The following is a 72,089-nucleotide window of genomic DNA, read 5'->3' on the forward strand; positions in this document are numbered from 1 at the left end:
TTAAGTTGTCTTGTGATGTGGAATTACAATTTTATTCCTAATTTAATGCAAGGACAAAATTAAATTAGGTTTTTCTCGTTGTATTTTCAACAAAATGAAACAATACAAAGGAGACACCAATATATGTGGTTCACCGGATTTGAGCTATGTCCACGGAGAAATAGTCATTCCTTTTTTTATTCCATCCAACAAATTAAAGAGATACAGCCTGAAACATATCCACTACAACCACCTCTTCTCTCTCTCTCATAGTCTCCACCTTCTCAATTTGAATTCTCTGTCAATAATACACAAACATAATACAATTCCCCCATAAAAAAAGGGTTACATTCTAGACCAAACCCCACCTCTTCTCTCTCTCATAGTCTCCACCTTCTCAATTTGAATGCTCTATCAATAACACACAAACATAATACAATTCCCCCATAAAAAAAATGTTACATTCTAGGCCAAACCCCAACAAAACATATACCTTCAAATATCTGATCTAATGATAATTGACCCACATTAACAATAAAATTACAAGATTTTGAAATGAAACTTTTCCAAAAATTTCTCTTTCAAGATATTGCCTTTGAACTCCTACCAAAAAAAGGTTCCAAAAAATTATTGTTACCCTCCCCTTGGACCCCTCAGCAATAATAGTATCAATAATAGTAAAAATAGTAAAGGGGAATTCCCTTATACCCACTCAAGAATTGGAGTACAAATGTTACTAAAAATAAGGCCTCTGAATAAAAAAACAATCAAATTCCACGACCAATATTTAACAGCTTTAATTATGATAAAAAGTTAACAAAATCTTCAAATATTCAACATTTAATTTTTAAATTATCACTATGAAACATTCTTTAATGAGTGACATAAAGTTGAACCAAATAAATGAAAAGAAAATTAATGAATCAATCTTTTTTTTCAAAAAAATAAAGCATGCATTGATATGTAATATCAAAATATATTCCTATAATAAGCATATGAAAAATGTGATTTTTATTTGATCTTGGTTTTTTTAATAACTTTGAAAAGGTAATTACAATAAATATCGTTTTATTACTGGGAATAATATAATGATTATAATTTATTATATTTCTTATTAACTTTAAAAAATAAATTTAAAAATAAAATTATTTAAATTTAAATTTAAATGTAATGTTAATACTTGAGAGTAATTAAAATTAGCAAGAAGGAATATGATAATAATAAAAAATTAAAAAAAATTAATATATTTTTTTATAAATAATTAAATTTATTAATAAATTTTGATAAAATAAATAATTAAAATAATTATATATATGATAATTTTGTAATAGGGTGATATTACTTTGATTTTAGCTTGAGTAATTAAGAATTTGAACATAGAATTTTTGTACTTGTTGAAATCTTGATTGTCATTACACCAAAATTCGTAAGTGTTAGTAAAAAATGCATCACCAAAGTTACAGATCGTGAGAAATTATTATACACATGCAATTAAACATATGAGAAACATTGACTTTCATTTGTCCCTCCCACATATTTAGATCTAATATCACTACTTGAAATCACATCAAAACCCACCCTTGTTAATAAATAAAAACGTAGAAAAACAAGGAAGTGTTGACTTTCATTTGTCCAACAATACTTCATTTAGTTTAGCTTTTTAGAGTTTTGCCAAATAAACATTCGAAAAAAATTTATTATATATAAAAAAAAATTAATATAAACATTTAATTATAATTTTAATAACTTAAAATAAAAATTATATTAATTTAATTATTTTTTAAATAACATAAAATAAACATTATTATTAATTTTAATTATAATAAAAAAATATTTTTTAAATAACTTAAAATAAAAAATTACTATTAATTTTAATTATTTTTTAAATGTTAACTGGTTTTAAGAAAAAGAACGAACAATAAGGCCACATCAAGCCACAAATCTGTAGGAACATTTCAAAACAGGCTGCTGTCCACAAACCACTATTCTGTGGGAACGTTGCAAAACAGGCTGCTTTCCGCAGCCGCAAATGGTTTTGCATTTATCTCTTTCGTTCCGTAAGCCTTCCTTATCTACGTATTCCATTTATTATTATTCTTTTTAGAGTTCAAAGCTATCAGACTGTACGGCGCATTTGATGATTAGGTATATATCATTCAAACGTCGCGCTGACAATGGCTGACACATGAAGATAATGTTGTTTTGTGCTATTAAATTGCGTGTGCAGATTTCTTTATTCGTTTTCACAGTAGAATGTCAGTGGTTGTTAAGTGAATATCGTGGGCTCGAAGACGGTTTTCTTCCAAGGATAACGTAGATTTCAATTTCCGACGTTGCACGTGGGCCTTGGGCTATATTGGGTTTTAATGGGGGGTTTCGGAGATTTGGTGTGTTACTTCATTGGAATTTGACGTTCCACAACGTATTTTTGATTTCAGAACGTATTTGATGGCAGGAGAAAATCTTCCACGTCAGGTTAGACGTGTGGTATATTTTTCCAATCCGTCGTTTTGACGTCTAATTTCATAGAGAGAATGTAAAAATCTATAATATCTGCCTATTTCTTGAAGTCTATGACTACTGTCACTAAGTACTAGGTTAAGTCATATGGCTTAATTCCTAGTGTGATATATTACTCCGTAGTCACCATCTGTCAGAGGGGACTATCCGAATTGGGTGGGGTATTTATTGTGGGCTCTTTGTATCAGGTATTATAATTTATGGATATTAAAGACTCAGACACGTTGGCCCAGGAGGCATTCATTCAAGCCACCCTTTGAACATCTACTTATCTTTGCTGGTTCCATACTAGCCTAGAGTATACGATGCGTCGATGCGTTCTCCGCTCCAAATCAATTGTCTTTTCTTTTTGACCTTTATCCTCGATTCGGCCACGTTTACTGAAATTAAGTGCCTCGTTTACGGAAATTAAGTGCCTCAGGTTTCATTATTGTAAAATTCTGCATTTCTTGTCAAATCAAGGGTACGTTGTGACAAATTCCTTTAATTTCGTTGTGTCGTCAGAGTTAATCTTATCTACAGTGTTCTCAAATTCGAAAAAGCTATGAATTCTTCATTAATTTCATCGCTTGGTTTGCGTTTGGGTTGCAACTTGCGGGCCGCGGCCCATACCGGTATATGTCTTCCCGCAAATGGTATTTTTGTGTTTGTTTTTGAACTTCCCACACTATACTATACTATACTGGTTTATGGATGCTCCTTACTATGTTGTTACGGTTTTAGATGAGCTGTTTCGATATAGTTACTGTTTGGACGCGACCCAGAATCTGCTACCGGTCACTATCTGCAAGTATGTCAATTACTCACTGGCTTTTTTTAATTATCGGTAGTGGTATGTTCGAATGTCACAGGTCCCTTGAAGGTTGTTGCGTATTTGTCTGGGAAGCAATTGTTTTGGCGATTGTTTAACAACTATACTGTTTTTATGCCTTGTTTTGGGAATGTTCCTTAAATTCTGTGAGTGGTTTTTGTGGTCTGAGCTTGTCCATATTCTGGTGCTTACTGTTATATGCATCTATATTTTATGCCGTATTTTTACTATCCATTTCTGGACCACTCAACGGCGCTCACATGCATTCGGATATTGAGTACTCTCTCTGCCATTGCTTTTCTTCCTCACTTGAAGGTTGTTATGGTCTGGTGTCTGGAGGGAATTTGCCTGTTCATAATTAATTAGTCATTTCTATTTCACACAACAATGCTCCCAGTTTAGCTTTCGTCGGGGGGTCTTTTGGTGGACCTGCAAGGGCTGTTTTTGCCTTTGTTGTTGTGATGGTGTGTAGTATTTAACAAGTATGATCTGTCTGCACTGGATACTCTGGTAATTTTCTCCATTTCTGGGCAGCTGCACTCGGCTTGCTTGCTCTATAATTTTCGGCTAACTATTCCGGTTCTTTCCTCGTATATCTTATTTCCGAGGCAGTATGTGGCTAGTCACCATCTGTCAGAGGGGACTATCCGAATTGGGTGGGGTATTTATTGTGGGCTCTTTGTATCGGAGCCTCCCTCACTTACCAATAGACAACAACCCCATCGAGTAGTCAGACATGCCTTGGCCAGAGCTTTTCTTCTGTAATTGTGGTAGGCCTTGAATTACAAGTCTACTTGTGATTGACGTTGAATTATACAGGTCTAATGTTCATGGTTCTGCACATTTTTGTGACTTGTAATTTTTTAGGTTGTTAGTGACATATTGGTTGTCTTTTTTCATTGAAATTATAGTGGCGAGATTTGATTACGAAGACGTATTTAAATACAATTGTTATGAAAAAAATTCCACAACGAAAAAATCCAGTACGGATCCATACAGAAGTATACATATCAGAGATTTGAAAATGTATTTAGAAGAATTTCAGTATCACGAACACGCAATGAACCATGAAAAATATTCATTCTTCAAAGAATTTGCAACGCGGTTTATATTCATAGATTTCTCCCCTTTTTTGAATCTTTTTTAGGTTTTTGCGCTGTTTCTGGCGCTTGTAGGTTGAAGATAGTAAAAAATAGGTTGACTGTACCATATCCGTAGTGTATGAAACTTTTTGTTGAATTTCGTACTACTGTTGAATTTCTGTAAAACAAAGGCCAATACAGCTAGCCTCTAGGTCAATATGATTGAATCATTGTGAATCGGGTATTATGGATATATAAGACTCAGAGTCTATGTTCGAATGTCACAGGTCCCTTGAAGGTTGTTGTGTATTTGTCTGGGAAGCAATTGTTTTGGCGATTGTTTAACAACTATACTGTTTTTATGCCTTGTTTTGGGAATGTTCCTTAAATTCTGTGAGTGGTTTTTGTGGTCTGAGCTTGTCCATATTCTAGTGCTTACTGTTATATGCATCTATATTTTATGACGTATTTTTACTATCCATTTCTGGACCACTCAACGGCACTCACATGCATCTAGATATTGAGTACTTTCTATGCCATTGTTTTTCTTCCTCACTTGAAGGTTGTTATGGTCTGGTGTTTGGAGGGAATTTGCCCTGTTCATAATTAATTAATCCTTTCTATATCACACAACAGTGCTCGTAGTTTAGATTTCGTCGGGGGGACTTTTGGTGGACCTGCAAGGGCTGTTTTTGCCTTTGCTGTTGTGATGGTGTGTAGTATTTAACAAGTATGATCTGTCTGCACTGAATACTTTGGTAATTTTCTCCATTTCTGGGCCGCTGCACTCGGCCTGCTTGCTCTATAATTTCCGGCTAACTATTCCGGTTCTTTCCTCGTATATCTTATTTCTGAGGCAGTATGTGGCTATTTACTTTCACATTAAATTGATAGTGCTAGAGTCTCTATTTGGTGTGTTGCATATTTGGGATGCAAATTTTAGCAGGTTGAAGTTCATTTTCAGATATATTTATGTTCTGCTTATTTATTCTACAATGTTGTCCATTGATATATTCATTTTTGATTTAATGAATTTTAGTTTTTATATATATATTTTATACAGGTGTTCACAAACCTACAAATGTCCCAATAGAGAAAGATACAAGCTACAATTGGGGAAATGTATGGATGGACAAAAGGGAAAACTTCTAAGACTCAACAGAATTCAGAAACACTTGAAGAAACCCATAATGCTCATGTGGAACAACAATTACATGAAATTTTTGGAAGTTCTTCTGAACATGATGTAGATGAAGAAACAAATGAAGGTGAAGAAGAGGTTGGTGATAATTCAGAAATGAAAGTGCAAACAAAAAGACAATTTCGCATGGAATGGTTAAATAAGTTTGTTTGGTTGAATTATGTGAGGTTTGATGATAAAATAACTATGAAGTGTAACTATTGTGAGAAGTATAGGTTGAATGGACCATGGGGTTTAGGGAATGGTTGCACCACATTACAACATGATGCTCTTGTTACTCATGAAAAATCACAGGCGCATAAAGATGTTAAGGAAAGATGGATTAATGCATTAGAGGAAAAGATGAAACCAATTCCAGATCATATTAGACAGATGAGAGATACGAATAAGGAAAGAGTGATTTCTACAATGAAAATATCATATTTCACTTGTCAAGAAGATTTATCTCTATCAAAGTATGAGAAGCTTTGCAAATTTCTAATGGATGCAAAAACTCCAAATATGCCAAAGTCTCAAGAGTACTCTTCATACACTAATCGTAAGTCTGCAAATGATTTTATATATTGCATATCAAAACATCTTGAACAGATTCAGATAAAAAATATGTTGGAAAGTCCTTTCTTCTCATTGATGGTTGATGAAAGCACTGATCGAACCTTAGAGCAACACCTTGTTATTTATGCAACATATTTAGACTCAAAGGGTCTCGGGCCACCTATCTCGCAGTTTATGAAGCTCAAAGATGTAGTAGATGGAAAAGGAAAAACAATATATGATAGTCTCAATCAATTAATAGATGTTAGAGGCCTTCAATATAAAGATTTGATAGTTGTTTCTACAGATGGAGCTTCAGCAATGATTGGACATGAAAATGGCTTTGTTTCATTTTTGAAAAAGAACAATCCAAACCTTATTACAGTTCATTGTGTAGCTCATCGCGAGTCTTTAGCAGTAACAGATGCTTCTAAGAAATTCCCTGAGTTATTATTTGTTGAAAAAATTGCAAACAAAGTGCATTCATGGGTTCAAAACTCTCCAAAGAGAAATAGCGAATTTAATGATTTGCTTAGAGTCATGCAAATTGATGTTCTTGATGTTCTACAAATACATTCAGTGAGATGGTTATCCAGGGGGGAAAGTTATTATAAGGCTTGTGAAGCTTATGCCAGCAATTTTAACTTTGTGGAAAAATGAAAAAAAAAACTTCATCTTGGTATGATAAGACGAGAATATATTCTGTCCAGTTTGGTTTACATATGCTTGCTGATGTGCTAGGGGAATTGAACAAGTTGAATGTGACTCTTCAAGAAGAAAATGTAGACATTACAACTATTGGGTTGGCTCTTGAAGTAACTATAAGCACATTATCTAGATGGTTTTTGAGAAAAGAGACATTTGCAGAAGGCACAACTTATCTTTCAAAGTTTTTAAATGATTCTCAAAATGGATACATTGATATTAAAGATGAAGGGAAAGTTGTAGATAGACATACAATACATCTCTATCTCAGCCATGGATATTGAATCCAATGAAGCAAGGAAACAATCTATGAAACCTTGTATTGAAGGTACACAAGAGAGTTGTCAGCAACTCACTGAAGGTTATATAGAGACTCTCATAGACTCTTTGAATGAAAGATTTCCAGACCTTCATATTTTTAATGCATCGAAATTGTTCAGCCCTTGTTATTATTCAGAAGAGCGTCGTAGTCGTGAGAAAAATTTAGAGCGTTGGTTTTTAAAGCTTTTTCAACATTTGCAACATACCGTATCAAGTGATGTTGGATTTGTAGCTTTATTTGATGTTAAAGCTTGTAAAAGAGAGTTGCACCCTTTTGTTGATTCATTAAATCTGGCTTGTGAGGGGTTTTCTATGAAAGAAGCATGGAAAGTCTTTCGTAACACAAAACAATGGCACAAAACCTATCCTAATATGATGAAATTATGGCAAGTTGTCCTCACTATTCCTGCAAGTACAGTGGATTGTGAAAGGGGATTTTCTAAGCAAAACATCATCAAGGACATTAGAAAATCAAGGCTTGGGTTGGATACACTAGATGCTCTAATGAGAGTATCTTTGAATGGACCTGAATCATCTAATGTTGATTGGCATGCAGTATATGAGATATGGATAGATACAAAGTCAAGAAGGATTCTTGAGCTTTGAAAATTCTTCTAGTTTATGTTTAATAGAGGATCTATGTATTGAGATATTCCTATTGATAAAAAAAATTTAGTTTCTCCAGAAAGTTTGACTTTTAATGAAGTATAATCACTGTTTATTATTGCATAACTTTTTTGTATTTTCTCTAGATGATTTATTTATAGTCCACGATTTATTTATAATCTCACTAGATAATTTATTTATAGTCCATGGATTGTAAGTTTTTTGCAAAGATTTTATTGTTTAAATGGTCCCACCATAAATCTGAGCTATAAATCTGATAGACTACAAATATGCAATTTCAATCTAACAAGAATCATTATAAATAACAGTCATTATCAGCCTCCATTTGATGACTTATTGTGTGTTGTGGAATAAATTTACAAAAATTGTTAAAATAGAGTTTTCCGTGACACTCACATATTTAGTTAAAACGTAAAATGAAGGGTAAAAAAATACAAAAGCATCGTCAAATTTTAATTTGACAAGCAAAAAGAATTTGAAATTTCAGGCCTGCATAACACTGCTACTAGCAATTGCATCTAGAGGTGCACATAATGCCGATAAGAAGAGTGAAAAATGTGGAAGGAAATTATCTCTTTGTGCGACATGTTAGGCTACATCATAGATGTCACCTTATAGGGTGCACAATGACACACTAAAGGGAAATAACTTTCTAATCTTCATATTTCATGAATCACTCTAGTCCTTGCAATCAAAGGGGGTCGTGTCAAGGGAGACGTTGTGTTTTGTGGAAGGTGAGCAAGGAATGGTAATAGTGATGTGGTTTGGGTGGTGCAAGTATCTGACTTGCATTTGAGTGCTTACCATAGAGAGTGATTAGAGGGCCTGAAGAAATTATTAGCAATTATTAGCCCAAAGATGAAACCGATAGATAAATAATAGTGAGGTACAAGCAACCACACAGGACTTACACAGGGGTTCTTCATTCTTGCTTTTGTGCATCATTGTGAAATGGGTTGTATCAAATACTTGTAAGTGGTGCAACCATGAATTTGTACTTATATATTTTTCTTTTCATGGGTGGAACTGAAAAATATCGTAAAATGTTTCTCCATCAATGGTTCATCATCATAACGGACAAGCATTCCATAGGATCCATTACTATGAGCTAGTCACTACAGACGTTGTCATACATACACATGATGGTGTTTCAAAATCTCCTTTTATAAATAATTCGAACCCTTCATCTCTGGTCAAGGGTTCAATGTTCTTGGAGTACTTAATTGGGGCCACTCTTCCTATTACCTCTATTTTGCTATTGGAGATTATGGTTTTTCTTGAACTATCATTGTCAAATCTAACACCCACTTCATTTTCCAAATTGATTGGAATCAATGTGATATCATTATCTAAACTTGTTTTCTCATCCTCTTTTGTGGACGCATTTTCTTTATGTTGATTTTGAATAGTTTCTTTCTCTTTGCTAGATTTCCATCTAAAGTTTTGTTGAAATAATCACCAAGTCAATGTAATACCATTAGCTACCCCTTCATTTGGGCTTCATAATTCCCTCCAAATTTTTTACAAGTTTTCCTTTGTTATCTTCAACATTTCTAGTTGTCTTAACCTCATAAGTTTACATTTATACTTTTTACATCTTCATAATTGTATGAAATAAAGTGGGAGAAGGGAAGGGAACAATGAAGAGAAAGAGGTTAAATTTTGATTATATGTAAATGTATTGAATGTAAAACTAACAATTCATTTTAAAAAAGTGTTGCAGGGAAGCTTAGTGCCTCCCACTCAAGTTAGAAATTATGCTATAGCAAAAATTACATAAAACATTATAACTTGCATTGGGCAATGCTAAATCAACATTTGTTAATAGGAAAATAACATTCTTGGCACACAATAGTTTGTGATTATCATAGTCGCCCGAAGGTCCTAAAGAAAAGACAACATGTTGGACTATATGAGATACAGGAACATATCTATTTAACAATTTTACAGCTGTATATTGCATGATATTATGATTCTCGCCATCTATTCAACATTTCTTTCTCGGTATACTATGTTATATTACTATTTTGGAGAGCATTAATGTATTCAGATAAATGAGTCAATTAGAATACAACTTTCAGCTACTTACATTTACAACATTATGATCATTTCCTAATCTAAAAAAACTCTAAAGTCCTTCATCCACTAGCTACTGTGGTTACTACATTCTTAAACACATACATAATAAGCTTTGAAATCACTAAAATGCTTACTCATATGACCGAATTCTATAAACGGTTGGGTTCAGGAGAGATAAGGAACCTGAAGAGTAGGGAGTTGACCTTAAATTATGAAGGGGGTGCCGAGAGAACCCATTATCTATTTCGAGAAGACATGGGAGTCATGCTACTTTTAATCAAAGATATGAGCATATCAAAAATAGATTTAAGAATGCATCTATTCAACACTTAACCAAAAAAATTGATTTTCAATACCAAAATGTAACAACATTTAATACCAAAACCTCAATAACATTCATTTTCAATACCAAAACCTAACAACAGAAAAGAGAAAATTCCTAACAATAGAGAAGAGAAAATTGAGTTGTACATGACATTCACGCACAATTATAACATAATTCACATTCAAATATAATAAAAATAATAAAATTAAAACTTTGAAGGTCAAGAAAAGTTTGTGATAACATGTAGGAGTAGTATTTATTATTATTTATTAAATTTCTTAGTTTATAACAATTTATAACATAGTTGGTCTTAGTTGTTAACTCTAACAGCTTTGATTTTAAAACATGTTGGATTAATCAATATGAAGTTCTCTCTACGTTGATTATAATATCTATCGTATTCACACTGCACATCAACTGACGACCTCAACATTTGCAACTCAAACAAGACCTCGTTGTTCACAAATACTTTGATTGGTAAACCATAAAAAAAAGTTATCAATTTTTTGTGGGTTCAGATAAAAGAGTAATTGTGGTAATATGTTCTTCGATTTTCTCTAATTTTTTCATTGAAACCGGTGTAATATTAAAAAACATATTTATGTCAAAAAGTTGGAGAATAAAGATAACCATTTAATTTCTAATGGCATTGTTACTTCCCAAAGTAAATTTTCTTTGTCGTAAGAAGATGTAACCTAGGCATTTCCTTTCACGTCATAAAAGTAAAATGAAATTATGTGGGATATTTTGTAGTGGCCATTTTTATGCACAAATGCTACTATAAATTTCTTCTAGCAAACATGTGCAAAGAAGCCAAAACAACTCTTTATGACGTCACCTTGCTTCACAGTTATAGACTTGATGATGTCCACAAATTCAGCCTTCAGTGAAGCTCCTCCAACAAAAAATCCACAAATTCAACCTTCAACGAAGCTACTCCAACAAGAAATACATTAAGATCAGGTTGTGCTGCCAATTCAACACAATTTCCAATATTTACAGAGCCACCATAAATAATCTGGGTTGATGCCGATACTTCAGGACTAACATTTACCTCAAGAAAATTCCTTAATTCATAGTGCACCCCATGATCTTGAGCTGGGGTTGCAACTTTTTCAGTTCCAATCGCCCAAACAGGCTCATATGCTATAACAATGTTACTCCAGTCAATCACCTTATCTGATATTGCTTTGGTTTATTCAGAAAGTACATTCAATGTATCTCCAGTTTCCCACTGTTCAAGAGTCTCTCCAACACAAGTTGTTACCTTCAAACCTTGAGAAAGTGCATAAGCCACTTTATTTGCAACAAACTAATTATATTCTTTAAGTAGAAGCCTTCTCTCTGAATGATCGAATATGACCCATGGAATGTCCAAATTGATCAACATCTCTACATGGATCTCTCCAATGAAAGCACCTCCTTTTATTACCCAACAATTATGTGCAGCAACTACAAAATCAGAGTGTAGCAAGGCTTTCACTCCTAAAAGAAACACAAATGGAGGGCTCACAACAACCTCCACAACATCTTCAGATGGCACTTCTGCTTCATTGAGAGTACTAACAAGTTTTTTAACCTACTCCAAAGTACCATTGCATTTCCAGTTGCCTCTAATAAAAACTTACAACCCATCGTGTTCTCCCGAATTAACCAAGGAAACCTCTCCCAAAAAATACACAGAAAAAAATTACACGAAATATTCAGGTAGAGATAATTTGTTCTTGGGTTGAACCATAAATAAAATCATTACTACTCTCTATTGGTTGAACAATTGACATAAATGTTTTGTGTGTAAAATGCAAGGTTTTCTTAAAAAACATTTTTCAAGAACTCCATATCAATTTTTCCATGCCCATCACCTAGAGAAGATAAATAGTATGTGGTAATCATGCCTGCCGAATTTCCCAACACCAGCTTCATAGATGTATCAATGCTTTCAAAGAAAAACTCCTCGTCTGATTGAAATCCCAAACAAGAATAATTGGTAAGAGAAAGTTGGAATTGCCGGTAAACTAAGAGTGCTAGAAACCACCATGGCTGCAAATGCTACCAAGAAAATTTGGCAGATAATGGCGAAGGGTATACTAGCGAATTTTTCCACATGTCATCAAGATATAACTTACCAAAATAGTCTCCAAGAAGAGGCCCTTTGGCTTCTTTTTAGCCAATGTACGTATCACTATCTTAATTGACTCAAAAATGTCACTTGTGCCTCATAGAGTTCAACTTTTGTTCTATAAAGGTTATGATCTTAATTTGACCAAATTAGTGCCTTCAACTATCAATCTCAGTCTTATGTCTGCCATAATATCAATTAAACAAAATTTGTTGCCCTTAGCTTTGGTTCATTTAAATTGTTTCATTTATATAAACTTTCCATGTTCTTGAAATGAATTGGAGCTAAATTCAATATTAATTGGGGTAAATTCTTTAAAAGCTTCGGCTACATTTCAATGAGTTAAATTTTTTTTCTATAAAAGTTATGATGATCTTAATTTGACCAAATTAGTGCCTTAAACTATCAATCTCAACCTTATGTATGCTATAATATCAATTAAATGAAAGTTGCTGCCCTTAGCTTTGGTTCATTTAAATTGTTTCATTTGTATAAACTTTCCATGTTCTTGAAATGAATTGGACCTAAATTCGCTATTGACTGGGCTAAATTCTTTAGAAGCTTTGGCCACATTTCAATGGCAAGTGGAGGATGAATTTCAACTAAATTCTTTAGAATATCCGACTACATTTCAATGGAAAGTGGAGGAGTGAAGTGATTCTATGACAAGTGGATTTCCTTCTTATGACATATGTCCAAATTATTTGATTCTATAAATGAAATTTAATTTTGTAGTAGAATTACATCTGGACATCCTCAGCTTTAGTGTGGACACCAGGTTCACTGTCGACACAAAATTTATTTCATCTCATTTCAGCACTCCATTTCATGTTTCCAAAAAAAAGTGACACTTCCTCAAGCAATGGTCGCCTGATTTGAGAAAAAGCAGTAATGTTCATCTCATTAACTGCAAAAGCCTATCATTTCTTCTTTCTTTCTACATCTCCAGCCTTATTCTGCTTGACTCCACAAGTTTTCTTAGCTCTGTTCCTACTTTCCTTCAATTGTTTCATGCATTTCTCTACCTTGGTTGCAAGCCAATTCCTGATAAGCCTATACTTTTTTTCTTCTTCTGGATAGCAGTTTAACTCTACTAATCACTACAAGATCTAGACCCTAAAACTGGGCTTGAAAGGATATTCATCAAAAAGATTCAGAGATACAAAACTAAAAATAGTTTATCCTTTAGTTTGCTCCCTCAAACATCGAATGGTACTTCAACAATCACATCACTTGGAGTATTGAGAGTGTATCTATCCAACATGTACATTCCACAATTATTTCAATTTGAAAATGGCCTCAATCTTGTGTTTATGGATAGAACAATTTTCCCTATTCAACTGCTGGAATGTGCAATCAACATATTATGTAGAGAAGCAAACATTTTGACAACTTTGCTTGGACACCATGAACCCTTTCAATATGTGATTCGGTCAGGCATTTTGGGTGCAACTACTTCAACTTGAAACCCGAAAAATGGCTAAACCAACTCTTCAAAGAGATTGACTCCAAACTCCAACTCCACGAACTCTAATTTCACTGGTTCATGATCTGTTTTCTCGTATTAAGAATGAAAAGTGGAAATAATACTCTTATAGTCCAAAAAGTGTGATTAGGACGTGCACAACCTCCAATATTCGTCTGAGTTTTCAAATTAGTCTTCTAACTCAAAAAAACCACAAAATAGTGCCTTTTCACATGTAGTCAATCAATATATCCAATTTGCACATGCCTTCTAATAGTTTCAGAAAGTCAACAACTCCAAACTTTCATCTTATTGAGTAGAACAATAACACTACTAAACCAATTTACAGACGACAATCTCCTTTTTAAGACTTTTTCTTCTTCTTTATATGAGCAACATCAGGAAAACAATTGACCTTACTATGCATAAGTTTTGCAGTTTTTGCATCCCCAAATCCCAATTGCCTTTCTCTTCACAACAAACTTGCCACAGAATTCACAGAAAAATCTGGAATGTTGACTGACTTCCATTTTCTTAATCTATTTTCTCAAACTGGCACCACATCTAGTACCATATTTCCCCACAACACCGACCTTCTTCGTGTGTTTTGTCATATCTGGTACCATATTTCCCCATAATACCGGCATTCTTCGTGCATTTCGTCATTTTTGTAGATAAGTCAAGAGCCAGCGATTTCTTTTCCTGGTAACCACCAAAGACCTCTACCATTCAGCTGCCTACATTATGTATTTGTATTAAAGCTTTGCAAGACCCTCTGCTTCGGCAAACGAACCTATGCTTGGCTTAATATTTGGGTTCGCTCTGGCTTTATGGGAAAACTCTTTCAAACCTTGAGATTTTTAATAATAATGCAGATGGAGGCCAAGAAGGGACCATTTTCAAATATCTTGATAATTGCACAACTCCATTTGGAAAACGCCTTTTGAGGCATTGGATTTGCCACCCTTTGAGAAGTGTAAGGGAAATTAATTATAGACTTGATGTTATGCAGGAGCTCATGGCTCGACTGGAAATTGCTAGCCCTATATTAGAAAGGTTGTGAAAGCTACCAGACCTTGAGCGGTTTGTTGCATGTGTTAAGGGATCTTAGGGCTCATTGTCTGTTCATATTGTACCCTTAGTGGGGAAGAAAAGGTTTAAATAGAGGGTTACAACATTCTGCACTACTATCAAGGGACTACAAGATGGGATTGATTTGTTGAAGTCCATTCACATTGGAGACTAAGAAGGACCTCTGAAGTCACGTTTATTGCAGGAATCATTATCTTTGAAAAATACAAGTGAGGTTGATAAAATATTCAAGCAGATGGATTTGATGATCAAAGACCATTTTTCATTTGATATGAAATCTCATAAGTAGGACGATGACCTCTGTCTAGATGAGGTTGAAACATTGAATTCAATCATGATCCTATTTTGTCAGAATGCGGCATATTGGTTGCAATTTGTTGATGCCATAAGTTGTATTGATGTGCTACTAATCTTTGCTATAATGACAAACTCATCAAATGGGTCTACATGTCGACCATTCATTGTTACCCCTAAGGTGGAGAATAATATCTTGGGAGGCAAAAAACAAGGTTCTATTCTCAGCATCAAAGGTTTATGGCATCCTTATGCTTTAGGAGGTTGTTAGGTCCCTATACTACTAGTGTAACCCCTTATTGTTATTAGTACAACCCCCTTATTATATAGTTGTGCCCATGTAGTCCCCATATTGTTATTATTGTGCCCCATAGAAGCCTACTATTGTTATTATTGTGCCCTTACATTATTATTGTTATGTCGGCTATGATTATATTATGACCCCTTAGACTCCCTTATATAGAAAGGAGGTCTTGTCATTTGTATCATGCAAGAATTGTTCATTTGTGTAATGTAAAGGAGGTTGCCCCCTCGAAGAGGCTAAATTCTAAGGCATGAATCTATATTTTCTATCTTTTTGTGAGTTGGTTTCATAACATTTGGTATCGGAGCTTTGGATTCTAGGGTTTCAATGCTCCAAACAGGTTATCATGGAATTTTTACTATAACATTTTTTCTGCGACGTTTCAGAAGCTAAAAAAACAACCCATTTGAGAATAAATCTTGCTGAACCTCGGGTTCGAATTTCAGATCTTGTCTCGCTATATGTTAGGATATATGATCTGAGGAAGTTAGGATTTTTGCAAGCTCCACAATTTCATCTAAAACAGTTCATCGTGAAATTGTCGCTAAAACGTTTTCTCTATGAAGTTTCAGAACCTCAACAAAAAAACCCATTTGAGAAGATTCCCGAATTACATCCTAAACAAGTGACCTTGGGAAAATCGTAACTTTCTCTCTGAGCATCAGATTGAAATTTCATAAGAAGTTACAGAAAGAGGATGCCCTGTATTTTGTTTGGGTATAATTTTCAGAACCTATGGTTAAAACAGTGACATGTGGCACACTGTACAAGTTCACTCTACTGAAATAGTCTATAATTAGGTCATCAGGGGAGATTGGGAATAAATCTTTCTACATGATTCCAATTGCGATCAGACTTGCGGAGTTAGAAAGAGGACTCAGAGGGCTATTACAGACCAAAATTTCAAAACTTAAAGATCTGAAAGTATAGAGTTACAATTGTTTCAAGATCGATCTCCTAAAATCAAGAAAAAGTGAGATGAAGAAGTTTGATGGCAAGGATCCGGTAAATTGGATACTACAGATGGAGAAATATTTTGATCTGCATGGTGTACCACTGTTACAAAAGGTATGTATTGCATCTAATTATTTAGAACCGAATCAATTTTTATGATATAAAGGGCTTTGTTCTCGTAAACCACTTGTTACGTGGTCAATTTTCACAGAGGAAATGATAGCACATTATGAGGATGCAAAGAGAAACACCTTCTTTAGCCAATTGATAAATCTCAAACAAAAGGGTTCAATGGCGGGGCACATTGAGCACTTCCAAAAATTGAATATAAGGGTAAATGATATTCTAGAGAAGAAATTGGTTGATGTCTTCATAGGGACTTTAAAGGATAACATTCAACACGAGGTTCGTCTTTGGGAACTTGATTCATTGGAGAAGGCATTAAGGTTGGCAAGAAAACTTGAAAGTGAAATTTTGGAAACAAGGAATCCCACCGCTCACGACTATAATTATGGAAGTGTTTTTTCTCCTAGCCTTCCACAACTTACAAGGTTTACACCATAATAATTGGAAGAAAAAAGAGAAAAAGGGCTTTCTTACAATTGTGATAGAAAATACACTAAAGGTCATAAGTGTGTTGAGAAGAAATTATTTTACATAGATTATGAAGAGGAGGAAGAAAAGGATCAAGAAACATCAAAAGAAGAGGATATACACCAGGAACACACCCCCAAGAAAGAAGAAATGAATCCGACCATATCTTGTAAAGCATTGGAAAGAATTACCACTCCTCAAACTCTCAAGATAGAAGAACATATCAAGAAGAAAAAGGTTCAAGAAGTGAAAGATCACATTGAAAAAAAAGAAATGAATACGACCATATCTTGTAATGCATTGGACGGAATTATCACTCTTCAAACTATCAATATAGAAGGAAAAAATGTTCAAGAAGTGAAAGATCACATCGAGCATCAAGAAATGAATCCGACCATATCTTGTAATGCATTGGAAAAAATTACCACTCCTGAAAATATCAAGATACAAAGACATATCAAGAAGAAAGAGGTAATATTGTTGATTGATTCGAGCAGTACCCATAATTTTATTCATTGTAAGATAGCCAAGGAATTGAATTGCTTCCTATATGCAGCACCAAAGTGTTAAGTGATGGTTGCAAGTGGAGGAACCATAAATTGCTCTAGAAAGTGCCATAATATCAAGCTATCCATGGGAGAATATGTATTGAATAGCCCAATGCTTTCCATTCCAATGGGTGGTGTTGATATTTTACTAGGAGTCCAATGGCTACAATCTTTGGGTACGATGACTTTTAATTTTCAAGAACTTTTCTTGAATTTTTTTTGGGATGGAAGTTGAATTGAGGGGTATCAAAGGGAAACTTGGAAAGATAATCAACTCTAACAGCATGACAAAGCTTCTAAATAAAGAACAATGGGGCGTACTTTCACAATTATGTTCACTAGAGGATCCCACATCAAAATCATGTATTTCTCCAGATCTCCAAAACGTTTTGGACCATCATTCCAAGGTATTTGAGACTCCCAAAGGCCTCCCACCTATTCATGATCATGATCATGCTATTCATATGATTCCAGGAAGTGTTCCTCCAAACATTAGGCCTTACAAATATGCCCAAAGGAGTGGGAACTCATTTAAAAGTTGTAGAAGATCCCAGTTCAAACAGTATTGTGAGAACTTGACAAGGAAGGAAAAATCATATTGGAACCTGAAGCAGTCAAAAAACCGAGAAATTGAAAGCTACGAAATAGATCAATTTCATAGTATTTCATCAAGTGGAAGAACTTACTCACTGAAGATTCCACAAGGGAGGACAAGAATTTATACAGAAGCATCAAGAACTACTAAAGCATTGAGGACAACACTTTTTGAAGGAGAGGGGCATGTTAGGTACTTATACTACTAGTGTAACCCCTTATTGTTATTAGTACAACCCCATTATTATATTGTTGTGCCCATGTAGTCCCCATATTGTTATTTGTGCCCCATAGAAGCCCACTATTGTTATTATTGTGCCCTTACATTATTATTGTTATGTCAGCTATGATTATATTATGACCCCTTAGACTCATATATAAAGAAAGAAGGTCTTGGCATTTGTATCATCCAAGAATTGTTCATTTGTGTAATGTAAAGGAGGTTTCCCCCTCGAAGAGGCTGAATTCTAAGGCGTTGATCTTTCTTTTCTATCTTTTTGTGCGCTGGTTTCATAATAGAGGCCAGGGAGGTGTGGTTGTTCCTAATGATGTTGACCTTGGGAATGATGGAGAGCATGATTGCCCGCAGGAAATTCTTTTAACGGGACCAAATATGGGAGGTAGGGGTTAAATTTGACGAGTCACCCTACCTATTAGAAAAAAATTTAATGACGGCTTTATTTTTAAATTTCCCTTTATATGAATTTTAATAATTACTTTTACAAGTTTTTTTTTAAATTCTGCGAATCATATTCATAATTGCTCTCACATTAAAACAGTGAATGTAGGCAACTAAATTAGACAATTAAATTCATCTTAACAAAAATTGAAACAGACATACCATGTTTTCCATTCAAGTCACTTCAATGCCAATCTAATTAAAGAATAATATTTGTGAAATAAGTTTCAAACAAAAAAACATAATGTGCTTGAAGTATGTAAATGTTTAAAAAAGTAAATTCAATATAATCATGTACAAAAACTAAATTTTGGAGATTTTCAACAAACAAAGTAATTGTCAATATAAATACATGTTAGGGCCATAAGGATCTGTAAATGTATTAAAAAAAAAAAAAAAACAAACTACATACCTGGACATTCCTCTAAAAGATCTTAAAATATTCAATAGTGTCATCTAGCATGTCCATAGTGTTTGTTTGCTGCACTAAGTCCAAAAGTGAAAATTTATAATTATTAATGACCTGCAAATTGTAACAACTTTTGCAAACAATGAGTTCACCTACAATCTAGGGATACCACATTCAGATATTAAGCTCCAATTTTCTTATTTTTCATATTTGGTACAAGTTATTCCATCACTTATGGGTGTTTTTGGGGCATGCAAATATGCTAGTATATATATGGTTTGTATCTGTGAGAAAAGCCTATAAAAAAACACCAAATATTATGGCATCTATAGCATAATTTTCCAACAAAAAAAAAAAGAACATTTTTCTCAAGCAAATAATTACACTCCTCCATCAAAGATTAAACATCCAAGCATAACATAATGAAATTATATAAACTTCCAAATGTATAAAGTTAAACTTTCTTTCTACTATTAATTCAAAAAATCATATAACAAAATGAAAAATTGTAATTTGATAAAAATATTATGTAGTAGAATTCCTTTGATAATGACGGTCAAAGAAAGTTCAAGTTGTAAAACGGTTAGACTTCTCTTTCAAATATTAATTCATGTTGGGATTTTTTCAGACAAATACATTGAAATGTTGTGTGGGAAAATATTTTTTCAAGAAATACTCTGCAATCATGTGGGAAATACATAAAAAATTGTGAGAAAAAACGAGAGGAGAACTTGAACAGGTAAATTTCATGCATTTCAGCGGCAATGGCCTCACCTCCTAAGTGTACGGTGTCCACGAACCAGGCTTCATTTTTTGAAATGGCCATCATTCCATTTTCTAACTCTACATCCGCTCTTTTTTAGTTGGCTTGCTATTTCCTCTATATCGTTGTTTCCGTAGGTGCTTACTCACTTATCCACTCAATTCCACGTTACTTTGAAGGGTGTTAGTCGATGAGGAATGCACAAATATAGTAAATGAAATGGACAAACCGAGCCTACTATCTAGAATGTAGAGCAAAGTTCCTTTTTTTAGTGTAATGAATTCAGATCGACTAAATATGACTGAGCAACCAGCTTCGATAGGGAGGGAGAGCCCAAAATCCAGCCTCTGGGACCCCGAATCCATTCCCACGGGGGAGCCGAGCTGAGTAGTGCAGGAAACCATGTGGCTTCTTGGTTTTTCCAAGGTTCGAATCCAAGGAAGTCCCAATGCCTCTGTTGGTGATTTGATCTTGAAGCTAGTCGAAAAAATCTTAATGGAGATTATATGAATGGGAACGAGAATGAAATTATGTATTTCAAATTAGCTTCTTCAATATCTAACTCAACCCTCTCCTTGGGCCTCTAAAGCAACCCATGCCCTGCCCTGCCCTACCCTGCCTCATACAAAAACCAAACAAATTCAACACAAAATGGTCATTATAATTATAATTATGAGGAGATCCATGCACACAAAACAGAGATTTAAGAAATATCTAAACCATTCCTGTACAGTAATTAATAGTAAATGCGAGGCCTGACTTGTCTCTAAGAAATTTTGTGTTTTGAATGACTATAGTCTGCAAGTCGTAATCAACCATAAGATCCAGAAACATAGAGTATATTCATCACTTTCATTACCCTAGTTCATTCTTCCTAGGTTCCACCAACCTGGACATCATTGAAGTCATCTTGCCTTGTCTTCTCTGTGACGAAGTTCAACCTGCCCTAATTCCTCTACATTAAGAGATTTTATGATAATGAAGAGCCACCAGTTCCAACAAAATCTATATGTAGATTCCACATGGGACAAAGATAAGTTGTTGATATATAAAATATAAAATATATATATGTATGTAAAAATTTAAAAGTGGTCATTTTTTTACACACCTGTCATTATGACATCTTTAAAAATTATCAGCAAGTCAACAATTACGTGTTTATTTTGAAATAACCCGTATTTGACAGCTAAAAAAGGGTAAAACGTGCATACGGGTGTCAATTTTAAAGCCTGATGGGAGGCAACTCAACACTTTTGTGTGCTGCCTATTTAACAGTCATAATGGCTCAGCTTGCATGTCATGTGCCTTGTGAACCATGTGTCTTGTCACCAGTAGATATTATGTTTACTCGTCTTGGGGGTAGGGACCATATAATGGCTGGGGAAAGTACATTTCTTGTTTAATTCATGGAAGTTGCTCCAGTTCTGCGATATGAAACACATGAGTCTATTGTAGTGCTAGATGAACTTGGCCGAGGAACATCCACATTTGATGGATATGCTATTGTTTATGCAGTTTTTCGACATATGGTGGAAAATAAAGATTGTAGGTTGCTCTTTTCCACACATTATCACCCTTTAACCAAGGAATTTTCTTCCCACCCCTGTGTTAGTCTGAAGCACATGGCATGCTCGTTTGAGGCAAATACTGATATTGTTTCTAAGAAAGTAGTCAGGGCTGACAACAGTTGTCTTAGTTCATATTTCTTTGGAACTGAGAGGCGGCTTGTCTTTTTGTATAAGCTAAGGTTCGATGCCTCTCCGGAAAGCTATGGTATGAAAGTGGCCTTTCTTGTTGGGATGCCAAAAGCAGTAGCCAAAGTAGCATTTGATGAGGCAAACGAGGCTTTCAGCCAGCATCGTGATCTTAAAACAATGACTCTAAGAACAGTTGGTGGAGTGGTGACGGTGGAGTGGCGATGCCGGTAACGGTGGAGCGGCGATGGCATACAGAGGCCATGGTACAGATATGTCGGGAGAGCAACCATGGTACAGAGACATCAGGAAACATTTTAGGAACTATAGGAAGCCAACAAGTACCTGAAGCCAAACGTCCATTCAACTTTCTCCATGTGTCAAATTTCAATTTGATTGAACAACGACAATAAAGACTTTGGATTGGCTGGGTGAACAGTGTTTGCCTAGCCAACTCCATATAGAAAATGCCTTTCAGCATAATTAGAGTAAAAGGTGAAGATATCCATCAAAAATTAATTTGCTAATATTTTAATGATTGGTGGTTGCATGATTTACAAGAAAGTAAGATGCATTAAAAAAACAATTTGTTAATGCATTAAAAATTAATTTATTAATATTTGTTTAGCTGAACTAATTATGTTTAATTACATTTTAATTAAATTTCCTAAGAAGATATTTAGAAATATTAATTTCCATAGGCATATATAAGTTAAGTATGGGTTTACATTGAAATTTATCAATATTTAATTTTGGTAAGAATATATATAATTTATAATTGATAAAAAAGGTCGGGTAGATTTAGTTATAAAGGATTGAAGTTATTAAAGTTTAAAGGATACAATTCATGGTTATGCTTTAGTTTTATGTAAATATTATTATGATCATAAAATTAAAGTTTAAAAATGTAGATTGATGTTGTTTTTTTTAAGTAAATATATTTATATTGTATTAACATCGAACGAATACATAGTTTATAATCTTGGGAGCATAAGGGGATTGAGCCTTTCACTCATTTCAAATCTTTCTTTCTGAGCAGGGAAACCAAAGAAAAAACCCAAAAATATTTGCATTTAGAGGGGGAACCAAAGACAAGTTTTGTTGGACATGTTAAAATTGGGTGAAGAGTTGACAAAAATCAAAATTGAAAACTGAGAGTCTAACAACTCTATGTCAATTGTCTGCAAATCGAACAAAATCACCAAGATTGATCGGCCTGAAACACACCATGGAGACGGGGGAGATAACACGTGCCTATGGAGGGGCTGCAGTAGAGCTACATTGTGGCGATGTTGGAGCATCCTTGCACGTAAGCGCTGCCTTGAGACTAAGCTCTGCCCAAGTTTGTTGGGTGTGGAGCCTCATTATCTTCTTTATTCATAGGTATCACCACATTGGATCCCCATTCATAATGTGGCAGCAATGTTGCCCGTGAAATGTATGCCACTAGGGGAGTCCTAGGGGGGGCGGGGGATCGACAACGATTATTTGGAGCCCCCCTTTGGTGAGGTATCAGGGGCAGCGCCCCCAAAGCTAAAAATAGATGTAAAATTGCCTTGTAAAATCTTGTAATTTTGTAGTCAATCTGGTTCGCTCATTAGGCGGAGATCTGAAGGTAGAAGTTATGTTTAATTTAGGTTTTTTTGCCTTAGAAGGTAACCCCTCGCTATATATGAGGGAATTGTATTGCTGCTATGTAGATCTGTATTCTAAGTGAGAAAGAGAGAGGAGATTGTGTGAAAGCAAAGAGGGAATTATAGCGGATCTGTTGTAGGTTGTATCTCTTCAGTTTGCTGGATATATAAGAGGAAGGACTAGCTATTTCTCCATGGATGTAGCCCAAATTGTGTGAACCACATATATATGTCTCTCTTGTTTTATGTGTTTCCTGTGTTTGTATTTCTGCACTATATTTTATGTGTTCCATTTCTCTGTAATATATAATTTTCTAACAACTATTATCAGAGTCGAAGGTCTGTTTGGTTGATAAACTTGCAGGAGATAAGGGTTCCAAGTTCGAGTGGGAGCAATGACGGAAGATGGTAGGTTTAGGGTTGAAAAATTTAATGTCTAAAACTACCAGCTGTGGAAGATGCATATGGAATATTATTTGTATCAGAAATATTTGTACCTACCATTGAGCGGAAAGGCAAAGAAGCTGATGAGTATGACAGGCACAGAATGGGATATTCTTGACAGAAAGGAACTTCGAACAATACGGTTGTGCCTAGCGACGTCGATATCCTTTAATATTTCAAAGGAAACGACAACAGAGGACTTAATGTCGGCATTGGCCAAAATATATGAAAAACCCTCGGCCTCAAATAAGGTATTTCTTATGAAGCGTTTATTTAATATGAAGATGTTAGAAGATGGGTCTATTGCTAATCATTTAAATGAATTTAATATAATTACCAGTCAGTTAAGTTCTGTAGGGGTAACTTTTGATGGTGAAGCTAGGGCTTTGTTATTTCTATGTTCATTGCCAGAAAGTTGGAACAATTTAGTTGTGGCCATTAGTAACTCTGCCTCTGGATCTAGTACTTTAAAGTTTGATGATGTTGTTGGCGCAATCCTTAGTGAGGAAATGCGACGGAAAAGCTCCGGTGAGACATCAAGTAATGCTTTGACTGCAAAGACTAGGGGAAGAAAAATGGAAAGAGGAAAGAGCCTAGGATGTCGCAATAAGTCAAGGAAAGGTAGATCCAAGTCCAGATCAGGGATAGTGTGCTGCAAATGCAGGAAGAAAGGACACCTGAAGAAAGACTACAAATCTCGGAAGGGAAAATAAGGAGACATGTAGCAAGAAAACAATCATGAAGCGAATGTGACAGGTGATGTGTTGCAAGATGCTTTGATTCTTTCATTAGAAAATATTATTGATGCCTGGGTGGTAGATTCATGGGGTCATTCCATGCCACACCTGCTAGGAAACATTTTCATGATTATGTTTAAGGAGATTTTGGATAGGTTTGATTGGGTGTTGATAAACCCTTTAAAATCATTGGAATGGGTATAGTTTTCATAAAACAATAGAATGGAAATCAATGGTTGTTGAAGGAGGTAAGGCATGTTCCAGATCTGAAGAAAAATATGATTTCAATAGGGCAGTTGGGAGGTGAAGGCTGTGTGACTACTTTTACAGATAAAACCTAGAAGGTCACTAAAGGAGCCCTGGTAATAGAAAAAGGAGAAAAGGTTGGTACATTGTATTTATGCAATGGTATTTCTAATTCAGTCAATGTTTTAACCTCTACAGGACAAGATACGACATTATGGCATCATAGGCTTCGGCACATGAGCGAGAAGAGGATGTAGATTCTTCACTGAAGAAAGTTTTTGCCAAGTTTGAAGCATGTTGATTTAAACTTCTATGAGAATTGTGTTTATGGAAAATGGAAGAGAGTCAGATTCCTCAGAGTTGGGAAAGAAAAGAATAGTGAAAAATTAGAGCTTGTGCATACATATGTATGGGGACTTGCTTAGGTATCATCTCTTGGTGGATCTCATTATTATGTTACTTTTATTGATGATGCAACCAAAAAAACCTGGATTTATTATATTCGAAATAAATCTGATGTATTTGATATTTTCAAGAAATCGAAATCTTTGGTTGAAAATGAAACAGGAAAAAGGTTGAAGTGTCTCAGATCAGACAATCGAGGTGAATATTGCAGCAAAGAGTTTGATAGGTATTGTTCAGAGAATGGAGTTCGCAGAGAGAAGATAGTTCCAGGAACACCGCAAGAAAATGGTGTGTCATAAAGGATGAATAGGACAATCATGGAGCATGCAAGATGCATAATTTGCATGCAAGATTGCCTTTACAATTTTGGGCAGATGCTGATGTTTATCTAATAAACATAGGGCCTTCAAGTTCCTTGGATGGTGGTATTCTAGAGGAGGCATGGACAGGTAAAAAGGTAAACTGCTCATTTTTAAAGACTTTTGTTTGTGAAGCCTTTGTCCACGTTACTAAAGAAAATAGAACAGAGCTTGAGGAAAAATCAAAGAAATGTACCTTTATTGGATATTTTGTTAATTAGAAGCAGAGATGTCATATTCAATGAAAAGGTTTTGTATAAGGATCAGATGCAGGAAAAGAAACATGAAAAAGAAAACAAAGAATACACGATGCTTGATGAGATCACAGAAAAAGTGAAGGTGTCTGAAAATCATAATGATCAATAGCCAGAACAACAACAACAACCACAACAACAACAAGCACCTCAAACACCTAGAAGTGGTGTTAGAAGATCTACCAGGATAAGTACACCCCTTGAACGATACTCTCCTTCATTATATTATGTATTTTTGACCGATTCTAGTGAACCAGAATGTTATGAAGAAGCAGTGCAGGTAGAAACTAGGAAGAAGTGGGAGCAAGCCATGAAAGAAGAGATGGACTCCTTAGCACAAAACCAGACTTGGGACTTAGTCAGGTTGCCCACAATTAAAACAACATTACAGAATAAACGGGTTTACAGGTTGAAGGAAGAAGATGGAGGTAGAAAAAGGTATAAAGCTAGACTTGTGGTGAAGGGGTTTGCACAGAAAAAGGGTATAGACTTTGATGAGATATTTTCTCCTGTTGTTAAAATGATGTCAATCAGAACTATTTTAAGTCTAGTAGTAGCTGAAGATTTGCATCTTGAGCAGTTAGATGTAAAGACATTCTTTCTCCATGGTGATTTGGAGGATGAGATATATATGCATCAGACACAAGGATATGAGGTAAAAGGGAAGGAGAAACTAGTGTGCAGGTTGAAGAAGAGCTTGTATGGCTTAAAACAGGCTCCAAGGCAATGGTATCTAAAATTTGACACGTATGTGTTTGAACAAGGTTATACTAGGTGTCACTCTTATCATTGTGTTTATCTCAAAAGAAAAAATGATGGAAGCTATATTATATTGTTATTGTACATGGATGACATGCTTGTTGCAGGTTCTAACATGCAGGAAATAAATGTGCTCAAAAGAAAATTGGCGAACTCATTTGAAATGAAGGATTTAGGTGCTGCAAAACAAATCCTTGGTATGAGAATAACTAGAGACAGGAAGAATTGAAAATTAACATTGTCTCAGAGTGAGTACATAGAAAAGGTGTTGAAAAGGTTTAATATGCAAAATGCAAAACCAGTTAGTATACCTTTGGCTAGCCATTTCAAACTAAGGAGGTGTGTCCCAAGACTAAGGAATAAATGGCTTCTATGTCTAAAGTTCCATATGCATCAGTAGTTGGAGGCTTAATGTATGCAATGGTCTGCACAAGGCTTGATATTGCATATGCGGTGGGAGTTGTAAGCAAGTACATGAACAATCCAGGGAAAGAATATTGGATGGCAGTGAAGTGGATTCTCAGGTATTTGAGAGGTACCACAAATCAAGCATTATGCTTTGGTGGTTCAAACATTGCTCTACAGGGATATGTTGATGCAGATATGGCTGGTGATAGAGATAACAGGAGGAGCACAACAGGGCATGTGTTTACTGTAGGTAGAACAACTGCTAGTTGGGTTTCAAAACTGCAAAGTGTTGTTGCACTCTCAACAACGAAAGCTGGGTATGTTGCTGCGACAGAGGCTAGTAAAGAAATGATTTGGTTAGAAAGGTTTCTAGATGAATTGGGTAAGAAGTAGGAGTTGGATAGGTTATATAGTGACAACCAGAGTGCCATACATCTTGCAAAGAACTCTGTATCTCATTCCAAGACTAAACATATACAACTCAAGTACCATTTCATACTTTCAGTGTTGGAAGATGGACAGTTGAAGCTAGAAAAGATACACACTAGCCAAAATCCTACAGATATGCTAACAAAAGTTGTAACCAGGGAGAAACTGAGATTTTGCTAGGTTTCAATTGGTCTTCAAGTATGATGACGAAGCTGAGAAACATCCAAGTCCAAAGTGGAGTCATTGTCTAGCAAATGAAGCAGCGGTGGAGTTGCTATAATCAGTCTCCAAGTGGGAGATTGTTGGGTGTGGAGCCTGATTATCTTCTTTATTCAGAGGTATCGCCACATTGGACCCTAGTTCGTAATGTGGCAGAAACGCTGCCTGTGAAATGTACGCCGTTGGGGGGGTCCAGGGGGGGCCGACGACAATTATTTGGAGCCCCCCCTTGGCGGGGGATCGAGGGCAACGCCCCCGAAGCTAAAAATAGATGTAAAATTTCCTTGTAAAATGTTGTAATTTCATAGTCAATCTGGGCTGTTCATTAGGCGGATATCAAACGGTAGAAGCTATGTTTAATTTAGGGTTTTTTGCCTTAGAAGGCAACCCCTCTCTATATATGAGGGAATTGTAGATCTGTATTCTGAGTGAGAAAGAGAGAGGAGATTTTGTGAAAGCGAAGAGGGAATTACAGCGGATCTACTGTAGGTTGTATCTCTTTAGTTTGTTGGATAATATAAAAGGAAGGACTGGTTGTTTCTCCATGGACGTAGCCCAAATTGGGTGAACCACGTATATCTGTGTCTCTCTTGTTTTATGTGTTTTCTGTGCTTGTATTTCTGCAATATGTTTATGTGTTTCATTGCTCTGTAATATTTAATTTTCTAAAAAAATCACTGGGAAATTCTTCAAGAATGTAGCAACCATAGGGGTTGGGGCGATGGGGGAAGAGTAGGGGAATTTGCTGCAGGGGGAAGTAGAGAACAAGAGAGCGAGGGGCGAGCCACTAGAGCCCAGGTGGTATGGGTGAAGACGAACCCACAGGAGGAGAATTTGATGGCGAAAGTGCATGAGAGGAAGGGGATGGCACATTTGGCGAAAAATCGATTTTTAGGTCCCTGGTCTGTCGCTTGAGGGAGGAAGAGGCATGGTTGTGATAAGAAGAGAGCTTAGCAATCCACCTTGTTGCTCTCGATTTCTCTTGCGCCCTTTCCTTAAGTTGGCGATCCAGGAGGTTGTGAAGAGCCTAGAGTGTGGGCCAACCTCGACTTATCTTTGCCTCCTCTAAAGCCAACACCTGACACCTAATGTGGGAGGGAATTCCATAGTCAAATAGAGCATCTACAATGGAATCTTTGAAGGTGGCGGGGGGACGTCCACGACCCCTCCCTCTATTGCGGCGATGTCCATGGCTCCTATCTTGATTCATGGTAAGATTATAGAGGTTGTAGGAAGCTAAGTGCGGAGTCGGAGAAGGCGGAGAATGCAAAGGGAAGAATGTGCAACCTAAGAGACAGGGCCTCGAATAAGATAATCAAGGGAATGAAATGATGGCAGAGCATGGCATCGAGAGATATATTCCCCAACTTGAAAAGAAAGATAGTTGGACGAGTGTACGAGTACATAATTCGCTTAGTTGGGAACTTATGTTGCATTTATGCCATTTGGAGGGAGGTAGGTGCCAGGTGGGGAGCACCACCAATTGGTCTAAGAGCACGTGTTAAATTCTTGTCGTGCACCCAGATCCGGGGAAAATGTAGATTCTTGTTATTATTAAACATTAAATATAATTTAACTATGAAGAAATCCCATATATATGGATAAATATAATTATTTTCCATATAAAAGAACTTCCATGTTTGAATGGATTCGTCATGCAAGTACACTAACCGCAACCACATGCTAAAGCAACATATTAATCCATTATTTTTATAAAAAGTGGTTTATATTAAAGTTTCTTTTGTCACAAACATAATTAGAGTGTTGATAATTTTTTCAATTGAAAATTTTCAAAAGTTTTCATGATTTTTTATGGAAAAAAAAATAAAAATAAATAAATAAATAAAATAAAAAAATAAAAAATAAAAAAAATAAAAAAATAAAAATAAAAAATAAAAATAAAAATAAAATAAAATAACATAAAATAAAATAAAATAAAATATTTTTCATAGTACCCTCTATCAATTCAATGTTCTTCTCTGATCATGAGTGGGTTCTAGGGATCGCTGGAGAAAAGGAAGTTTCTACATCTGAAGAGGAAGGATTCAAATTAACATGAAATGACTCAAATCTTTGAGTTGAGTATTAGCCACTTGCATCTTCTTGTAGATTCGATTGCACAACTACAAGTTTCTTTGAGAAAATATGTAGATGAGGGTAAGAGAATAGATTATAATACCTAGGGAAACAAACCCTAACCTTGTATTGGATTATGGTGAAACAAACTAATTCTATTTTTGATTTCTTCATTTGCACTATTAAAATCAACTTCATTTGTTTTAGTTTTTTTTTCATTTGCACTATTAAACTCAAGTTCAATTTTTTTATTTCTTCATTTATAATGTAAAACTCATTAATATTCGCTAAGATATTTACAAATTATGAAGCATCTAAAAGTTGATATGACATCCATTATCTCTAAACCTTCTCAATAAAAATGAATTTAAATTAATATGCTCTTTTAGCAACTTAACTAGTGTACACAAATTATTTTACTATTTTGACAAGTTTATTGGGATAGCCACCTACATAATTGGGATACCACAAGTTTCATATGTTTCAACTACATAAATATTAGGATCCATGCCTCCAAAATATATAAACATTATATATACATATCTTTTTAATATTTCTATATGATTATTTCTGCCCTCAAGTAAATGTGGAAGAAATTAGAATAATTTTTTCTCGAAAAAAATAAAAATTTTATTAAAAAAAAAAAATTATTTACTTTCATTAAAATTGAATTATAAAATTTCTATTTAAATTATAAATTAATGAAATTATTATTATTATTATTTAAATTAAATTCAATGTTATGGAATACTTTGATACAATCTAATTTTAAAATATTAATATATGGGAAAAATTATTCTTACTAGATTTTAAATAAAGAATATCAATTTTACGTCTTATTATTTTTAACAGATGCAAAAATCATCAAATGCGCATTTATATTAAATATTTCCCTAATAAATATAGAAATTAAACATCTAAAAAATATATAAATATATGCTATGCATACCTTACAAATATATATTTTATATTTAAAAATGTATGTCTTATATATAGAAAGAAAATAACAGACGTAAAAAATCATCAATTACGCATTTATATTAAACATTTTCCTAATAAATATAGAAATTAAACATCAAAAATATATATATATATATATATATATATACACTATGCATACCCTTATAAATATATATTTTATATTTAAAAATGTATAAAATATATACACACTATGCATACCCTTATAAATATATATTTTATATTTAAAAATGTATAAACATCAAAATATATCTATATATATATATATATATATATATATATATATATATATATATATATATATATATATATATATACCCTTATAAATATATATTTTATATTTAAAAATGTATGTTTTATATATAGAAAGAGTAAAACAATAATATGTTATTATTCTTTATTAAGATTTTTTAAACATCTAAAAAATATATAAATATATACTATGTATACCCTTACAAATACATATTTTATATTTAAAAATGTATGTCTTATATATAGAAACAGAGGAAAAAATCATCAACTACATATTTATATTAAACATTTTCCTAATAAATATAGAAATTGAACATCTAAAAATATATATAACTAGAATTTGCACCAAATGTTGCAAAGGAAATGTCATAAGGCATAAATTGATAAACAATCACCACATGGGAATGAGAAAATCTAAATAAGATGCAAAGATGGTTAAAGTTTGGGATCCAGTATTTAGAACAAATCTCGAATAGCAGTCTGCATAGAGTGAAAATATGTTCTGATCCATATATATATATATATATATATATATATATATATATAGATATATATATATGAAAAAATATAATTGAATAGGTCAAAACAAATCTCGAATAGCAAAGCCTACATAGAGTGAAAATATGTTCTGATCCATATATATATATGAAAAAATATATTTGAATAAGTCAAAAAGTTGGATATGAAAAATAAAAATGCATGTACACCAGGTTACACAAAAACTAGAAACTCACTGCATTCAAACTCTTAAGATGGCATCTACATAGATGTCTACTTTCCTCTCAGGCATCAAGGACCTTATAATTCTACAACATGTGGGGATCTACAAAGAAACACATAGAATGATAAAAGAGCGTGTATTTGCAAAGAGTTCGTGAGTTATTGTATCCAATTCATTCATAGCGTAGCGGAATTTAGCTAATGCACAGAAGGCGAATAGCCCACTTACGCAACCTTCACATTAACATTGGTGACTTGGCTTTATAAGTTTCTTCATAACTGCACCATCTCCAAATGACTTCAAACATAGTCTAGTAAAACCTCTAACCTTCAGCAAACTTGGCAGTAAAGGCTTTTTCAAATCACAATCATCAAAATCATAATGTTCACGAATCTCAAAATGCTTTTCTATTCACAAAAACAGGCATAAAAAGGAATACATAGCGTTGATGGTGGTCTAGTGGCAATTTGAAGCTGTTAGGGTGATGATAACCAGAGTCCCATTTAAAAAAAAAAACATCAAATCTAATAGAAATAGAACATTATCATAATGCATCAAAACTACAAACCAAATTTTTAAATTTTTTACACACATCACCATTCCATTAAAAGTTTGTCCTTACTCACTTCTGTCCACAAGTTAAAGTGAACTTTTAATCTTAAAACATAATATTAAAGTTTTAAAACACAATATTTAAAGTCATTTACTCTTAATACAATATTTAAAAGGTCCTTAATGTTACGATCACAACTAGACACCATATTTTTACTACGATGAGGACTCTAGATACACACTTATATTCTTTACGACTATTTATTTAGCTATACCAGCAGGACTAGACACACTACACAGAAACTTTGGATAACTAATATTTGAAGGGCCAATAATGCCAGTGGAACATGGATAACATGTTTGCAGTGTGCACTCGTCCTAATCCTGCACAACAGAAACCTTGCCATGATGAGTGCAAGTCATAAACTGAAATTTTGTCCAAAAAAGATACACTTCAATGTAAAATATATGCACTGCTAACATTGAAGAGTCACCCATATGAGGATCTGCTAACATTGAATAGACACCCATATGAGAATAAAACTTTATTAATAGGAAACTTTAAGCTTATATCTTGATATCTTACAAGTCTACTTGCACTTGGCATCATGTTTAAGAGAGATCTTAACCATCCAATCAATCCAAGTTGAAGTGTGCTTCTACAATTTCAACTCTAAGATCCATGGTAGCAGAACAACTCTTCAGACGATTCCATTGTTGCCCAATCTTCTCATCACATATAACATGCTTTAGATATTTAAGCCCTCCAACTGATTTAGGTAACTTCCTCAATCGAGAACACTCTCTCATGTCAAGCTCCTCGAGTTCCTTTAGCTGCCCTAATTCCTCGGGAAGTTCTTTCAAGCACTCACATAGAGAAATGTCTATATATTCCAGCTTCCCAAGTTTTCCAATAGATGCTGGAAGCTCTTTCAGATCTAGACATGTAGATATTCTTGACATTCTTAAAGAACTAAGCCTCCCAAAATCATTAGGTAACTTTCGAAGAAGGTGACAATTAGTGATAGACCATTTTTGAACTGAAGACATGTCTCAAATGCCAAGGAGAAACTCCTCCAAATCACAACAATGATCCATTTTAAAATCTAGCATTATGGGAAGCTTTATATTCGACTAGATGCCATTGAACCTGGACATATATCCAAGCCCTTCACATAAGCTCAAAGATAGCTTCTCTAAGTTCTGTAAGACTTTACTATGCTCTTGAAGTGGGGGCACAATCAACCTCTCCAAATGAATAGTCTTGAGTTGAGTGAGTGATGATAACAATGGTAGACCCTTCACTGTGGCTCTCTTGGACCCATAATTGAATACTATGAGGATTTTCAATTTTTCTCATTTTATTCAAAAACGATGGAAGAAAGTAATTACTTGCAGACAAGAGTAAAACCAAAGCCTCCGCCTCATGTAAAATCATCTTACACCATTGATACTCTTCCATTTCTCCTGCACAGGTAAACCACAAATGCCAAGCCCAATTACAAAAATATACATTGTGAGACACTTCACATCTTTTAGCTCTTCTAGATTCATAGTTTGGTGGGTTCTGTAAATAATCACCCTTCATAGTAAATAATAATTTTGATAATGATTGTGTGTATCTGTTATGAGTAAAAATAGTAGATCTTTGGCTGTGATGAGAAAATAGGGATGGATAGAGGAGATGGCTAGCCATGTCAAATCTATTGATGGAAACCATCTTCTAGAAGCTGGTTTGGAGGGGTTTTATGGAGAGTCCAAGAAAGAGATCAATCCAGGTTTCTCTGTAGGGACAGATTTCATCTCCAATAACCAAATCCCAGGACTTGATTTTGCAACTATTCATTCCTATCCTGACATTTGGTAAATCTCTATCTATTTCCTCAGATATATATGCATTCAATTGGATGATGTAGAGTTTGCACTAATTTATTGAACTGTGATTTCAACTTTAAAGGCTTGCTGGATCAGATGAGGAGACCCAGATTTCATTTGTGAAGAGTTGGATAGAGAACCATCTAGAAGATGGAAGCAGAATATTGAAGAAACCAGATCTGTTTGTAGAGTTTGGGAAATCCTCTAAAGACCCAAGATTTGACATCATTGCAACCAACCAATCTTGAGAGTAGAGATTTAAAATTGTTAGTTTGCTTCAACGACACCGCCAAATTTTCACTAAAAGATGCATATTAATATCCATCAACGAGCCAAACCTTTTCTAGTCTATCTTACTTACCATGCAAGAAAAAATTGCCCATGAAGAATAGCATTTCACAATTCACATCTTCCTCCCTAGAGAAGAGCAATCCCACACCAACATATTTTATCAGGACATACTAAACTCCAATTTTTTGGCACTCTGAGCGGTAATAATTATGAAGTCAACTGAATTTAATTTTGAAGTGGCAGGGCTCTCAGCCTAGAGCTCAAGCATAACTCCATGCTCATTAAACACTGATGTTCTCACCGTAGCTTGGGTAAGTCTGCATGGGTAGCTTACAACGTCAATTAAATAATTTGAATTTCCAAACGGAAGTAAACTAGGAACCCATTGAATTTCTCAAGGTGCTTCTCCATCTTTTCCATCCTCCAGTTGAACATTTGGACCTTCTCTTTCAAGTGTTTTTCCTCTTCTCGAGTCTCAACATCGTTGGCTCTTAAGTCTTCCAATCTCTCTCTGTCTGCTTTGCCCATGTTCAGGCCTGCAATGTTCTCTTCATAGTTTTAGCAGTTGAGTCACAGTCAAGGATGTAGCTTCTTTGATACGTTATGATCCATAAATGGACTTGTAGCCCACTTACGAACACAGATTCATTGTGGAAGTTGTAAATCTATTTTCTATCTCAATGTTGGATAGAGGACTCTGTATTTAGAGAGGCTATTGGGTCTTTTCCCTCTACATTGTACAAGGATCTCTACTATTCTTTGTTCTTATGATAGTTCCAAGCCTTGTTCTCTCTGCAATGTCTGCTCCAAATTGGTTGGCTGGCTCCTCTTTCTGTGTATCCTGCACACAAGTAACCAGATAACAATGTTGTGAATAACAATTATTTAGTTAAGTCATTTTCTCCTTTTACCAATCAGCTCAAGAATGGAGCAACCCACTCTAAATTATTAATTGGGAAAACAAGGCAATAAGGTTAAAACATTTATTACTTTTGTGGCAGGGAAGGCATGATATGCTTAAGTAAGTTCCATTAGTTAAAGCTAATATGAGTCGTCTCGAATACAGATAATGCATGTTTTCATCTATCAACTCAAATTTAGTGGAACCAGTGAAAGCATCACCAACATCTATAATGAGATTATTGAAATTGCATCCTTATTAGTTAAGAAATTGCCTGAAAATAAAAAGCAGAGCATATACACATGTTTTTGTATCAGTATATTTGCACAACAATTTTGATCCACAACCATCATGGACCACTCAAATAATATGTTAAGGACTGCCTTGCTTACTCATAATCCTAATGAGTTTTTTTTAACTACAAATTCAAAATCCAATGGAAATGGATAAGAGAGTGATAATAACACTGAACTTATTAAAAAAATATGGATTGTTTCAAGTATCCTGCAAGACTGGTATGCCACGAAGGAAATATGGATTTATCCTAACAAGTCCTCCACCCCAAGACTGAAATATCATGGTACCTTTACCAAATATTGTTGTATTCCTTTCTTTTCTTTACTCCATAATCAACCATCCATTCTCCCAAGAAGGCATTGGCAACTAATGAAAACACCTAACAATCAAATGGAGCGCCCAATAGCCAATGGGCAATGCCCAGCAAGTGATTTTATCACCCAAGGAGAGAGGGGGGCTGTGTGCGGCCCGTATGACTGTCGTACGACCTCAAGGTAAGAGAGAAGATGACCAGCAAAACGAATGTGCTATCACTTCTTCCTTTACCTCACCTCTTATGTCCTCATTGTCATAATCTACTACTGTTATTGTTCCCCTTCTTTGAGAAGCTTCCATAGCATCTAACCTTCTTGTTATGGCTCTCAACATCTCTATATCTCTTCATTAATAGCTCCTCTACGTGGTCTTCCTCAACCTCTCCATATAGAGAATCCCCTTCTATGTGCCCTAATCTACTCTTCCATGTAGCTCTCTCTGCAGTTTAGAACAGTATCTACCCAGTCCCAAAGCTGGCGTTGTTTTTGTACCTTGACAACTTTATCCAACAATCTGCTTGGCTGGAGTTGTCCTCACCACTGGATCAACCCACTATGATGTAATCACTTGATGCAGATGCCCCTGAGGCACTGAATAAATCTAGCAATTGAATGCTTGTAATTACAGAGTGGACAACAAACTACACTACTAACAATATCCTAGCTTCTTTAATATAATGGAACTGCACTTCATGAACTGATTTCTTATTTTCAGCAGAAATAAATTGTAACTACTACACTCAAAAAGGTATCACTGCCAAATTTCTGTCAACAATACTTGTATCAGTGTTAATGGATAGGCTCAATAGCTCTTTCATTCAACACAATACAGTTTACATTACAAGCTCGATAGCTCTATTTCTCATGTTAGTTAAAGAACAATAATGCTAATCTTACATTTACTAGGCTTATGGGCTGTTGCCTTTGCAATAAAACACCTCAACAAGGATCTAAGAATATCTTTGACAAAATCGAACTCTGTTTCCTCTACATACAGGCTTAAGGCCTTGCTATACCTCCACTAGACTGTAATGACAGTCATTGGAGTCCACATATCTACCACTTCTGTTCCACTAGCTCTTTGAGCTATTACCAAGCTCTACCTGCTTTTTAACAAGTCTTTGCTCCCAATCTTCAATTAAACTGCTGAGCTACCAAATGCTACTTCCAAGGGAAATGGTTCCTCCTTTAATAGGCCCTAAGCCTCCTTAAAGTCTCCTAATCAAAGTTGACCATTTCAACTAGCTCCACTTCTCACCAATTACTAGTTGTTATGTGGAGTATTCTCAACGGTTTTTTTACCAAAATGAAATATTTTTGAGTGATGTAAGATTGTCAACTGCATAGGAATTCTCTGCATCAACAGTGAAATAGGCATAGTTTTCATTAAAATACAAAACTTGGTTTGAATCGAAGCCACAAACCTGCCTTCCTTCTTTGACAAATCAGTAAAACGTGGAAGCAATGAAGACATAATCTCAACAGTTAGAGTTCAAAAACTGGTTATGTGGTGACGTAAATCTCAAACACAATAAGATCAAATAACTCACCTATGGAATCGGTACCAACATTTATTCAAACCTCACCAAGTACATGAATTTACACTTTAGCTTTCCAAATATTATGAGAAGAGTTGTTTGATTATTGAGAAGCCAGAAGGTGGCATAATTTGCCCAAGTTTCAAATTCGACTCTAGTTATACACCAACATTGAGAATACAAATGGACTCATCTGTAAACTTGATGCCATTTTTAAGATGGCCAGAAAATGAAGTTGGAAAACATTATTGAAATTCTAAAAATGGTAGTACCAAAGACTCAATGTTCTAAAACAACAGACTTCGACTAAAATTTCCATTAGCATGACCAACGATGAAATACAATATATTTCTTTGACCTACTCGATTACTTGATTCTAGAGCATAGTCCACCTCTAATGTCTAGCCATGTCGTCCACTTTGCTCAGTGCTCATTCAAGGAACAATTGAACGCATTGCTTCTTAAGACACACCCAATGCATTTTTGATATCATTGAGTATGCACATGGTTCCTTGAAAACCAATTCACTTTCCAAGTTTTGACATCCGAGATATTGAAACTTCAGGCCCTGGTTTGATCAGGGATGCAGAGCCAGGAAGAGGCCCCAATAGAAAGATGTTTGCAGGAAAAAGGAAGACCCATTGGGTGCTTGTAATATTCAGCATTTCGTCAATGATTGTAGGTCAAGCTACTACTATGCTTCTTAACAGGTATTACTTTGATGATGGTGGTAACAGTAGATGGATATCAACTCTGGTGCAATCGGCAGGATGTCCTATTCTTTTCATACCTCTGGTACTTTATCAAGGAAAACAAGCCTCTAAGATTACCCCGCTCACACCCAAATTGGTGCTAATTTATGTTGGTTTGGGCTTGCTTCTAGCTGGAGACAATCTTCTTTACTCATGGGGTATCTCTTATATGCCTGTTTCGACCTATTCTCTTCTCTGTTCAAGTCAACTGGCCTTCAATGCTGTATTTGCATTCATACTGAACAGGCAGAAAATTACTCCATATATCCTGAATTCTCTGGTTTTGCTGACTTTGGGTGCAATTCTGCTTGCGGTTCATTCAGATGGTGACAGGCCTAAGGGAGTGAATACTGCCAAGTACATAGTAGGATTCATTTGTACTGTTGCAGCTTCTGCCATCTATGGGCTGCTTCTTCCATTGATGCAGCTTGTATTCAATAGGGTTATAAAGAAGGAGACCTTTGCAGTGGTTCTGGAGATGCAAATTTTCACATCCATAGTTGCTACTGTGGTATGCATAGTTGGATTGTTTGTTAGTGGGGAGTTCAGAGATATGAAAAAGGAGGCTGAGAGTTTCACAACAGGGAAAGTTGCCTACTATATGACATTGATATGGTCTGCAATAGGATGGCAGGTTTCTTCGGTTGGTGGAGTGGGTTTGATATTTTTGGTTTCTTCCTTGTTCTCAAATGTGATTAGCACTCTGGCCCTCCCTATTGTGCCCATATTATCAGTGGCTTTCTTCCATGACAGAATGGAAGCTCTCAAAATTATTTCGATGTTGTTAAGTACATGGGGATTTGTTTCCTATATATATGGTGGGTACTTGGATTGAAAGCCTTCTACAAGTGTGCTGACCAGGATATCTGTTCTAGTTGAAAGCTCATCACATCCTTAATTATGTTCATAGATGTCTTTACTGCCCATGAAGAATAGCATTTCACAATTCACATCTTCCTCCCTAGAGAAGAGCAATCCCACACCAACATATTTTATCAGGACATACTAAACTCCAATTTTTTGGCACTCTGAGCGGTAATAATTATGAAGTCAACTGAATTTAATTTTGAAGTGGCAGGGCTCTCAGCCTAGAGCTCAAGCATAACTCCATGATCATTAAACATTGATGTTCTCATCGTAGCTTGTGTAAGTCTGCATGGGAAACTTACAATGTCAATTAAATAATTTTAATTTCCAAATGGAAGTAAACTAGGAACCCACTGACCATTTTCAAAGACAATCCAAGGTGTAACTCGCACAAACTTCTCTTTCTCCATGTTATTAACAACTACTCTATTCTACAATCTCAATTTAGAAAAAGAAGCAACGCAAAAGTCTTCAATTTCTGCACGTCTTTAAAATTCACACCAAATAAAGTTTCTTACCCAGCCCACAAGCCCAATTCATAGATTTTACATAGAACTCTAAAACATCTTTGGTAAAACGAGAAGGTTGAGTGATTTGTTATCTTGATTTAGACTTGAGTGTGTTTTAATTTTGATTTTCAGTGAATGGCAGCTATTTTCAGTCATTTGGCAGCTATAAAAAACCCCATTGAAAAACATCGCTGCCAACATGAGAAAATATCCCAGCCTTGCATTCAGACCAAAAACGGTTGAATCCATGACCATATCACAGAGAAACAAGTGTGCTCTATATAACCAATAGTTGTCAATCTCAATTGCTACAGATTGGCACTGAAAGGGATTTGAAACCTCTTGGTACATTAAAGAACCAGGTTTAATTTGGATCTGTGATAAGAAGTGCCAATTTCAATTGCTATAGAGGGGCACCAAGAGAGATTGGAAGCCCCTCAGTGCAGATCACAGATCCAGGTTTATATGGAATTGTGCTAGTAAGCGCCATTCCCAATTGTATCAATTAGCACAAAGAGGTATTTGAAACCTTTCACCCCCATTAAAGATCCAGGTTTAATATGAATCTGTAATAGTGGATATAGCAGAGAAACAAGAGTATTCCAAATATCCAATAGGCTCCTAAAAAAAAGCCGAAGAATTACAAGCTTCCAATTCATCTTTTCTGCAATAAAACCATTCAAGAAAATAAACATATGAAGCAAGGGACCCCCTTGCTGCTTACACCAGAACAATTTATTTACACGATTATCTGCAACTGAAAGCATCAAAAGAAAAAAAAAATATACAATGATCATGAAGTTCACGAGCACCCACATGGACTTTCAGTGTTTTCTTCTTCGACTTCCCCTTGGCTTCGACTTCCCCATGGCTTCTGAAGAAGAAATACCCAACAACAAACCCCAGGATCACAACTATAAAACCCCCCATTGAAAGACATCGCTGCCAACATGAGAAAATATCCTAGCCCTACATTCAGACCAAAAACGGCCGATTCCATGACCCTAAATCCAAGTGCTCTAGGGTTTCTTCCAATCAGAGGAGCAGTGAGGTCCGAGGCAGCTTTACCACTCGAAATCCCCTTGAAACGAGACTGCAGATTGACAATATACTCATGAAATATAGAAAAAAGAAATACAACAACAAGGGTAAGCAAGTAACCAAGCCATGATTGAGTCTTCCAATCGTCGAACAGCAGGGTCACCTCTCTCCCCCAGTAAAACATCATGTGCATCATCTTGGAGGTCTCGAGTTCGAATCCGGATGAAACCATTTTCCACAATTTCACTGGAAATGCCCCTAACAGACTTGATTCAGGGTTTGGTCCTCGATATTGAAATAGATACAAAGCATACCATTTTGATGGGGTATATTCTTCTCCAACTCGTCCAAGACTGCCCTCCCTCCAACATGTATATAGAAATGCTCAAATGCAAGCTTGAAATCAGGAATGTACGGCTTGATCTTCATCTTCAGAAGTTTTCTTCCACACCAAAAACCGCTGCTGACCCAAATCAAACAAGAAGACAGAGATACGAAAATTTGAGAACCCGAATCAGAAAACAAGAAGCAGATACAAAAATTTGCAAACTTGAATGAGAAAATGGGATTGGGCTCCAAAAATTTGAGAATCCAAACCAAAAATGGTCTGAATACCGCCACCCACTTTGATATACCCATAAAATTTGCCTTTGTCGCCTCAGACCTCATGGCAAGCGACTCTGTTGCAGTGTTTCTTGGGAGAGCGACTCTGTTGTCGAGTGTTAGATGTTGCTACTCATAACAGACGATCTTATCGTGTGCACAACCATCTCAAAGTCGGGGAGCCACAACCGTCTTAAGGCCAGAAAACATCAACTGCCTACAGATGATCGCCTGGTACCTTCGAAGCACAATTTTCTCAACTGATTAGAACGTTTTTCACCGATGATCTAATGGCCGACGATAATTTAATCGTCTAACAATCTATCTAACGGCCCACGTCGAGACATGGTGGCATAGAGGGGAGTTCATTTTAGAGGGGAACGTCTTACGACGTAAATATATACTATTCATACCCTTATAAATATATATTTTATATTTAAAAATGTATCTCTTATATATAGAAAGAAAGAGTAAAATAATAATATGTCATTATTATTTATTAAGATTCTCTAAACATGTACTAGAACTATTATTATTATTTTTATTGAGTTAAGTGAGTCTTGAGATGATTGGCACGTCTAATCTATTGTTTGATTAACGATTATTTATAGGCATTTAAGTAGTCAAAAACACCAGATCACACCCAATTTGAACCACACCAACCACACCAACCCTTAGAAATATTGAGATTTTTCCCTGAAGTTTCTAACCATTAACCTTTACACCACAATGTACCTTAACTACCACCCATCATTATGTGCTTTAAGCCTCCGAAATTGCATTATTAATAATTTTCATTTAAAATAATTTACTTAATTAAAATTAAATCTAAAATATTGAAATAATAAATTGGTTTAAATATAAAAATATAAATTAGTATAAGAATATGATCTAATAACATTTTCTCTTCATTAAGAGTTATATACTTTAAACACAATAAAATAATTTAGAAATACAAGATCCATAAACGTATAGCAAGAAAAAGAATAAAAGGCCACCTTATTACAAAAAAATTCCAAATGATATTTAAAAAAAAATTAATAATAATAAATTATTGTGCCTTGGTAAATGGAAAGTAATTATTACTCCCCATTATTAATTGTAACCTCTAATTTATAACAGTTTTTTTTTATTACATCATAATAATAATAATTAATTTAATATTTTTAATAAATTTTATTTATAATTTTCCATATCTAAATAGTAACACTATTTTTATCAAATATGTTCATTTATTTTTTATTTTTAATAAGTTTATGCTCATTCATGGTGTCAAGATGCTTTGAAAATGTACCCTCGATCAAATCTAGCCATGGAGTTATTTTTTAAAATCCTATCACAAGAAAACCTATTAACTATAAATTAATTATGAAATGAAATTAAAAGGTTAAGAAGGCTTAAGGTTATTATTTTAATTCTAAGTTTTTTGTAAGAATTTTTGGTGAAATTATGATCTTTATTATTTAAAATGTATTTTTTATTATATAAATGACTTTAGCATTTTTTAAAGTTGTTTTTGCATGGTAATTAAAAGCATTTGCCTCAGTTTAGCAAAATTATTATTTATGACTTACTGTCTTGTAAACCAGACGCCAGGTAATAAAGAAGAGAGTCAAGAACTTGCAAAATTAGAGGAGAGGTCATGAAAAATAAAATCTGAAACCACTTGATGCCCCACTCAAGGGGAGACCAATAATAAGAGATAAAAATTGATCATTTAATTGATCAGAGGTTTTTTCTTCTTTTTTCTTGCAAAAGTTAATCCATCTCGAGATGATGTCAACAGTGGATGACATGAAGACAATGGTTTCATTTCCTTGAGGCATTTCCATTTCTGAAGGATTTGCAACAATGGTCGCTTCATTATCATTGTCTGAGTGATTCGATTCATGAATACGTGTATGTCCCCTCATGCATGAAGCAAGGATCATGGTTGCATCTTGCTCTTCTACATCTGAGGGATTTGTTTGAGAGTGGGGAGATGGTAGAGGAGGGATCATAAAGTTTGTGGGATGAGTTGATGTTGCAGGGGGCTAAGCTAAGACTAAAGGACTGGATTTGGATGCAATTTCTTTTTGTTGTTGCATGTTATCTTGCATGTGAGCTAAGGAATTATTATATCCATTTGGGTGTTATCATCCTTGATTCTTTTCTTGGCATCAAGGATGTCAGGCCAAGGAAAATAACTCTCGAAGTCAAATAATTTTCATTGATGTAAGCAAAAATAGATAACTTGTGGAGGTATGCACTTATGGATTCATGTTCTGAGGTTGCTTCTTATTCTAACTCTTCATTTTCTTTATTTACATATTTACAAATTTCTCCCATAATATGTGAGGATTAGGTGTCTAACATTCCCCCCCTCAATTTGAAGCGGTGTTTGTGAGTCCAAGAATCACTTTGAATATTTCAAACTTTTCTCTTCCAAGTGCTTTGGTGAAGATGCCTGCAATTTTCTCATTTTTGCGTAATAATGTCGTAGATAAATAGTCTTGGCCTCTACATGATATCGAATCAAATGGTATTTTAGTGTTGATATGTTTGCTTCAATCATGGAATTTTATATTCTTGGCTAGCTTAATTTCAGAAGTATTATCAATAAGAGGGGGAGTAGAGTTTACTTGTTTCTCTTACAAGTCTTCAAAAATTTTCCTAAGCCACAAAATGCCCTTGATTACTTCTATAGTTGCCACATATTTTTCCTCTATTGTGGAATCTACTAGAACTGACTATTTGTGTGACCTACAGGAGATAGTTCCTAATCCAAGAGTCATTACATACCCTAAAGTAGACACTCCATTTCCTTATCTCCATCGAAGTCTAAATCAAAATATTAAATCAAGCTAAAGTCATCGACCTATGAATATTTGAGTCCAAAGTCTTGAGTTCCTTTCAAGTAATTTATCTCTTTTTGCGGTTGACTAATGTCCTTCACAAGGCTTTCTCATAAACCTGGAAATGATTCCAATAGAAAATGAAATAGATGGTCTAGCAATGTTGAGGTAGATAAGACTTCTCACAAGTTTTCTATACTTAGTTATATCATCAAATTTGTTTTCTTCTTTAGTTGTGAGCTTTATATTTTGTTCCAATGGAGTGGAAAAAGGATTGCATTCAACCATGCCAAAATTATTCAACACTTCTCCAATGTAATTATTTTCAGAAAGGAATGTACACCTTATATGTTGGGTCACTTCAATGCCAAATAGTAGTGAATGTGTCCCAAATCTATCATCACATATCCTTATTTCAACTCATTATTTATGGATACAATATAATTTTCGTTGTTCCCTGTTACCGACAAATCATCTACATATACCACAAGATAGACAAATGTTTTTCCAATTTCCGTGACAAATAGAGTTGCATCATCAAAATTAAAGTGTTTGAAATTTAATTCCAGAAGATGCTCAGTCAAATTTTCATACTAGGATCATGGTGCTTGCTTTAGGCCATATAAGGATTTGATGAGTTTGCATATTTTTTGTTCTTGTCACTTCACACAAAGCCTTATGGTTGAGACGTGAAGACATTTTCTTTCAAGTCTCTATTCAAGAAAGCAATTTTCACATCCACTATTCTTAGAGCCATGACCATTGTGTTGCCTAATTCTTTTCTCATCTCTATTTTTCCATCAAACATATGAATGGGGTGTCCTTGTTGCTGAATGTAAAAAAAGGAACAACAAGTTTCTTTGCAGTTGTGGAAGGTAGAGTGCACCATGCAAAAGAAAATCAAGAAGTCCAAGTAGTTTAAGCATGATGGAGCCAAGTGCGGATGGTTTGAGACTTGAGTTGCCTACAAAGAACATTTATCAATCTAGATTGTCATTGAGGTATTTAATGAATTATTTCGAAAGATCATATGGAAAGTTGCAATTGTTGGCAAGTAGCCATGTATATTTCCAAGAAGCAAATGAAATATGAAAAAATTATTTAGTTACTCCAATATTGCAATGGGCAACAATGTCATGAACAGATTTATGTTCTTTACATTTCATTGAATATGTTGTTTTACCTTTGTCTTCTATGCATTCTTGCTTGATTCTTTCCCAAGGGATTCCACGTGTGGATGCATCATGTCCATCTCTATCACAATGAATGTAGTGAAGATCCAACTTTTCTCCTTAATGATGTTTACCCCCTACCTTTGTGATTCTTCCTTCCATATCCTCTTCTACCAACTCTTCCTTTAGGATAATCTCGTGATTGATTGTTCTCTTTCTACACAAGGAATACTGCTTCTTTAGGGGGCGAAGAAGTTTTCCTCCTCTTCTCAAAATCTTTCTATCATCTTGCACAATTATCCACAAGAGTGCCAAAAGTAGTGTCCTTAAGTTGGGAGCTAGCTTGTAAGGATTCAATATAGTGAGAGTATGTAGGATATAGGGTCTTGACAAAGGTTGTAGAGGAATTTCCATTTTAACTCTAGTGGCTTCTACATCATACATGATGACTCTAACCTCTGAGGCTAGGGCCAAAGGTGTTGAAGTATGTAGCTATGGTTGGTCTTCATAGTAAAAAATATTTATCATTGATGTATTTGATTTATTATAATTTGTCAGGCATGTTCCTCATGCTAATCAAAATAAATTTAGAAAGGCATGTTCTTCATGGCCTTTGCAAAAGAAGAAAATTTGATTTTTTTAAGAGTCTTTTGTGTCCCCATGTGACCAAGTTGGCCCTCCAAGCATCAAGTCAGATCAGCCTACAAGGATACACCCATTCACATCCCTCCAAATTTGTCTCATCTAATCATGCATATCTTTGTTCTATGCGAAAAAGGAAGAAGCACAAGGAGGTTGAAAACATGATCACCTAAGTCATGTTCTAGCCCTCGCTCTTGTGGACAAAAGAGGCCAAAGCATATTTAGAAACTTGAGGCATATTATGTGGCTAATGTGAAGCTTTTATGTGGCACAAATTACTAAGGTGAATGAAAAGTTCCAAGGCACAAATTTCTGTGGCATAATCCAAAATTTGAGGCTAAGGTAGAGGAAATTCAGCCCTCTTGGAGACTTGGAGCAAGATTTATTATAAACATATTTGTGGACAAATTTGAAGCATCTTGTCTTGGATACTTTGAAGGGTTGGCTTGGCACTTGGTGGATTGTCATATTGATACTATGTCGTTCATTCTTCTTGTGAATTTGATGTCTCTCTTTTTGAATTGACTCTATAAGGAAAGGATTGTTTTGTTTTCCCTCCTTATGGGTCCCCCATGGGTAAAATGTTGTGCTCTTGAGTAGTTGTCTCTTTATGATCCTTATGGAATTTTTGCTTTACTATTGAGATCGTCTATGTAATTTCTTTATGATGGAAAATATCACAAGAAGACGATTAAAATAATAAATATCATAACAAGTAATTATTTGTACAAAGGATGCCCTAGATTTTCAACATGGTATCAAAGCTTATGGTTGAAAGAGCATCATTTAAGATGAAGCCTCATTAGGCCTTGAAATGAATCCTTTCAAGTCATAGTTAAATATGTATGGTAGACTGAAGTTTCTCAGAAGATCGGTGAAGATGTTACAAGATAAAAACCCTAATTTATAGGCCTCAGTTCTAGTCTTTGTGCCAAGATTTCAGACATATTGCATAGCCTAAAATTCTTAGAATATCATAGAACAAAAAATATTAGGGTGATGATCAAAGCCTGCCCAAGCTTCTTGAAAATAAAAGTCTATCTGAATTCGATGTGGATTGGAGTCTGTGACTAAGTCCAAATCAGACTAAATTTAGACTTGACTGAACTATGAAGAGGCACATTGTGGACACTTCCATGACATTTGGAGTTTGCATCTTGTGTAGAAATTTTGAATATTAAACACATATTCAACAGAGATTATCCTGATCATGTACTATTGCAGAATACATACACAATACATAAGCTCCTCTACGTTGATCATCAATTTAGCAGCATCAATAACAATAAAACATCAAGAGCATTCACACATTAACACAGTATGTAACCTGGGGAAAGATTACAGCTGAAAACCCCACACTATCTGTATATTAATGATTGAGAACATGTAACATTACAATAGTCAATACTTCTCACAAGTATCTAGCACTATCTGGACCTGTTACACACAATACAGCTCAGATCTGATCTCCAAATCTATTCCACTGCTTTCCTGCCTCCACTTCTCAATGCCTGCTCAAGAATGAATGAGAATGGATTAACCAAACTCATATTTACCTCCAAAGAATCACTCACACTGGGAAAGACGTGAGTGGAGGCTATAATACTGGGAAATCACTGGGCAATACTCATTGGCATACTCAATCCCTTGATTGTGCAAATCCTCATGCACAACTATAGTCACAACTGATAGTAATCTAATCCTCTAACACCTGTCCCTGCTGAACTGAATATGCACTGACATGCAACTGAGTTAACTGATGTATTCTATAGTTGCATTATGAGTTAATAATTAGTTTAACAACTCATCATTAGTCTATTTGCAGTTAGACTAATTACAACTAGTTTAACCAAGTCAAACTGAACACAACCCCATCAACTCCACAATCAACTCCACCAAACTCAATTGATTGAGTTCTAACTGAAGTCATGCATGCAACAACTCAACTGACCCACAAAGAAAGCATACTTCCTTCTGACAGCTGCATGTGCCACATCTGTAGCTCAAACTGAAGTGTTCCAAGAGAATAAGATCAAGTTTATAGTCCAAATATTATTATGAGATAATAATATTTGACTTTTCTATTTTTGACAGCCAGTCTAAAAATAGACTTTGATCACTCCTGCTGTGATCACTCCTGCTGTGATCATCCCTGCTGTTATCATCCCTGCCGTGGTCACTCCTGTTGTGATCATCCCTGCTGTGATCCAAAAATAGAACTTGCGCCATAATTTGCCTGCGGGCCCACTTAGTGAAGGCGACTCTTTTCACTAAGCTCCATCATCTTGTTACAATCTCAACACTCCCTCTCGACAAGATATGGATTATCAGCAACCCCTATCCTGCCTCGGTGTATTCGAATTTGCTCCTGGTGAGAGCCTTCGTCAGAATATCAGCATCCTGATCCTCCGTTGGAATGTATGAAAGCAACATGATCCTCCGCTGCACACAATCTCTGATATGATGGTACCTGATGTCAATATGCTTAGATCTATCATGAAATATAGGATTAGCCGAGAGTTTAATGCAACTTTGGTTATCACAATAAATCACAGTAGGATCCAAATGAGAATCGAACAAACCAACCAAGATCTTCCTCATCCATATAGCCTCGCATGCAGCCAAACTTGCTGCCATGTACTCGGCCTCTGCTGAACTGAGTGCCACGGATCTCTGCTTCCTGCTGTGCCAAGAAACTGTTGTCGATCCAATACTGAAGACCCCTCCTGATGTGCTCTTTCTATCCATTGGGCTCCCTGCCCAATCTGCATCCATGAAGCAACATAGCTTCACCTCATCCTCCTGTCTATACCACAATCCATATCCCGATGTGCCTCTCAAATAACGCAATGCATGCTTTCCCGCCTTCCAGAAGAGCTTGGTAGGCTTAACCATAGCTTGTGAAAGCTAGTTAACTGCATATCATATATCGGGTCGTGTATTGACCAAATATATCAGCGACCCCACCAACTATTGATAAACAGTGGCATCCACTACTTCTCCTGAAGTGGCATCCTCCTTCCTCCAACCTCCAGGAAGAGGAGTATCAACAGGCTTGCAGCCATGCATGTTGAACTTCTCCAGTATCTCCTGAGCATACTTGCACTGAGAAACAAATAGTCCACCACTGCGCTGCCATATTTCCAATCCTAGGAAATAGTGAAGGAGGCCCAAGTCCTTCATCTCAAACTCCTTAGCAAGATCATCCTTGCATGAATGTATCAACAGCTCATCACCTGTTAGAATCAAATCATCAACATACAGTACAATGATAAGCAACTTACCCTCTACCACAATCTGGTATAGGTTAGGATCCACCTTGCTCTTGGAGAATCCAAGTCCTGTGAAATAGCTGTCTATCCGTGTGTACCAAGCACGTGGTGCTTGCTTCAACCCATACAACGCTCTCTTGAGCCTGCATACATGCGACTCGCTGCTGAAGACCTCAAAGCCTTCGGGCTGCTCAATGTACACCTCCTCCTCAATGACTCCGTTGATGAATGCAGTCTTCACATCCATCTGATGAATGTGCCATCCCATCTTCGATGAGAGAGAAAGAATCGTCTGTATGGAAGAATACCTTGAGACAGGTGCAAAGGTCTCCTCATAATCGGTCCCCTCTATCTGTGAAAATCCTCGGGCAACAAATCTTGCCTTGTACTTCTCCACACTCCCGTCAGCTGCCTGCTTAACTTTGTAGATCCATCTCGAACCCACCACTGATTTCCCTTCCGGTCTAGGAACAATCTCCCATGCACTGTTTCTGACAATAGAATCATACTCTTCCACCATGTCGTCTACCCATGCAGGATCCTCCACAGCTTCCTCGAAAGAGGATGGCTCAGTCACAACACACTTGCTCATAAGAGCCATGTATCCAATGTACCGATTAGGTGACTGTCTCTGCCTGCGTTGGGTTGTAGGTGGTCCTACAACTTTCTTTGCATCTTGAGCCAGTCACTCAGCTTCTGTCAAGCACTTTCGCCCTCTAATGGTTGGCGCTGCATGAGTGGTCTCTTCCACTCCATGAACCTCGTCCTGTGGCTGATCCATGTCCTAAAGCTCATCCTTAGGAACTAATAGCTCCTCATCTACATGCAAGTGTAGCTCCCTCTCAAGCGAACACTTCATGGCTTTCTCCTCCTGAAATTTTATAACCCGTCGCACAACAGTTTTACCATTGTCTGGAAAATACACACGATAGTTGTGAGGTGTATCACCCCAAAAATATCCCAACCTCTGCGATCGGCTCTAACTTCTTCCTGGCATCCTTCATCACATGCATGTAAACGTTAGCACCAAAAATCCTCAAATTAGAAAGATCGGGATTCTTACCAGAATAAGCCTCCTCGGGTGTACTCATGCCAAGTATCCTATGAGGACGACGGTTCTGCACATAAACTGCTATATTGCATGCTTCCGCCCACAAGTGAAGGGGTAGGCCCTGATCATGCAACATTGTCCGTGAAACACCCATAATTGTTCTGTTCTTCCGCTCAGCTACCTCGTTCTGCTGTGGGTTATGGGGAGCTATGAGCTCTCTTCGAATCCCTTCTGCCTTGCAGAAATCCTTGAACTCGTCCGAGATGTATTCACCACCATTATCGCTCCTAAGAGCCTTCACCTTCTTCCCCGACTCCTTCTCGACCAGTGCTTTGAATTCACAGAACTTTGAATATGTCTCGCTCTTCTTCTGCATGAAGAAGATCCAGTACTTACGAGAGAAATCATCAACAAAAATCACATAATACCTGTGTTTTGCTGTCGAAGCGACTGAGAAAGGTCCACACACGTCTGTGTGAATTCTCTCAAGGATCGTCGTGGCGTGACTATCCTTCTTGTGAAAGGTGGCTTTCACAAACTTCCCCAAAGTACACCCCTTGCACTGATCTGACTGCGCAAGAGTGCCTTTAGGAAGCCCTGTAGTGATCTGCTGCAGTATCTTCAAGGCTCCATGGTGAAGGTGACCCAATCTCCTATGCCACAACTCGCCATCATCCCGGCTCACCAATCCTTCTGCCTTGCCTGCCATTGCTGCGCATCCATCTACATGCAACTGATAAAGGTTCCTCACTCGAACCCCTATCTTCCGGGTCTCACCAGTTGTCTTGCTGCGCAGGAAAGCCTTTCCCTTGCTGAAAACAACATCATACCCCTTGTCTTCTAACATCGCCACAGAGATAAGATTCTTCTTCAATCCTGGAACATGCATGACTTCCTTCAATACGAAGGGTTTACCAGACTCCCTCTCAAAGGAAATGGTACTGATACCGGTCGCACTGTATCTACCATCATCGCCCATATCGATGTGCACTCCAAGATCTTTGTCCTCCAGATCAGAAAACAAATCTCTATCTCTTGTCATGTGAAAAGACGCACCACTATCCAAGAACCACACCGATCCCATCGCACTTGAAACCAAGCATGCGATCAATGAAAAAACAAGCTCAAACTGCGAGGCTAGAGCCTCTCCTGCAGCAGATCCAACAGCCTGCTTGTTCTTCTTCTTCTGCGGACAATTAGTGGCATAGTGTCTGTGCTGGTGACAGTGAAAACACTTCACCTTGGACAGGTCCTGCTTCTTGCCTTTCGCACCGGAATGAGAAGCTTTCTTGTTCTTCCCCTTCTTTGCTTTGGCAGCCAAAGTGCAATTCTCTTCATCAGATACCTTTGATGAAGATCCATTCTCACAATTATTGTTTCTAAGTTTATCCTTGAGCGCTAGGTTGCTCTTGCTTTGGAATAACATTTGCAATCCATTGAAAGACATTTCAACAACATTGCTGCAAATTCGATTTCCACCAGCTCAAACTCAACCGCTTCCGATCTAAAATTCGTGAGAACACAATATTTCTCGTATAGAGATTGACTGTATGGGCATCACTAGATATCTCACCTTCCAAAGGAAGGATGAATCCAGAGGCTACCTAGCCTGATTACAGACTCTACCTGAAGAAATAGAATGTAAACACTTCCTGAATAGTAGCTGATGATCAACAGCTCTGATACCATGTAGAAATTTTGAATAAAAAACACATATTCAACAGAGATTATCCTGATCATGTACTATTGCGGAATACATACACAATACATAAGCTCCTCTATGTTGATCATCAATTTAGCAGCATCAATAACAATAAAACATCAAGAGCATTCACACATTAACACAGTATGTAACCTGGGGAAAGCTTACAGCTGAAAACCCCACACTATCTGTATATTAATGATTGAGAACATGTAACATTACAATAGTCAATACTTCTCACAAGTATCCAGCACTATCTCCACCTATTACACACAATACAGCTCAAATCTGATCTCCAAATATATTCGACTGCTTTCCTGCCTCCACTGCTCAATGCCTGCTCAAGAATGAATGAGAATGGATTAACCAAACTCGTATTTACCTCCAAAGAATCATTCACACTGGGGAAGACGTGAGCAGAGGCTATAATACTGGGAAATCACTGGGCAATACTCATTGGCATACCCAATCCCTTGATTGTGCAAATCCTCATGCACAACTATAGTCACAACTGATAGCAATCTAATCGTCTAACACCTGTCCCTGCTGAACTGAACATGCACTGGCATGCAACTAAGTTAACTGATGTATCCTATAGTTGCATTATGAGTTAATAATTAGTTTAACAACTCATCATTAGTCTATTTGCAGTTAGACTAATTACAACTAGTTTAACCAAGTCAAACTGAACACAACTCCATCAACTCCACCAAACTCAACTGATTGAGTTCTAACCGAAGTCATGCATGCAACAACTCAACTGACCCACAAAGAAAGCGTACTTCCTTCTGACAGCTACGTGTGCCACATCTGTAGCTCAAACTGAAGTGCTCCAAGAGAATAAGATTAAGTTTATAGTCCAAATATTATTATGAGACAATAATATTTGACTTTTCTATTTTTAACAGCCAGTCTAAAAATAGACTTTGATCACTCCTACTGTGATCACTCCTGTTGTGATCACTCCTGCTGTGATCATCCCTATTGTGGTCACTCCTGCTGTGATGATCCCTGTTGTGATCCAAAAATAGAACTTGCACCACAATTTGCCTGCGGGCCCACTTAGTGAAGGTGACTCTTTTCACTAAGCTCCATCATCTCGTTGCAATCTCAACATCTTGTGGTTATCTTAAAGTGACATCTTGTTGCATTAGATATAGCGAAATTTATTGATGACTTCAAAAGATTTGAACCACCTAAGTTTGAAAATCCTCCTTGTTCAATGAACTGAAATATTATTCACCAGGAGTCAAGATGAACCTTAGAGGAAATATAAAATATGTCATTTATTCACTAAAGTTCGATTGGTGAATACTTTAAACTCTTTACATACTAAAATATAATAATAATGTTTCCTAGAACCTTTGGAATTTGAGATGCATTATATGAAGATATTGAGGACAGTTATGACAGGTATGATGTATTTATGTATGATATTAGTTGTGTATAAACTGATGAAAATTCTTGCATAACATGCGTTGCTCTATTGTAAGAGGAAAATCCATGACAATATCTCAAGTTATATTATTGATCAAAGCAATAATGTACAATACTAAATGTTTGAATATGTTGAGTATTAACAACATTTGTTTCCATGGACTTTTTTATTGCACATCAAGGGAAGAGGATTCACTATTACTAAGTAAAGATTGTTTACAATAGAAAAGAGGTCGAGCTCCTCTTTAATATTAAAGTATGAAATCATCTCAAGAAATATGTGTGCTTAAGTTTAAAATTCAATAATTGAATTAATTATGCTAAAGAACTATCAAGTTTGATTGACAATAAGTATTTGGATGATATGCTTAGATCTAAATGATGAAATATATTAAAATGAAGCTATTTCATCACGTGTAAAGGGCATGTTGATTCTAGAGTTCTAAAATTGAAATCTAGGGTTTGTAAACCATGTCAAGAAACAAGTCTTGAATAAAGGAAACCCTAGGGTTTATGGAAAAAAACCTAGGATTGGACGTTTCCACTGAAAGAAGAAATGTTAACCCTAGAAAGAAAGGAATGCCATCATGATAATTATGTGAATGAATCTACCAAGGTTTCAGATATATGCAAGACATCTAAAAATCAATAGGGATTTGACTTTCTTCTCAAAAGACAAATATTGTATATCTCTCCTTTTGACTTATTACTATTATTGTTTTTAGTACTAGTTAATCTCTTGTCTTTATATCCCGTGCTTGCTCATAATTTTTCTTCCATGGTCTCATGTAAGGATTGTAAGTACATACTAGAAGCTACCAAGGCTTTGACGACGGTTAGATGAAGTAGAAGAACAAAGAAAAATCAAGAGGAAGTTCTAGAATTTCTACTTGAATGATATTGTATTAGATGAGACCCAAGTTCAGAGGGAGTGTACAGTTTGAAGTATGCCTTGATTATGCCTAAGAAAATTGAAGATATAGAATGCAACATATGGTAGCATGGAAGAAATAATTGAGAAGGTTCTCCCAAAAAGAGGGAGAATATCATGACAAGAAATTTACCTGAGTTGTAAGAACTACCTCATATTTTTGAAGAACATGAAAAGAAGTCTCAAAATTGAAGAAGACTTTGTAATTTAGGCTCAGTGGAATGGATCAAGGATGATCCTATATGATTTGTCTCAGATGAAATGAAAGGGTCTCATGTGTTAGGGGGAGTGGCTGCAAAGAAGGTATTCCTTCTAGAGGGAGCAGTTAGAAATCCCTATTTTTACCTTAGAGGGAGTTGACCTCTGTGTATGATATGATGGATTGTCATTAATAACTTATATACATTAGTGGAAGAGGGGGAAGCCTAAAGGATATGTCTCAATCTGAAAGGGAGAACCCATTTTGGGTGTCCAAAAAGCATTTGTGGTCCAGTTAAGGAAGAAGAACAATTTATGGTTGAGCCAAGATGTGCTACTCAACATGTGTTTGAGTACCAACATGGTATATGTAGTCATGAATGAGTTGAGAAGAAAAAATACAGATTTAGTTTGGGAAAAGAGTGTTGAAGATATAAAGAAATTGTTGCTTCAATTTGGTCTCCATTATAAATTTTGGGATGAGCATGAAGTAGCCATATGTTGCACATAGTATGGTAGAAGCCAAGTATATATCAACTAGATTGGAAAGTTGAGGTTACTTGCAGGACTATCTTTATCAAGTGCTAGTGGTGAGCATGATGACAGGCCAAAGCACGTATCACTTCATTTGAGCATGGTACTTAAGGGAGTTGTGAAGCTCCAGTGCATCTCCACTAATGAGCAGATAAATGATATTATTATGATGCATCTTTCTAGAGGGAAGTTTTTGTACTTCTAGGAAAAGATTGGGCTTGTGGAGAATACCTCTCTTATTGAGAGGGAGAGCCGATGAGACACCAATATGAATGGACATTTTGACTATGTCTTTACAACCTTGGTTGGAGAATGGTCCAAATTAGCCCTTGTTAATTCATAATATGATCCAACTGGATATTGGTGGCCACCTTCCTATTCCACTTGGACCCTCAACGCTAGTTTCTATCGATTTCCTATTTTTCAGCATAGTTTCTCATTTTGGAATTTTATTTTTTTTTTGGCAGGTTTTGGGTCCTGAACCTCTAGAGTCGTTTTGAGGCCCTAAACTATGTTTTTTTGGGGAAATGGGAAACCATGGATCTAAGGTTGATGTTTATTTTATCGATTTTTTTTTCCTCAAGTAGACCTTTCTAACAAGGTATCATGTGCGCTAAATAGATATCGTATAACAAACTTATGACCTAGAGAAGTTAACGTTCGAACTAACCTCATCAGAGCCCATACCTTTTGGTGCTTCATCTCCTACGATTTGGTTTTTGGATATTTAGGGTTTATTATTGTTTCTTCATGATAAAAATTCCTCCAATCCTCATTGTAACATGATTCAGAAGGCATGTAGCTTTCACATCTCTTCTCTGGGATAAGCTACCATTGCCTGAGATAGTTTGCTTTCATTTTGCATGTAAACAATTTTCAATATTTGCTATTTATTAATTGAATTTTAGTTTCATTATATCTCTATGTTTTTTCTTTTTAAATATGTATTTCATTTTGTTCCTTCATAAATTCAGATAAGTAGTATCAGAGTGGTCTTCTCTTTATCTATACATTTTTGCATGTCCCCAACAAGATTGGGGTATAAGGAGTTGTGACTAAAACTACTTGAACCCTTGCAATACCATCCTCGCTGACCCAAACGACCTACCATGGAGGAAGAAAAGAAAGAACAGTGAGAAAGAGATCCTATCAAATTAATTCTTGAAGAATCCCTTTAGTGATAGAGGAACGAGATGATGTATAACTTTTCCCAGATCCTTTGGTAGATACTAATGGGTGATGCATCTTCATACAACAATCACTTCGGAGGAGCTGCCCCTTTTAAGGTACAATTTAATTTTGACATTCCCATATTTGAAGGCCAGATAGACGCAAATGCTCTAAATAAATGGTTAAATATGCCAGAAGGATATTTTTTGATCCATAATTTTTTTTGATAGAGAAATGTTACTTTTCCACTCCTTAAACCCCCCACCCATGTCAAGGACTAGTGGGAAACTGTGAGTAAATGGTTGAGGAGGAATCCTCACTATTTTTAGTCGCACCCTCTTGGGACTCTTTTTGAGATGTTATTTAGGAATAGTATTACCCGGTTGGGAGTGTGAATACAAGTACATAAAATGGACCACACAACGGTAGGAAAAGGACCAAGATGTGCCAAAGTTCACAAATATCTTTCATACTATACACATGATGCTAGGAATCAAGGACTCTGAGTGACATTTATTGCTCAAGTACCGCAGTTGTCTACACAAATACATCTAGATAGAAATGGATTTCCTGGACATCTCCTCACTTGGTGTAGGATATTGATATGATGTCAAGATCAAGAAAAAATTTAAACATAAGAGGCAAGAATATGGATCTGTGAATCCGAAGTAGGGAAATGGTACACCCAAACCAAAAAAAAAAGGACAGAGCCAAGGTGGAATGACCCAGGACAACCTGTTGAAGCTCCAAGAAAAGAATAGCAATGGGAAGATGAATAAAGACATAGGAAGGTGGTGTGAGCTCCACAAGAGCCCCACTCACAATGAAAGTGAATGCCACACAAAGAAATCACTAGTGGCTAAGTTGAAAACTTTAGAGTTAGATACATGTTTCGACTTTGAGTTAGAACCTGAGAAGAGGAAATAAATCATTGATGTAGAACCCAAAGACACTGTTTCCACCACCAAGGTCAAGAAAAATGAGCCTGAAGATCCAAAGGAGGGTGAGCATCTCTTCCACTCACATATGTGGTGTTGGGTGTGGAGCTTGATTATCTTCCTAATTGTTCAGAGGTTTTTGTTTCAGTCATGTTGGATCCATTTCCCTAATGAGGTGGAAACACCACTGGTTTAATCGCCGACAGGGGGATACAGGGGGGAGACGACGAATTTTATGAGCCCCCACCCTAGTGGGGGTTCGAGGGAAGCACCCCGAAGTTAAAAATAGATGAAATTTTTTCTTGTAAAATATTGTAATTTTGTAGTCAATCTAGGTCGTTCATTAGGTGGATGATCTGATGGTAGAAGTTATGTTAATTTAGGGTTTCTTTCCCTGGAAGGCAACCCTCAGTTTTTATATGAGGGAATTGTATTACGATTGTGTATGATTGTTCTGAGCGAGAGAGAGAGAGAGGAGCTTGTGTGAGAGCAAAGAAGAAATTACAGTGGAACTATTGTAAGTTGTATCTCTTCATTTTGCTGGATAATATACAAGGAGGATTGGTTGTTTCTCCGTGGATGTAGCCCAAATTGGGTGAACCACATATATTTATGTCTCTCTTATTTTATGTGTTTCTGAAATATTTTTTGTATTTCATTGCTCTGTTAATTAATTTCCAACATGTGGATGAAGGGTGATCCACTACAGTTCATTGTCGATAGTGGGAGTCAAAAGAACCTCATCTCAATAGAAGTCATTAAGTGGTTGTGCCTAATAACAACACCACACCCACATCCATATACCATCAGGTGGCTCCACCAAGGGTAAGATTTTCGCATCAGCCAACAGTGTCGCTTACCATACAACATCAACCCTTTCACAGAGGAAGTAGTATGTGATGTTTCTCCCCTTGAATTTTGTGATGTTTTATTAGGCCATCCATATTTGTGGAAGCGTCATGTTGTGTATGAGTCCAAACCTTGTATTATTATTTTACTTTGGGTTGAAATCTATACATGATATTGAAGATATCCCCACCTATAACCATTTATTTGATCTCTGCTAAGAAATGTAGTAAAATCATCTTCCAAACTGCGAAAAATTTGTTTTCTTCCTGATTCGATCTCAAAGTAAGGGGAAGATCATGGCCACATCCATGGCCTCCAGAAAGGGCTCCTCCACGAAGTAGAATCAAGTGGCTAAGGTTGTGGAAGAGTGGATTGATCCGACCCCCAATGCACTTCTACTTAACGGGGCAATCTACCGCTACTCTCTACTAGAAAAGGAAGAAATCAAGTAGCAGATCTAGGAGTTGCTACAAAAAGGGCACATTCGACCAATTTCCTCAAATTATGGGAGCCCAATTATACTCGTGTAGAAGAAAGATGGGACCTCGAGACTCTGCATTGATTATCAATCGTTGAAAAAAATCAATGTCAAGAAAAAATACCCAATCCCATGGATTGATGACCTTCTTGAACGGTCAAGGGGGATAAGTAGATTAATAAGATTGATTTGAAGTTTGACTATCACCAAGTTCCAATAGATCCCAGAAATGGAATATCACCTTCAAGTCCAAGGAGGGTCTCTTTGAGTTGTCGGTCATGCCCTTCAGGTTGAAAAATGCCCTTACAACTTTTATGACGTTGATGGATGAAATATTGTATCCTTTCACCAAGTTGTTCGTGGTTGTATATTTGGATGATATCCTCATATTTAGGAAGAGTTGGGCATAGAACTTGCAACATATTTGGAAGGTCCTTCAAACCCTGTGACAACACAAGCTATGTTCCAACCTAAAGAGGTGCTACTTTGGGATGGACGAGGTCCAATATCCAGGCTACATAATTGATGAGCAATGCTTGCATTTGGATCCAACAAAGATCCAAGTCATTCGGGATTGGCTAGCCCTGACGAGTCTAACAAAGCTTCATAGCTTCTTGGGCCTTGCTAATTTCTATTGGAGATTCATATTAGGGTTCTCTCACATCACTTAGCCCTTGACTCAAGTTAAACATAATTTTCAAACAAATGAGAACTATTTCCTCAAAACGAGAACTTTGGCCAAAAAAACCCCAAAAAACATGAAAAAACAACTCGAAAATGAAAAGTGTTGATGTTGCATTAACATTTTTTTTTGGGTCAATTTTTAACTTTGTTTAAAAATGGCAATAAAAAACAAAATGTTTGTGCAAAAAACACATTGAAAGCGAAATGTGTTGATACTAGAATAACACCTTTTTTTCGAGGTAAATTTTAACATTTTTTAGCAATGACATTAAAGATAAAATATCATGACTCTGAAAAACCTTAAAATTCCAACAATTTTCAAGCATGATATTAAAGATTAAATATCATGTCTCTTAAAGCTTTAAAATTCCAACAATTTTCAGTCATGGTGTTAAAGATAAAATATTTATACTTGTTTTCAACCATAACATTGAAGATAAAATACTATGACTCAGAAAAACCTTAAAATTTTGACAATTTTTCAACCATAAAAGTAGAACCAAAGATCATGGCTATAGAAAACCTTAAGTTTTCAATATATTTTAACCATGGAATTATGAAAAACTGTATGACTAAAAAACCTTTAAAAATGAACACCTGAATGAAAAAGTTATTATACCAAGAGTAATTTCTTTTATAAATGCTAAAAGTATAGCTATTTTAAAATCTTAGCCTAAAACAAGTCGACACTTTACAACACAAATTTAAAAATCAACCATCAAATTGACACAAAGTGTAGGTGAACTCAACTCATTGCAATGAAAACTTAAAAATCAACCATAAAATTAAGACATTGTGGAGGTGGACTTGCGCCATTATAATGAAAACTTTAAAATCAACTATCAAAATGACATGTAATGAGGTTGCGTTGCTAGTTAAGTATTGACAAAGACCTCGCAGGAAAAATAAAATAAAACAAAAAAATAAATAAATAAAAATAAAAATGCAAAACAAAACAAAATTAAAACAATGAAAAAAATTGAAACTAAAAAAAATAGTTAAAAAAATAATACCGAGTAAATAAAAAATATATTAAAAAAAAAAAAAAAAAACATTAAAAAGGACAAAAAAAAATCAAATATAAAAAATATGAAAAAAATGACAAAAGCAAAAGAAATAGACATAAAACATGTTTAAAAAGAAAATAAAATTAACTTATAAAAAACAAAAAATTCAGAAGAAAAATGACAAAAAAATGAAAAATGAAAAAATAGAAGTATTTAAAAAAAAAAACATAATTTAAGAAAAAATTTGAAATTAACACCAAAACAATAAATAAAACAAATAAATAAAATGAAATTTTAACATTAAAAATAAAAATAATATAAAAAACAATAAAAAAATCAAAACCATAATAATAATAATAATAATAAAATTAAATAACATATTCATTTTTTTAAAATACAATTAAAAAAACATTTAAAAAAAAGGTCTAGTTCATGACCCCTTGGGCATTGGGCGTGCGCTGATCGATTCTGAGAATCGACCAGCCCCCCTGCCATCCAAGGGGCCACGAGCCAAGGCGAGGAGCACTGCCAGTTGTTTTATCTTTTTAAATGTTTTTTAATTATTTTTATTTTATTTTTTTCAATTTTTTAATATATATATTTTTAATGTTTTTATTTTAATTCTTTTTTAATGTTTGTTTGTTTTTTTTAATTGTATCTTTTAATTTTTTTTTGTTATTTTTACATAAAATTTTATCTCAATCATTTTTTTAAATTAAATATCATCATTTTTTGATATAAATTCATAAAATTTGCTATTTTTCTGACTATTTTTACTCAATTTGTTTTATTTAACATGTCATTTTTCAGGAAAATATTCCAAAACACATATTTTTTTATTTATATCTAATGCAAAATGTGTATTTTCTGTCAATGTTTAAAATTATTATTTTTTAGTGACAATTGTTTTATGCGTATTGAAGTATTAATTAACAATATATAAATATATAGAGATGTTTACCTCAAAATATTAATTTCATTGTTTTTTTTAAACTTTGCAAAAAAAAATAAAAAATTTCATTATACAAAAGCATTGCAAAGAAAAACAAAACCACAAGTTTGGAAAACCTTTAAAAAAATGTCTTAGGAAAAAAAACAAGAAGAGGAATAAGACAATATGAAAAATGGTTAAATAATCAACATTTAAAAAAAATTGTGCATACTTAGGACATAAGAAAATTTAAAGTGTCAAAATATGCCTACAAAAAGAGTTTGATACTTTACAAAGTCCGCATAAAAAGCACCAACATTTAAAAAAAAATTATCCATATTTAATATCAAAAAATTTAAAGTGTCAAAAATAAGCTCCCAAAAAAGGGGTTTATGTTGCTTCAACACTTTTCAAATTGGCATGAAAATCACTAATGTTTAAAAAAAATGTGCATACAAAAATTTAAAGTCTCAAAAATATGCTTTGAAAAAAAGGGTATATTGTGAATCAGCATTTTTCAAAATTGGATGATTTTTTGTTACCTCTAAAAAGTGAGAACTTGATTCAGTACTTGTTTGATAGGAAACTTTGTTGTTACCAAGGGTAGAGAAAAATTAAAAGTTTTTTTGGTCCGATTCACAATAGAAGGCATTCATTGAACTGAAACACCGTCTTTGCTCTCCATTAGTCCTCACATTGTCAGACTTGCAAGAACCATTTGGGATTGAGACAAATGCATTTGATTATGCTATTGGTGTAGTCCTCACTGAACAAGGGCATCTAATGGCTTTTCACAATGATTTGCTCTCTGATATGGTTCAAAGGTACCCCACCTATGATAAGGAAATGTATTCTATTATGTAGGCCTCCTAGCAATAGAAACATTATATGATGAGGAAGGAAATGATCATCCACATGGATCACCGCCCTCTTCAGCTTATGCAGACACAAGGGAAGTTGATGAATGATCATCTTATAAAATGGTCCACATACCTGCAACAATTCCATTTGAGCATTACATACAAGAAGGGTAACACCAATCATGCCGTAGACTCCCTCAACTGGCCCTCGATTGTGGTACTGAGCACATTTCTCAACTCTTGTGGGCACGAGACCTCTCGATGGCTGCACCTATATGAAAATGACTTGAAATTCGCTGCCACCTACAAAGTGTTAATGACTATAAATCTAGTTCCAGACTTCCACCTTCAGGATGGCTTGTTGTGCAATCTAGGACATCTTTTTGTTACTTCAAGCGAGCACGCCACATTGATTTGGGAGGCCCATTTTCATTGGTTCATGGGACACTTTGGCATGGAGAATAGATTGACAGTACTCTAGAATTATTTTTATTGGCAAAAACTCCAACAAGATGTTGGTAAATGTATCATATCCTGAATTGTATGTGCTATCATTAAGCCAACCATTAGGAAGCAAGGTTTGTACACTCCTCTTCCCATTCCTATTCGGCCTTGGGAATCCATCTTCATGAACTATAGATATGGCCTTCCTTCTACCAAGTATGGTAATGCATGTTTGTTTGTGGTCATTGATATATTTTCCAAGATGGCCATATTGGCTTCCTGCAAGAAGAGTATCACAAAAAAAGCCACTAATAAAATCTTCTTCAAATGGGTGTGGGTACATTTTTGGATCCTGCAAACCATTATATCATATTGGGATAGTAGCTTCATAAGCACATTTTGGTCGAACCTCTAGTCATTGTTGGACACCAAGCTCGCCAAATCATGCATTCCACCCTGATCAGGAGCTCAAAATTTGCCAAAAATTCAAAGTTGTCAAAATGGTATGGAACCTAAATAACCACGTAGATCTCGTCATCCTGATTCTGGTGCAACTCATTTCACGGAAAATCGATATCATATGCTCAAGTTATCGCGTTTTGATTGTTTTTCCAAATAAATGAATTTAAAAAAAAAAGGGATAGCCCAGTCAGTAGTCTGTATTGTTGATGAGGCACTGACTAGGCAGGTGAGATGGAAGTTTGACTTGGTCAATGCATTCTTCATTGAATCAGATTGCACCAAGTGGCATCTTGTTAGTGGTCCAAATGGCAAGTATATTGTGGTCCATGTGTTTTTGTGGTGGCCAACCATGGGTTAACACGTGGCCTAACTGGAGGTCGCCACGTGGCAGCCCGGGAGGCCACCAAAAGTTTGTTATCAACCGGGCGGAGGCAGTAGGGGTCGAACTGCCGACCTCCCAACACAAAACAAGATTCGTTACCATTGCACCACACCAACAGTTCTTACCCCTATATTTTTCTCGATGTATTTAAATTATGGTCGGTGCGGAGTTCGGAGAACAGGCTAGCTGCGTGGGGCCAACCCGTGGGCTAGCCTCCCATGTGAACACTCATAACGTTAAACCACCAATGTTTAAACCTTTAACCACCGAGGAAATTCGTCGGTGATCTCTGCCATGTGAGACTACCACCTAACCACTAACAATTTGCATGATCGCCGGAGGGAGGGGGCCAATGCCGAGGGCTAGCCACTGGGCACATGGTCCCCATATGACCATTCTTTTGGTTTATAGGTCTCAGTAGCTAAATTAACTGCCCGACAAATCCACCGAGATTTCAGCGGATTTGGTGTCTATTAGCGGAAAATGGCGTAAAATTGTAGGTTGATGCCGGATTTTGTGCAATTTGTGGATTGAATAGTGGAGAAACTAGGAGAGGTCATAAATTCTCCAGTTTTCAACCAAATTGAGTGAAAAATAGGTTTGGTAGCCATTTTTGGAAATTTTGGACTCATTGGAATAGGTTTCAGAATCAAAGGAGAACTTCTAGATAGGCTTTTTGTAGATTGAAGTCTATGTGTGTCATGGTCAACCAAAGAGTTGAATTAGTTTATGGAGGAGTTTGAAGATGGAGATGACCTTGCAAGGGTTTTCCATCCTCCATGTGCTTTCTGCAATAGCTATTACATCAGTGTTGTAGCTTTTATTCCTCTTTTCTCTATGTGTTTTGGAGAAGAGACTTGTTTATGTACTTCAAGTGGATTGTAGTACTGTTGATGCTCTTTGAAGTTGGAGTATGGGGTCTTGGTGCAAGATGCCTTTGTTTGTTGAAATTTTACATGTTTGACTGTAGGTTAACATGTATTTGGAGTGATAACTCTTGCAGAAGTTTGTTTCTTTGAAGGAGAAACTAACCATTCCATTTCTCAACACTTTATGTACTCTTCTTTTCTAAACATTGAGCATAATGAGAAGGGGTCATGCCATTAGAGTTGATCCAAGGAGATGTAGCCTAGGAGGGGTGAACTCCTTTAACAATGGTTGGTGTATTACTAATTGATGCATGCTTCCATTCAGTGTTTTGATTTCATGTTTAAAGTTTTTCATGAAATTAACATAAGAAAACACACATAAAAACTCATGTTTTTACTTGCTATTTTGGAGTACAAACCTCAAGCACATTTTTGTATTCTAATGAGGATCTTAGCATAGAAAACTAATATTCCACATTCAGATCAAGTTGGTATCAGAGCATTGGTTTTCTTTGTGCAAGGAGGAATTGACTGTTGTTTGCAAGTGAATGTGTTTTGAAGCTCAAGTGAGGAGAAGATTTTGGAAGGGAGAACAAGATAGTTACAATCTCTACCACCATTTCTACCTCAAGTTGTAGTAGAAGCTTCAAGAAAAGCATGTCCCAAGGAGTAGAGCCTGTAAGAATGTTAGAGGATGTGAAGGCATTTAGAAAGGATTTCTTAGACATGGTAGAAATGGTGAAGGTCCTCTATGAAGAGAGGAATACCAAATTGCAAGGTGAAAGCTCTAGACCTCCAAGAGGAGAATGTTCTCTAAAGGAAGAAGGTAACAAGAATGGTGATAAACCACCATCTTCTCCACAATATTCATGTTTTTCTACAACTCTTATGCAAGATGCTAGTGTAGAAAGTCCCTCAAAGAAGGAATATTGACAAGTTTGTACCTTTTGTCCACATGATGTGGAGGATGAGGTTCTATCAGCAGCCAAATTCAAGGAGCTGAAAGAAGAGAGCCAAAGAGTCTAAGAGGACACATCCAAAATCAAAAGAGAGTTTGAAAATATCTTTTTATCTCAATTAAAAGATGAGGCAAATGGTAAGCATTTACATGCTTCTTCTTTACATGGAATTGTTGATGTAAATTCATTTGCAGCCTTTGAAAAACATAGTAAAGGCATTGGTTCCAAGCTCCTGACCAAGATGGGTTACAAGGGAGGAGTTCTTGGAGTAAACCATCAAGGAATTAAAAATCCAATTGAGGTAAAGGAGAGGCCTAAATATGAAGGCTTAGGCTATGCTGCAAAAGAAGAATGGTCTTCTAGCGACAACTCATGGGTATTGTGTTCCTTTTACCATAAGAGAGGACATGAGGAGGCAAGATGTTGGGATTTACATCGAGAATTGGTACCTGCTTGGTTCTTCAAGTATAAGGAGGGCTTGAAGTGCAAAAAATCTCCAAAGAGAGATGAACCAGTTGAAGAAGAAACAAAGCCAAGTTCTTCTTTCCATGCAAGTTCCTCATGCAAGAAGCATAAACCAAAGAACAACAAAAGGAGGTATAATCGTCCTGTTAATTCAAATGCTTTTCATAATGGAAAACAACATGCTGATTTGAATAACATGTTGAGGAATGTGTTTCCATGCACCCTTTTCCTTTCATCTAACCATTGTGTAGATAAGTGCTATAAAAGGAAAGAAATCATCAAAAATATGTTTATGTCTAATGGAATTGAGACCGAAAAGAGAAAATCTCATCCAAGGTTAAAGACATGTGAGCCAAGAGAAGCTCAAAAGAAAATTTTCACTCACTGAAATATCAGTGAGCATTGGGTCGAGAAGTGTTGGATATTTTTTCCACAACTTCATTCTAGAAAGGGCAAGCAAATTATGCAAGCACCAGAAGAGGAAGCGATAAAAGAAAAAGTGGCACAAGATACAACCATCCCTAAAGCAACTACTAAAGGAGAAAAAGTTCAAATAGAGGGTTCATTTACCTGGTTGGGTAAGAAATGGGCGGACTATTTGTCGAGTTGAAGTTTGTAAATCTTTGTTTTGCACTAGATGCATATCCCCATAGTTGGGCAATTTGTAAAAGTGATGTTTATAAACAAATCACTTATATGCAATAGTGTTTTCTTTGGCATTATTATGCTAGTTTGGCTTATTGAGAGTCAAATTGAATGGAAACTTTAGGAGTCAAATTTATTCCATCTTGTAAAATTCATTTCTATTTGTACTTTAAGAAATCATTTGAAAACTATTGTATGAGTAGTTGCAACACATTCAATATATTACAAATGTGTTAAGCACTCAAGTTATACAAGTATTCACTACCTGAAACTTGTTTTGGTTCACTTGTCAAAGTATTTTTGGGATCTTATCCTTGATAAGGATTTTGCAAAAGAGAGCCATGGGAATTCTTCTTGGGAAGGATGTTGTTGTGGATGGCCATAGCAACATGGATAAGCGAAGAAGAACACTAAACTTGAATTCTTTGGTCGGGTTATATTTCAAGTTCAGATTGAGAAAGAGCCAAGACAAGTACAAGTCAAGGCACTACAAGCATCGATTGGACCAAGTTGGAAAAGTGAAGGAAAGGTACCTTCAAATGCTGAATAATTGAAAGTGAACTTTTGGGGACCAAAATTTTCCAGTGGGGAAGAGTGATCAGGGGCTCAAAATTTGCCAAAAATTCAAAGTTGCAAGAATGGTGTTTAACCTAAATTACCGTGTAAATATCGTTGTCCTGATTCTGGTGCAACTTGTTTCACGGAAAACCGATATCATATGCTCAATATATCGCGTCATGATCATTTTGCTAAATAGGTGAATTTAAAAAAAGGGACAGCCCAGTCAGCGGTTCGTACTACTGATGTGGCATTGATTGAGCAGGTGAGATGGCAGTTTTACTTGTTCAATGAATTCTTCATTGAATTGTGTGGTGCCAAGTGGCACCTTGTTAGTGGTCTAAATGGAAAGTATATTGTGGTCCATGTGTTTTTGTGGTGGCCAACCACAGGTTGACACGTGGCCCAGCCGAAGGCCGCCACGTGGCAACTTGGGAGGCCACCAAAATTTTATTATCGATCGAGTCGAGGCAGCAGTAGTCAAACCGTTGACCTCCCAACACATAACAAGAGTCATTACCATTGCACCACACCAGTACTTCTTACCCCTATAGTTTGCGCGATGTATTTAAATTATGGTGGGCATGGAGTTCGGAGAACTGGTTAGCCACGAGGGGCTAGCCCACAGGCTAGCTGCCCATGTGAACACTCATAATTTTAAATCGCCAGTGTTTAAACCTTTAACCGCCGGGTAAAAGCATCGGTGGCCTCCTCCATGTGACACTGTCGCCTAACCACTAATGGTTTGCGTGACTGCTAGAGGGAGGGGGCCAGAGCCAGGGGCTATCCCCTGGGTGCATGGTCCTCATATGACCATTCTTTTGGTTTATAGGCCTCAATAGCTAAATTAATCGTTTGACAAATCCGCCTGGATTTCAGCGGATTTGGTGGCCCGTTAGCAGAAAATGGGGCAAAATTGTAGGATGATGCTGAATTTAGTGCAATTTGTGGAGCGAATAGTGGAGAAACTAGGAGAGGTCATAACTTCTCAAGTTTTCAACCAAATTGGGTGAAAAAAGAGACTAGGTAGCCATTTTTGGACATTTTGGACTCATTGGAGCATGTTTCAGAATCAAAGGAGCACTTCTAGATAGGATTTTTGCATATTGAAGTCTATGGGTGTCATGGTCAACTAGAGAGTTGAATCAGTTTATGGAGGAGTTTGAAGATGGAGATGTCCTTACAGGGGTTTTCCAGCCTCCATGTGCTTTCTATGACAATTATTACATCAGTGTTGTAGCTTTTATTCCTCTTTTCGCTATGTGTTTTGGAGAAGAGACTTGTTTATGTACTTCAAGTGGATAGTAGTATTTTTTATGCTCTTTGAAGCTGGAGTATGGGGTATTGGTTCAATATGCCTTTCTTTGCTGAAAGTTTACATGTTTGATTGTAGGATAACATGTATTTGGAGTGATAAGTCTTGCAGAAGTTTGTTTCTTTGAAGGAGAAACTAACCATTCCATTTCTCGGCACTTTATGTACTCTTCTTTTCTAAACATTGAATATAATGAGAAGGGGTCATGCCATTAGAGCTGATCCAAGGAGATGTAGCCTAGGAGGGGTGAACTCCTTTAACAATGGCTAGTGTATTACTAATTGATGCATGCTTCCATTCAGTGTTTTGATTTCATGTTTAAATTTTTTCATGAAATTAACATAAGAAAACACACATAAAAACTCATGTTTTTCCTTGCTATTTTGGAGTACAAACCTCAAGCACATTTTTGTGTTCTGACGAGGATCTTAGCATAGAAAAATAATATTCCACATTAAGATCACACCCCCATACTGATGGCCATATAAAGATCCTTAAGAAGATGATAGTGCACATACTAAATCATGTACAACTCTAAGAATCCACAAATATGGGATGAGAGTCTCTCTTATGTGCAACACAACTAGAAAAAATCTTTCCATAGCTCCATTCACCACAACCCCTTTCAAGTGGACCTTGTATTTCAACTATTGTGTCCCATTGTTGTTGCAATGCCTCTTAGAACTACACAGACATAATTTTCACATGTTCAATCCGAATCTAATAAGGTCATCAAGTTTATTGAACATATTCAGCACATCTACTGGAAGGTTCATGATCCTGGATAAAGATAATACTAAGTGAAAAAAATGTCATGATCAACATCACGTTCTGCATAAGTTTCAAGTGGATGACAAGGTTTGGTTGCATTTGCAGAAGGAACACCTTGTTGGAGACCAATGAAAGGTTCAACCACTCCGATATGGGCCTTCTACTATCACCAAGGTTATGGATGACAATGCTTTCGAGCTAAGTATCACCCCATTCCTTGTCCTGCACCTAGTATTCAATGTGGACCACCTTCGGCCATACTTTCAACCATTTGACACACTAGACATTTTTTAGCAGTTGACACCAACATAGTTTATCCCAAATTGCATTGAACAAGACACAACTGATCAAATCACGGAAACATCAATTAATAACACTCTCAAACAAAAGATCCAACTATATTCAGTTGTCAAAGACAACCTTCTCTTGCACCAAGGAAAGTGGCTTACCAAGCACCAAGTTCAGCAAAAATTTCCTTACCCCATGGAGGCACTAAACATAATTGAGACCATTACTTCCTAAGGGGGGAGGACTGATCCAGGTGGATATTGGTGGCCACCCGCCTATTCCACTTGCACCCCAAAATTTGTTTTCTATCATTTTCCTATCTTTCAGCATAGTTTCATATTTTGACAGTTTTCTATTTTTGGCAATTTTCGAATTTTGAACTTCCAAAGCCGTTTTGAGGCCTTAAACGACATTTTCTATGGAAATGTGAAAAAATGTATCTAGGATAGATGTTTTCTGTCAAAATTTTATTTCATCAGATAAACCTTTATAATGAGATATTGTGCACACCAAACATAGATTGTATGCCAAAGTTATGACCGCAGGAAGTTGCATTCCAACTAACCCCACCGAGGCTCATACCTTTTGGCAATTCATCTCCCAAGGTTAGGTTTTTGGATGTTTATGGTTTCTCATTATTTATGCATGATAAAAATACCTTTGAACCTCATTGCAACATAGTTCAAAAGGCATGTATTCATCACATCTCTTCTTAGGGATAAACTTCCATCACTCAAGCTAGTTTGCTTTCATTATACATGTAAACAATTTTCAAAATTTTCTATTTATTATTTGAAGTTTAGTTTCAGTATCTTTGTGTCTCTATTTTAAATCTATATTTCATTTTGTTCCTTCATAAATATAGATCATAATATTGGGTCATAATCTTCTTCTTTTTTTCCCTAATTCCATGGATTATTCTCCTTGTGTCATTATGACCATGGTTACAGAAGCCCCCCCGTGTCATTATGCCATTCTTCCTGTGTCATGTACTTTTACTTGATTAGGGAGGTTATCCATGTGTCAACTATATAGTCTTGATTAGGAAGAATGGTTCGAAAGAATAACATTCTTCTTGTCACTTTGACCTTGGTTGGAGAATGATTTGGTAGAAGACATTCTCATTGTGTCACCTTGACCTTGGTTTGAAGAATGGTTTGGCAGAGGACATTCTCCCTGTGTTGGTTAGACCTTGGTTGGATAATATTCCTAGAGGTTGCTTAGATCTCTTTATAGAGTGAGTAGGAGGCTCCCAACATCATGGTTGGATGTCTTTCAAGAGTGACCTTGTTTATCATTGATGAGGCCTCTGATGTTACACCTAGATTGTCTACAATTGTTTGATGGTGAACCATGATTATGTTGATGATGGTGATTATGATATTGATGATGATTCTTATCTTAATCTTTATCCTTCCTTATAAAATTTTCATCTTGAGAACATCTTGGTAGTCATTATGAATAGCACCCTAGCTAAGATGGAGTGTTGAAGTTGATAGTCAATATTCATAATAAAAAATATTTATCATTGATGTATTTTTAAAGAATGTTAATTATGCTCATTATTGTCAAATGAAATTTAAAAAGACATGTTCTTCATGGCCTTTGCAAAAGAAGAATATTTCATTTTTTTCAAGAGTCCCTTTTGTCCCCATATGACCAAGTCGTCCCTCCAAGCATCAAGTCGGCTCATCCTACAAGGAGACACCCATTCAAATTAGTTAAAGGCTATAAGTAGCCATCGAAATCCATCCAAATGTGTCTCATTTGATGACACATATCTCTGTTCTATGTAAAAAAGGAAGAAGCATAAGGAGACCGAAAGAAAAAGCATCTAAGTCATCTTCTAGCCTTTGCTCTTTTGGACAAAAGAGGTTGAAGTCTGTTCAGAAATATGAGGCATCTTTTGTGGCTAATGCAATGCTTTTCTATGGAACAAATTAATGAGGTGAATGCAAAGTTCTGAGGCACAAATTTCTGTGGCATAATCTGAAATTTGAGGTTGAGGTAGAGGCCAAAATTTGGCCCTCTTGGAGATTTGAAAGAGACTTTATTATAGACCTATCTATGGACAGATTTGAAGCACCTTGCCTTGGAAAATTTGGAGGGTTGGCCTGACATTTGGTGTTGAATTTTCTAGCTATGGACAATCTTCATAATATATCATTTGTATATGAATTATATTTGTAAAAGAAAGTTTATTTGAGGCATGTTCTTCATGCTTGCAAGAAAAATAAAAATATTTAGTTTGTATTCAAAAATAAATATATTATAATTCTTATCAAGAGCAAGAAAAATGAAATTTTGAATTTTTATTTGACACTACAAGTGACCAAGTCGGCCCTCCATTTGTCAATTTGGCATGCCCATGAGACACGCCCCTTCACATGGTTGACTATATATTGAGCCTATTTTTTCTCCTCCAAGACACACTTTGATTACACATTTTTGTATCTATGTTCAAGCGAAGAAGATAAGGAGAATCAAGGCCAAGATTAGAATGACGAGACTTATATCATTTTCCCTTGCTCTATCATGCAAAGGAGGTTGAGATCTAGACATGTATATGTGGCATATCTCATGTGGTACAATGCAAAGGCTCTGTGGTTTAGTGCACAAATATGAGGCATCAATTATGTGAATCTGAAGTTGAGATAGAGCTCAAAATTCAACACCCTTGAGACCTTGATCTCTGTGGTATATCTTTGTGATATAATGCGCATTTTGAGGCTTAGATAGAGGACTTATTTTGGCCCTCTTGGAGTCCTCGTCTTTGTGATATATATGTGTGTGTGTGTGTGTGTGTGTGTGTTATAATGTGATTTTTTAAGGTATACTTTGAGGATGTTTCTTGACCTTGTTGCAAAAATTTGGTGGACAAAATTGTCGAGGGTTGACCTAGTCCTTGGTGGTTGGTCATTTTATTGGTTAGTTGAGTTTGATATATTCCTTGTTGCATTAATTCTATAAGGAAAAGGTTGTATGGGTTTTTCCCCATGAGGGTTTTCCAAGGGTAAATATCTTGTGTTCTTGTTTGGCCATATATTTATGATCCTACTATCTTAAATATTATATGGTTTATGTCTT

At 35.8% G+C, this 72,089-nt stretch overlaps 2 protein-coding genes and 4 pseudogenes across 2 annotated transcripts; 3 read left to right on the forward strand and 3 right to left on the reverse strand.

Moving 5' to 3' along the window:
- Positions 1-10,975: 10,975 nt before the first annotated feature.
- Positions 10,976-12,107, reverse strand: LOC149261703 (triosephosphate isomerase, cytosolic pseudogene; annotated as a pseudogene).
- A 1,284-nt stretch (positions 12,108-13,391) lies between these two features.
- Positions 13,392-14,382, reverse strand: LOC149261704 (large ribosomal subunit protein eL43-like; annotated as a pseudogene).
- A 206-nt stretch (positions 14,383-14,588) lies between these two features.
- On the forward strand, positions 14,589-21,927 carry LOC149261705 (DNA mismatch repair protein MSH7 pseudogene; annotated as a pseudogene).
- An 11,923-nt stretch (positions 21,928-33,850) lies between these two features.
- On the forward strand, positions 33,851-34,289 carry LOC149261706 (mannan endo-1,4-beta-mannosidase 1-like). The gene is made up of 2 exons (XM_089370624.1): positions 33,851-34,029; positions 34,124-34,289. The coding sequence occupies exons 1-2, from the start codon at positions 33,851-33,853 to the stop codon at positions 34,287-34,289; spliced, it is 345 nt and encodes a 114-aa protein (XP_089226750.1).
- A 3,702-nt stretch (positions 34,290-37,991) lies between these two features.
- LOC149261707 (putative purine permease 11) lies at positions 37,992-39,155 on the forward strand. Its single transcript, XM_089382229.1, has one exon. It carries the CDS (start codon positions 37,998-38,000, stop codon positions 38,967-38,969), a length of 972 nt encoding a protein of 323 aa, XP_089238355.1. The 5' UTR covers positions 37,992-37,997; the 3' UTR covers positions 38,970-39,155.
- A 728-nt stretch (positions 39,156-39,883) lies between these two features.
- Positions 39,884-41,273, reverse strand: LOC149261708 (copper transporter 5 pseudogene; annotated as a pseudogene).
- Between the last annotated feature and the right edge of the window lie 30,816 nt (positions 41,274-72,089).

The sequence above is a fragment of the Pinus tabuliformis genome, chromosome 6 (assembly GCF_031772625.1).
Source record: "Pinus tabuliformis cultivar Carrire ecotype Pingquan chromosome 6, CPIR1, whole genome shotgun sequence".
In the NCBI taxonomy this organism is placed as follows: Eukaryota; Viridiplantae; Streptophyta; class Pinopsida; order Pinales; family Pinaceae; genus Pinus; species Pinus tabuliformis.

Excerpts from the sequence above, each read along its gene's own strand:
- LOC149261707 (XM_089382229.1), top strand. The coding sequence starts at position 37,998 with ATGTTTGCAGGAAAAAGGAAGACCCATTGGGTGCTTGTAATATTCAGC.
- LOC149261706 (XM_089370624.1), top strand. The coding sequence starts at position 33,851 with ATGGCTAGCCATGTCAAATCTATTGATGGAAACCATCTTCTAGAAGCT. Across the intron at positions 34,030-34,123 it reads CATTCCTATCCTGACATTTG|GCTTGCTGGATCAGATGAGG; the intron begins GTAAATCTCTAT and ends TCAACTTTAAAG.